Genomic DNA, 54,459 nt, shown 5'->3' with positions numbered 1-54,459 from the left:
CAATTTTTATGATTCTTCCTTCGTAAGAACAAGAAAGGGAAATGGCCTTTTCATCTCAAACAGGATAAAGTTGGATTTTGTGAAAAGAACACAGGAAAAAACCCCATACTGCTGACAGAACCTATAATCAGGGCCATTTTCTAGCTTCTGCCATTCTACTGTACTTCATCACATCACTGTGCTTTCCTCCCTGAAAAATATCCACAATATCTTTAAATTTTATCAAAATAAAACTTCTATGATCTCATATAAACCAAAAAAACAATTAGAGATATTTGAAGTTTTGGTGGGACTTTTCATAATTTATGCTTCCACCAGATTTTTTTTCCAGACTATCTTTGTAAAATAAATCAGCCATCCTTTTATAAATGCAGAATACAGAAAAAAAAGACTTCAAATTGACTTCAGCAAAGGTGTGACAAAGTGAATCACAAACACTACAAATCTTTTTTTAACACCATTCAGGTTATAACCAGAGCTGAAAGCAACACAACTGCCAGGTAGAGTTGATTTCCAAAGTGCACCATAAGGTATGGATAGATAGACCAGCACAAATCTGTGAACACAGCATTTCCACAATCTTCTAACAACTCCCAAGCCCTAGAAACCTAAAGTTTCCTGCACAACTATGTCAAACAGGACTTAACAAAATGAACCTGCAAAGGTTGAGTCAACTTGCAAAGACTGGTAAATATATTTTAGCACTGAAATTGTCTCTTTACCAAACAGAAAAGCCACGTTCAGATTTTAGAGGCCATTTTGAGACAAAGGTTTAATGAAAAGAGTACTAAAAATACCAATTATTTTTCCAAATGAAGAAATTCTTAGAGTGTTACATAAACTACCTGCAATGCAGTATGTCAAACAAATACTTTATGCTGTGTTATAACCTAGAGTAACAGTGTGAGAAATGTTAGCCACCACATGAAATAATTTTTACATAACCCTCAATTACATAAACATCAGAGCATCCTAGTTTCAAAATGCAGTTAACCATGACTCCCTTTCAAAAACACTGCACTTTTAGACAAGAAAAAAAGAAAGAAAGAATCCTGTTTGTTATATTCCAATATCAGGTGCTTTTTCAAGCATTTAGTCAAGAGATTTGCAGCTAAAAATTACAAGGAAATAATTTCACTCATACTAATTATATTGTGGCATTAGATTAACAAAAACTATGCACTCTGCCCTTTGGGGCAGTGTTCTGTAGAATTCTGCATAATAACAATCTTTTGGCTTAAAATGAATCCCAAAGCATATTGAATAATGAACAGGAACAGATTTTAATTATTGTCAAACTCTGAGAATAGAAGAGGAACAACATTTGCACTTTTTCATTTAATTGTTCATTTAAGAAAAACACAGAATTTTACAATTTATCTTAACTTGTGAAGCTGTTTATAGGCAAATATTGATTTCTGAAGAGTTTTTCTTTATTTCCTCAGCTTACACCCACTCAGAAGGGCATTTTGTACTTCTGCATTATCTGACACATTATCTAAACATCTTTCTAAAGCACAATGATTGCACAGGACAGTTGTATTTGTGACAATACTCATTTAACCAAGCACTGCAATACTCATTGTTCTTTCTGTTCAACTCAGTAGAAGAGAAAAAAATGCAATGTGTTAAGATTTTGCCAAATACATGAAATCACAGCATAGATAACCAGTTCAAGAAAAGCAGCAATTTCTCTACTTAAAATACACAACTGATAGTGTACACCTGGCAATTTCTAATCTGAACAAAATTATTCAGTGAATTCTATGCTGTTTTCTATGTAACAGGCAGCAACAAGACCACAACTACTAAAAAGAACCAGTATTTGTTTACTGAAAAAGGAATGACATATTTGATCAGTCTACACATTCCCAAATGACACTGCAATCCTTCCCAGCCGATGGCACTTCACGTGAGGAGACCAGGTCTCAAATTCTCTGAAACTGAGATTAATTTAACTTCACAGTATGTCAAAATGAAGTCTTAAAACACAGAAATCTCTATTTTCTCCTTTACCTCAAATACTTGCAGCAATTAAATCTTAAAATTACTTTGGAATATTTGGCAGCTGTTTACTTATTTGAGTAATAAACTCCTGAAATTTCCCTTCTACTTGAAATCAATACTTGAGCCAAGTGAAAGATGTTCCCCAAAACATGAACATTCCCCTAAATAACTTTAGGGGAAAAACAAGCACAGGAAAACCCCCAACTTTCAGCACACAGTAGGAATAATTTCTTTGTAGCAACACCATTACACAGTTTCCCCTTTAATGAAGTAGGTCCAATAATATCCAGTATTTTAAGCATCTATTGATGGTGGCTGTGTTTACCCTTGTGGTGTCAACACCACCTATAGAGAGGTCTGTCTGTCTCACAGCAACATACCATGCAATCAGCCTGTTCTTCTATTAGGCAGAGAAGAATTAGTGCATGAGTTAATGTATTTTAACAGGAAAATGACCCTTTGTCTCTGTTTCCAAAAAAAAAAAATCAAATCCTGGGAAGTAATTTTGCTTGCTTTAAAAATGTCCAATTAATCAGTTGCATTCTGGAGCTCCAAAATAAATAGACCTCTGCTGCACAGCAATGTCCCCGATGCCCCAGCTTTCAGGAGATGTTATGAGCTCCCAACACGATCTCTGGGAATGAGCCGTAGATCTGAGCCATGCTTTAGAAACACATTTCCTAAACAAAGAAAGAAAACAGGAATATTACTAACCAAGAAAACACAATGTTTCCTCAATAAATACATTCAAAGGATAACAGTGTTAAGCCAATGTTTAACAGCTTCATAGTAATTCCTCTGACATACCAGAAATAAAGTTTTCGTGTTTCCATAGAATTTTATCTTGCCCCACTTTTTCCAAGGAGCCCTTTATTTTAAATAAAAATGCTAGACCCTGCAAAGGGTAACCTTTCAAACATTGCAGTTCCACACTTGAATGTTTCATTTCACTTATAAGCCATAATAATTTCAAGAACAGAAAACGAGGTTTTAATCTTCCATTATTATGTTATCTTGAGGTCAGTCATGCATTCATTCATTTTTAGTTCTCTCCTTGGTTCACTATCAACTTCTAACTTCAGAACCTCAACTGTACTTTTCTTTTAGGAAGGTTCTCCATATGTCCAAGCATAAGTTAGTCTCATTTTAGCATAAAAATCCCTTTCAACTTCTTATTTATTACTGTATTATCTTAATCATCATAGTCTTTTCAAGAAGACATAATAAAAACTGGAAGTTTCAAATATTAAGATGCATTGATTTTTTTAATGTATTCAGGTTGCTATTTTTTCCTATTAAATGTAACATTTGAAAATGAAATCACATCATTAAGTGATGTATTAATTTAATTAATATATGGAATATTTACTTTTTTAACTTCCTACTACTACTGCACAGAATAGACTATATTTGATTCCTTTCAACCTTGCATTGACTTCTAAAACAGAGTAATTCTATTTCTCTCCTAAGCATCCCATTCCAGGGCTGTAGAGTGCTTTCACAAATAAGATTAAGATACTTGACATCCATCTAAGTTGTCTGCATATTAGAACAAAGCTACCCTTTCTTGAACTCCACTTCTCCAGCAAGTAGATCAGGATCAAAATCTTTGTATATATTCAACATAATGACCCTTAGAAAATCAATTTAAAAGAATGTTATCTGCCAAGACCAGACTAAAGAGATCTATAAAGCCCACTGAATGCAAACCTGCCTCACCAGCAAAACAGAGAATTGCCTACTAACCTCAATATTCTAGACTGGAAACATCCTATTGTAATGGCCATCATAAAATTCTGAACATTTTAAAACAGGCCTCAGCTGCATCTCAGAGACAGCAGCTCACCTCACCTCAGTCTGTTTTCATCCTTAACAACACACTGGTTTTATTAAAGTTATAGCATACTCCTCCCTGAACTATCAAGGATTTAAAATTGAAATCAATACAGGGATTAAGTGCTAAGCCTAGATCTTTCAGCTTTCATTTCCCCTGCTCCACGAAATCATGTAAGGAAAATGAAAGTCATACCTGAGTGCTTTTTTTCAGAAAAGAGAAATCGTGCAACAGTACAAAACCTCTGAAATCCCCATGGATTACTAAATTTTTATTCCTGTATATCTTATTTTGGAAGTTTTTGAAGACTAAAGTAACTGTTAAATCTATAAGAACTCTGAGAGATGAAAAAAAAAAAGGAGAAGGGAAAAGTAGATTTTGAGATACCAATTAATGAGGCTGAATAGACGATTATACCTAAATTATATTTGTTTACTTGCAAATTGAGGAGGGATTTTGGTCTGAGCACTAGGTTTGGTATAGGTTGTATTTTGCTTGTTTTGTTTAAGTTGATTTTGGAGGTTTGTTTTGTTGTGGACTGGTTCATTTTGTTCCCAGTTAAGGGCAACATCACACAGCATTGCCAGAACACCTATGTTAAAAAAACCATAATCCACGTACCTAATTTTACATCGCAGAATAAGGCAGTGATGAGAACATTTTGCATCTAGATGCTTTTAATTTACCTGTGTCTTGATTATGTGATGCTGTCTCATACTGCAGAATAATTCCTCAATATTTATAAGATTTTAGGAAAGGTAAAGTAAATCAACTGGAGATGTCAATTTAATAAGCACAGCTGCAAGTACAATGAACTGTATGGATGCTTTCATTCAGTAGTCAAATAGTTTTAAATACATTTACTTTAAAGGATTAAGCTACAACTAATTTAGGCTACATAATACAAAATGAAAGCATGCTGCTCAGGAAGAGAAACAGCCTAAGCAGACCTTAAGTGATTTTACCATTTTGCCTAAGTATTCATCAGTGGTCATGTGAAAATGTGGCTTTACATGTGGGTGATGATCTAGTAATTAAATTAATTATTAGATTTATTATCTGTTTTTAATACACTTGGTCTTGGGATCATGATGAGGACAGCATCAGCTGAGAAGTCTGCCTGAGGCAGTACACCTGTGAAATCATAACCCAGGTGTCCTAAGGCAGGACAGAAGTCTCTGGCGGAGCAGAAAGCCAAACACTTATTGGTCTTCGTTTTCAAATGTTGATGCAACCACAGACCTCAGAAATATGTTTCTACACTTACACGGTTTCTTTTACAAATCCAAGAATTTCCCCAAATTAATGTCAAGCAACTGCTCTGCTCACCATCAGTTACTGTTCTGTGCTCTGCAAGAATTTACCTTACACTCTCTGGTCTACACAGCTAAGTGTGCTGATAATACATTGGGGCTTTTTTTCCTGTGGTACCTCCAGTAATGACTGGCAGTCAAAAGGCATAAATGAGATAAGACCGATGTATGCATGGATTTCATGCAAAAACCAGAATAGCAGCAAGTCTCCATCAACCATTCATCATGTTTGCAAGCAGGAGTAAAATTATTCCGTTTTCACTGGATGACTGGATTCCTTAAGCAGCAAAGCCATTTTTACTAATACTTGGTAGGTAAGAAATGTTCATAACTTTCTATCAAGATACTGCGTTCCACTCTCTTCTCAAATGGTTTAAGATTAGACTACTGTAATTATTTCCCAATTAGTTTAAAAGTATAGCTTCTCAAGAACAATCCACACAATCTGCCTCCAGACAGCAGACCATTACTGGTACAATTCAACCTCTCTACTCTGTTTCCATGTATTTCAGGAGGTGATGGGGAAGGGCCTCACACTTTCCTGTGACAGAGCTAAACTCTTCTCTCACAGCCAGCCTCAGCGTTTGAAATCTGGCATTTCTGACATAGAACCCTGTGGTGAAAACAAGAGAGCTACAAGCAAGAATCAAAAAATTGTTTGATTTGGAAGAGACCTTTATGATCACCTAGTTCCAATTCATCTCTTCTGAAAACTCTCCAAAGCCCCTGGAGTTTCTGCTCTAAAACTCTTACTTTTTTTAATGTATCTCATGAGAAGTGGTGCTAGAACAGCAAGTACTAGTGAATTGGAGTGTGAGGGGGAATATAGGTGCTAGTTATTACTGCAGTAGCAAGTAATACAGTGTTGCTTTTAGACTGCACATTAAATGCAAAGCTCTGACGATCAGAACCTCCCCACTTTTTCACAGAACTACATAAACACTGGACAAAAAACCCCCCACACAGTTCTTTGGATTTAACCTTTTACACACTACAATGACTGTAGTTTTCAACTACTGGGTAATGCTCCTCCCATTTAAGAAGTCAAAACCTAAAATGTAATAAAACTCCATGTGTTATACATTAGATGGAAAGAAAAATAACAAGTTTTAAATACTGGGATTCATACACACTAACTTACCTGCTGTCTGTGCAGGGTTTATTCCTATACCATCTAGGCAGAATGAAAAAAAACAGAAAAAAGATGAAACAGGCATATTACAATTTATTTTATTAACCTGGCAAAAAACATACCAGCAAGATACAACCATTACATCAAATCATCACGCAGCTACTTCCTATAGCCAAAAACATGGGAACTGACAAGAAATATTTCGCATAGAGAAGACCAGGCTATATATTTGGACAAAACTGAATTAGTGGTTTAGTATCTTCACCCGATGCATAAGTAATTTATATAATGCTCCAATATTAAGAAATTTAATTTGCAGTATGTAGAATTTTGAAACATGAGATGGTATTGATTTTATCAATAAACTTTCACTAAAACTGCAATACAAAAACTATTAAAAATATACATGAACTATATTCTTACCATTTGTTATAATGGCACTTGTTGCTGCAGGAACTTTGAACTAAAGGAAATAAGAGTAGGACAAAATAGCATAAGAGACATAGTTATAGCAGAAAGTATGTGGGTAATATTAAAATTACAATTTTAGCTGGTTCAGGTACAAATAAAATGAGAAAAGAGTTTCATGTGAAAGATCAAGACCCAGAAACCAAAGAGCCCACTATCTATATCTTCTTCCCTTAAGTCAATTTTTTTCATCTATCCCATATGCTTGATCTCAATACCTTCTACAATCAAAAACTCTGTGTCTCCTAAAGTCAGAGATTACTATAAGTGAATGTGAAAAGTTTAAAAGTTTCCTCGATAATTCTGAAGAATTTTCCTGATATTCCACCAAAGAGATTTCAGTATTAAGTATCCAATAGCAGTACCTTTTAATTCTGTTCACTGTCACACAGTGACAAAAATTTCTGGTTTTTAATTAGAAAAACCAGAAAGCACCTCAATGCCATCTGCTGATGCATAAATTGTGCAAGGATCACTAAGTTTAGGACTCTGCAAGTTCCGCCAGGCCCCCACTGAGGCCAGTAAAGCTTGTGACCATCTGTAACCAACTGCAGTTCCTTGTGCTGAATTAACCACTGCATTTTTATCATTACAATTGCTTTTGCTTTCAAGAACATGCAAAATGTTAAAGACAATCATCACTCTACTTACTTCTTCTGCAGCAAACTTGAGGACAGCTGTGAAAGGTGTGCTCTCGGGCACGCTCAACCTGAAATCACAACACAAATAAATACGTGGCTGCCAAAACAAACCAAAAAGCAACTTTATCTGCTGGTAAACTACTGATTGAAACTTCACTTTCACCAATGCAAGTACTTTGGCCAAAGCTGTGCAAGCACTGCTCAAGGGGAGAATAGGTCCCTGGTGGGTGTGAGATGCTCCAAGAGAAGCATTTTTTAGCAGAGAATGGCAACACCTTTAAGCTTCAGCAGATGTGGCAAATCTTAGGAGGTGCAGGATTAGATTCCATATCAATGTCCTCTCCAGGAGGAGAGAGCTCGGCCTCAAGCTGTGACAGGAATGATACAGGTGGAACACCAGGAGAAATCTTTCACTGAAAGGGTTGTCAAACACTGGAACGAGCTGCCCAAGGTCCCTGGAGGTGCTCAAGAAAGGCCCGGACCCGGCCCGTGGTGCCATGGTCTGGCTGACAAGGCAGTGATGGGGCAAAGCCTGGACTCAGTGATCCCAGGGATCTTTCCCAACCTTAACTGTGACTGTGGAAGACGCGCACGGCAGTGGGGCAAAGCGGGAACGCCCCGGGAGCGGGGCTAACCACGGCATGGCCTGTCACTGCACACGGAGGGAGAGAGACGCCGCTCCCGCTGGCGGAACGCCCCGCCGGGACGGACATGAGGGGCCATTCGCGATGTGCCCCGTTCGCACTTCCCCGCCGCCCCACGCAGCGCCGGCACTCACACTTTGTAAGGCAACCGGGGGTCCGAGGTGAGCGTCACTTTAAAGGTGACCTTGGACCTGCGGAGAGAGCAGGGGGTTAGTGCTGGGCGAGGAAGCGCAGGGGGCTGCGGGACCCCCGAGCACTCCCTCCCTCCCTCCCACACTCACTCACATGGTGCTGCCGGGCCGCCGCCGCTCCCACCGACACGTCAGCGGCGCCCGCAGCACGGGGGCCTGCGCCGGCCCTCAGCTGTCCCAGGCGCGCCTGACCGCAAAGGGAAGATAACATGCCCCGCCGACCCGCTAAGAGGCGGGGAGTGGCCGTGTTCTTCCTCAGTGCCTCACAGCAGCTGGGAAAAGGAGTCTCTGAGGGGTGGGCGAGGCTCAGCGGAGAACGGCGGGGAGGATTTCTAATGAGGCAGAAGCGCTGGCTGTTCCGTGGCCGAGGTAGGACCCCGGCACCGGGAGCCGGCGCTTCCGGAGGCGCTGGAGCTTCCGGAGGCGCTGGAGGGAGGGGCGGGCGGGACGAGACAGGGCAGGGCAGGACAGGACAGGGCAGGGCAGGACAGGGCGGGGCGGGAGGGACGGGCGGGGGAGGACACGGCAGGACAGGGCAGGGCGGGCCGGCTGGCTGAGGTCACACAGGGAGTATGTACGAGTGGGGGGTTTGGTAACCGGAGGACACATCTGGTGTGCTGTGTCCATTTCTGGACTTCTCGGTGCAAGAGGCAAAGGGGTCCTGGAGAGGGTCCAGCGCAGGACCACAAAGATGGTGAGGGGTCTGGAGCATCTTACCAGAGAGGAGAGCTGGGCCTGTTCAGTTTGGAGAAATGACTGAGAGGGGAATCTCATTAATGCATCTAAATTACCCAACGACGAGTGCCAAGAGAATGATGCCAGACTTCTCAGTGGTGCCCAGCGACAGGGTGAGGAGCAATGGGCAGGAATTTAAACACAAGAAATTCCATCTCGACATGAGGAACATCTGTACACTGAGGGTGGCAGGGCATTGGAATAGGCTGCCCACGGAAATCGTGGAGTCTCCCATTCTGGAGACATTTGAAATCCACCTTGGCATATTCCTGTGTAATCTATTCTAGGTGACCCTGCCTTGGCAGAGAGTTGGCATAGATCGTCTCCAGAGGGCCTTTCCAACCCTAATAATTTTGTAATCCCGTTTTGCTCTCAAACCAAAATGATCTGCGTGTTGAAGTTGCTTGTTGGAAGTCATGCGGGCAAAAGTGGATGCAAACAGTGATTCCTGTCCCCTTAATATTTAAAACTGTTCACATCTTCCATGTGATGAGGGAGCTGGAGCTGGAGTTTTGTTTGGATAGTGATGGATACTTTTATAGCAGAAAACCAACAGGTTCCAGTTTTGTTTGCAACTTTTGACAAATCAATTTCTCTTTAATAAGGAGGAATGGAACTGCAAAGTAGTTTTTGTCTTTTGTACTCATTTATCTGCTAATACAGATGATGACTGTGTTTTCTACTCTGATATGTCAGTATTGTCCTTACAGAAGATATTTTGTCAGATTTCCTGTATATTTTCCCCAGTTTCTGCTGTCTGCAGGAAGGACAGCCACTGCAGATGAAGTGTTTGGTGTCACACACTGCTTGCCAAACTGGTCATGGCAAAGCACTTTGTTGTGTTCACCTTTGCTGGGGTCTCATTAGGGTTAGGGTAGATGAGATGCTGTACAAAAGGCAATTGATACATTGGAGTCAATAATTTTTTTCCTAAGGGCTGGCTTGTCGCTCAGGCATGAAATTCAGCTTTTCACCCTTCTGCTGTTCTTATATGAACATAGACCAAACTGAAAAAAACCTTTAAAAAACCAAGAAGTTCCAGCTTGTCCAATGGCATTTAAATTTCCCAGTATCTCCTACATTTACTACTGTGGTTTTTTTCATGTATTGAATTTGTGGGTTGTACACATTTTGTAATCCATTAATGATCTCACAGCTTTTTCATCCCCCTGCTTTTAAGAGATCACACCTGAAATTGGAACTAATTAATAGTCACCTCTTAGTATTTAACCTTGCATTTAGTGTAGCTAAATGTCATCCTGTATTTATTACTGCCCTTTTCAAAATCAGCTGGGGTTTTTTTATGTATGGCTTGGCTTATGTAGCTCTCTTAACTGCAGCTTTCATTAATGCATTGCTGTTTGCTGTTCCAAGGTCATGAATGCAGATGTGAAATAAAAGACTGATCTTTTCAACACTTCATTTCTGGCCTCTTAGTATAAGTACTTCACCTCTGAGGAAATAAGCAGATCCAAATCATCATGTTGTTGGAACTGGACTGTGTTTAGTACCCAAATTTACTTGTTTAAATCCAGTTTGAGCATATGTGTGCTATATTGCTGAGAACAGTCTAAATCCAGGCCTGGCTAGTCCTGTGTTCTGGCCATGTGGTCTTATCCCTTGTCGAGCAGAGGAAGCAACACTTGTGACCAGGTAGAGGGATCTGTTCAGGAAACTGATTTGGCAAAACCTCCCAAAATTTCCTCTTAGGTGGTTTAATGTGGTTATCTTCACAAACCACCAACAAAGAAGGACATGAGAAAGCACAGCTAGTTAGCAGTGATACTGTACTGCACCTTAGGTCGGCTTGAGGTGCTGTGGAGCTTTATTCTGAGCAGGCATCAAGAATTTCATGGTAGTGCCAGGGTGTGGTGGGCTGACCCTGGCTGGATGCCCGCTGCCCCAGGAGGCTGCTCTGTTACTCCCCTCCTCAGCTGGGCAGGGGAGTGAAAACAATGAAAGGCTCACTGGTTGAGGTAAGGGCAGGGAGAGTTCAGTCACCAATTACTGGGCAAAACAGACTCGACCTGGGGAAATTATTTATCAAACTAGAGTATGGTAATGAGAAGTAAAACGAAACCTTAAAAACATTGCCCCCACTCCCACCACCTCCCTTCTGAATTCTTCGCTTCAGAGTTCTGTACCTCTTCCCCCGTGTGGTCTCTTTCATAAATTACTCCAGTGTGGGTCCCTCCAGGGATCACAGGTCCTGCCAGCAAACCTACTGTGGCACCTGGAGCACCTCTCCCACTCCTCCACTGACCTTGGTGCTTGCCGAGTGGTTTCTTTTGCATATTCTCAGTCCTGTCTCTGTTGTTCAGGAGGTTTTGGGGTATTTTTCTCCTTCTTAAGTCTGTTGTCCTGGAGAGGTACCGCCGTTGCTGATAGGCTCAGCTTTGGCCAGCAGCAGGTTCATTTTGGAGCCATCTGGCATTGGCTCTGTCATGGGGAAGCTTCTGGCAGCATCTCACAGACATCCCTGTAGCCCCTGCCACTACCAAAACCTTGCCATGCAAACCCAACACACAGCGTCAGGATCTTCTGATGTCGATTCAGGAATCCCAGTGATTTCACAAAAGGAAAACCTCTTTCAGTGCCGCCATATCAGAATTTTCCTATGTTGTCTCAACCTGTTCAAAAAGCTGGCAGGTTTGACTTTTTTTCTTTATCAGAATTTACGATGCATAGAGGAAGGAGAATGCATGTGATTTTTCTCTTTTAGTTGGGAAACTTAATGGCACTTGTCCTGCCGGGGTGGTTTAGAGGACTGTGTTTCAGTAATGCGTTTATATACAATAACATTCTCTTCAATTCTAGAAAAGCTGGTTCATTTCCACAAAAAGTCTCCCCTCCTTCCCCTGTGACTGAAGCCAGAGAAAAAAAAAATTCCTTATAAAATTTGTTTTTGCTACAGCTCTTAATTACTCAGACTCAAATATGTTGTGTTATAGCAATGAGACCTAACTTTGACTTTCCTAGCTGTGTAAATGACAAAAGGAATGACAATTTCAGCAATTAGTTAAAACAGTTGCGATCTCTGGCAATATGCGATCTCTGGTAAATGCAGTTGTTCAGTGGAAAGCTTTGAGATCAGGAAAATGAAAAAAAAAAATGCAAACCAGAAAATAACAATATAGCCCCTTGGATGCTGTGGATTTTACTGAGATGACTAGAATACCTCTGACAACTCATTGGGCAAGACCTTCTAGTTGTTAATAGCATTGCAAGAGAGAAAATAATTAGAGTAAATAGAAGCTGGCCATCCCATGTGCCCCTAATTCCACCTGGCTAGGCCTAGTGCAATTGAGTTGAGAAGGAAAATATACGGAAAATAACCACAACACAGAGTAGAAAGTACTGGAGAAGTGTGCTTAAAGTAATGCTACTTAGCCTCCTTTTATTCTTTCCTGCTTTGTTTCCTATCCTCCCTTACTGTAGTCTCCATTAACTACACTATGTTGCTGAGCGTTCAAGTAGAGCTGCCCCATGATACAGAACTAAGAATCACAATTCCTGCTCCTTCAACAAGTCAACATGACCAGTTTGGAGCCTGGCCATAAAATTAAGCTTAAGTGTTTGTATTTTTGGAAGATTTCTCCTTTGCTTTTGAAGCACACACTGTGACTTACATTTTTCTAACCTTTGTTGCTTTTTTGTGTTCATGGGTGCATGTGCCATTTGAAGAATGCCAATTTTTGTACCCGTGTGGAGGAAGAGCTTATTACATAAGCATCTATGCTAAGAACTCTATGGAAGTATCAAATCAGAAATTTTAAGAAATGCAGTAAAACATCTTCCACTTGCAAAATGTGATTTTAGCTTGTCAGTTTTGGACGGAATAATGAATGTTTGACTTCCAGGAATCTTTGGTGAAAAAGTACTGAATTAAGCCTTTAACAGGTACCAGAAAATTAGGTCTTGGCACCAGCATACTTTCCTTCCGTGCTTGCAATGAATTAAATAATGAGCATTGCCAAGCAATGTGTTACAGGAGGAAGAGGCAGAAGAAACACAGCATTCCTCCAACCAACCACTTCTATACCAAGCACATGGAACAGTCTGATCCCTTCAACTCTTAGTAAGGGTGTGATTTCACATGAAGGATTGAGTAATGCTAACTCCCTTGATAAAGGAGTGGCCCTGTATTTTACCGCCACTTTTGTCTTGCCATCTGCTTCTGGCCCCCTGGCTACTTCTTCATCTGTCTTCGTACTTGGGGGACACAGCGGTGAGTCAATTCAAATCAGCTGATGTGGATGTTATCCCGCTGGCTCAGAGCTCAGGAAAAGGTCTGAGCTGACACAGGAGAGAAGGGAAGGAGATTTTCCCCTTTGGTCAGTAGGGAATCACAGAATCATCGAATTCTTTAGGGTGGAAAAGACCTTTAAGATCACTGAGTCAAGTGTTAACATGTTTGGACTTGATGGTCTTAAAGATCTTGGAAATAAGATTTCCTCTTACCATTTCCTATAGTCAGGGTGCTGGAGTCCTCCTGTGGCTGGTACATTCCCTTAACTCTCCTTTGGCTCAGCATGTTGGCATCTCTTGGCACTCCCGTGATTTTTCCAAGCTCAGTGGTAACTCTGTCACCCATCCCAGTGCAGGGAGGTACTTAGCTGGAGAATCCTCCTATCAGCAGGAAACAGTTGCATTTCTCAAGCAGAGTCTGGTAGGATCCTTCTGTAGGAAGTTCAACCCTCCAGAAGGGAAGCAGTCCCACTGCACCATCTCTTAAACTGTTTTTGTTGCAGTTTGTTACTCCCCAATGATTAACCTTAACCTCCTTTAAACAGGGAGTTTCTACTTTCATGAGCCTGCAGCCCATATGAGACACTTGTTCCTGGTTGTGTCACTGCATCTCTCTGTAAGGCATACATAGGGGTTTTAAAAAGCATTGCTAAGCCAAAGATAGAGGAAGATTATAACACTTTAGAAATGCCATGCTCAGTTAATCATCAGACAATTTGACACATCTTCATAATCTTCCTCTAACAAAACAATAATTAAAACCTGTTACAGTTCTCTTGTGTCACAAACATTTTACTAAAATAATTCATCTAAATGAGATGATCACATACAAATGTTGTATTAGTCATATAGAAATCATAATGCAAGGTCTCTAGCCTGCAGAAATTTTATGCATGTTTGTGGTTCAATAGTACAGATAACCACGTATCAAAACAAGGATTAATCTTCTGAAGTACCAGCACTGGATTTTTTTTTCCAATTACTTTGAAAAAGTAATAACTAAGAAATCTTTATGTTAATTAAAATGATAATTCAAGAATCAAGCAATAGGATGATGGGAAATAGCCCCAGGTGGTGCCAGGGGAGGTTTAAATTGAACATTTGAAAAAATTTCCTTGCCAAAGGGGTTGTCAAACATTGGAATAGGCTGCTCAGGGAAGTGGTTGAGTCGCCATCCCTCGAGGTTTTTAAAAAACATGCAGATGTGGCAATGAGGGACATGGTTTAGTGATGGACTTGCCAGGGTTATGTTAATTGTTGGACTGGGTGATCTTAAAAGTCATTTTCAACCTAAACAATTCCATGATTCTATGATAATAAGCATTTATCAGGGTAAAAGTGTCAGGAAGAACCAAAATTGTGTACTCTCTTTCTTCTGTCTCTAATTTTTTGTCCTAAAATTTGATTAATGTAGTAAGAGCATGACACTATTACATATATATATATGTTTATATATAATGTATCCTATTACCAAGAATTTGTATGAAATTATTTTCATTCTGAATAATTTTCCAGATGAATTATATTTTGGGTATCACAGTTATCTTAAAAGCATTTTGATTTATCTCTCTTTTGTCATGATGACAATTACGGATGTTTTTAGTGATGACAGTGCTTTTGTGATACTTTGCATATGTGAAGGAAATGGTTTTAAAGTATTTTCCATAAGACTCATATCCATGTTTCAGTTGAGCACTAAGAAATAAAATTTCATCTTTCCTTTTGAGACCATTCAATAAACTGTGGTTATTCAAATCAGGGGAGAAGTAACCCGTTCTTCTGGTGAGGAGAGAAAGACATTTTTATGGAAGATATAGATATAAAGAAAGCATATCCAGATCTAGATACTTTACCTTTTCACTGCAATTGTTAACTTTATCATTTTTTTTTCCTTGATTATGCAATGAGGATGGTTATCTTTGGGCTTGATAGAATATTTTATTCACTGTGCTTTGGAGAATTGTGAGGAGTCTATATTTTCTCAGCTAGTCACCAGTCACAGAAAATACATGAACCTTTATTACCTGTCTGCTGCAACAAATTCTGTGATCAGAGCATGCTGGTCTGAAATGGCTCAGTATTTATTTCGTATAATTATCCAGATTCTGTTCTCCAGTAAACTGCTCTGTGTGTTGATTTTCTTGTGCCCATCATCAGGCTGTGCCGTTCTGTCATTTGGTTTTACTACTATTATATGTTACAGTGGGTTGGCTTGCTACTGGAGATAAAATCACCTTATTTACAAGACGATTCAGAGAATTGGACAGTACACACAAACATGTTGCAGACTCCGACAGTGAAATGTGAGATTGTGCTGAAGCAGAAATTCAGGTTAAGAATACATTTGTTGTGGTATTTCTTTTTTTCCTGTAGAGAATAAATACAAATCCAACCAAGGTGCTTTTGCAACACTACAAGTGTAGTTTTCTTATTGTGCTGTAGGCAGATTGGGCTTTACATGCAGATTTAAATTGTTACTAGCATCGTGAAAAGTTCAGTGAGAATTTTTCATCCAAAATTTCATCCCTTATGTACAGCAAGAGTCCTGATTCAGCTCCTACTGCAATTTAACTATTCATGAAGTGCCTAGGCTATTACATTTTTTTAACGAGGAATACTTATTAATAAACTTTAAATAAATCAAGTTATTCTAGTGACTTCACAGCTAACATTTAGCTAAAAAGGACTACACAGATACTTGCTGAAGTGAAGGGCAAATTCTGTTTCCTTTTTTGTAAATGTAAAGACTGGTGACTAGAAGGAGACTAAAGAAGAAATTAATTTCAGGTCCAGGAAGTTGTATTCCAAGAGGCCTAGGGTAAGATTTCAATTGTGATATCACTCATAGTTCTTTAAACAAGGTGACCTAGTATATATTCTCCTTATTCAGGCATTTGTTATGAAGATACCTCTTGCATTTTTCCTCTCCATTTTGTTCTCTTTGATGGCAAAGCCAGAAAAGAGTTTATATAATCTGCAAGTATTATTGCGCTGTTTTCTCTGTCATGCAGCTGAGGTTACACAGATCACTAGTTTAGTGTTTGAAGGGATTAGAAGAGAGATTTACAGAAGGTGGTGCATCTCTGTGAAAATTAAAGAGAAGTGAAAACCTATGTTGTATTTGCAAAGGATGGACTTTTAAATTGCCAAACCTTTTTTTTTTTTTTTTGCAAAAAGATAAACATGACCTTTAATTTTCTTCATCTAGAACAGTCCTTTCTAACCTGCTGTGGTTCAGGACACCAGCCTTCAAATTGTGACTCTGTTTATCAGGATTTGCATTCTAATTTCTTTGGGTACAAAGCCAAGAATTTCTCTGCACGTCGCCTTCCTGTGGGCTTCTTAATTGATCGGAGGTTTAGCTGGAATGTTCTGACCTGGGAAATTTTCCTCCCTGTGCAGTGCTTGCTATAGCACAGTGCTGAAGATTCTTCTGAACATTTAAGATGCTTTTGCGTTAGATGTGGTAAGAAACTTCTTTTTTTCCAGACCATTATGCACAAAACAAAATCAATTCTAGTAATGCAAAATTATACTGGCATAAGGGATTTTTAAGGTCTGAAGCGTAACACTGTTTAGAAATACAAGAACCATGCAGGGAACAGAAAATGACCCTTAACTAGCAAATGAAGACCAGAGTCAGAACTTCTTGTGCCCAGTGAGTCTAAAGAATGTGTAATTCATTTCAGTAACTTTGTGCTTTCCATTGCAGGGGTTTTTATGCAGCATAATATCTGCTAAAATATCTTTATGCTATCTCCTAAATGCTACTGTTTAGCAAGGCTTAGAAAAATATATTAACCCCTTTAACCTCCGACTGCAATAAATTTTAACTGCAAATCCAACACTACAACAGAATTTGTAGGGTTCAGCTGACTAAGTCTTGGTGCCAACTTTGTAAATATCTTTACCTAAGCTAGCTCCCTTGTGTTCCCTTTATATTCAAAGTGAAAAGAAGGTACTTCAAGTGCACAATTTGTGTTATTTTGAAGTAGACATCTGAAAAGATAAGCTATTTCTGGAGAGTGCAAATTTATTCCCAAACTGACAATAGGGAACTGGCTAGCTCTCATATTGACATTTACTTTGCGCAGACAGGGTTTGGTGACATGAATCCCACAACTTGTTCATGCCCCTGAGTTGTTCTGGAGCTTCATTATTCAGGCCCCTGTTACATTGTTCCTCTTATATAACTTCAGGTACCCAGCTGAATTCAGCTTAATTTTGTATTGTTTTCTCGTTAGAATATGGGAAGACAAAGCATAAAAGATAATACCAATCTTTTAAAAACCCATCAAAATACCAGTTAACAATAATTCTGTGGCATGAAAGTAAAATCACATGACAATCTGGAAGAGGAAGAAAGTGCAAATAGGATTTCAGTGGATAAGTACAGTAATGGTTATCATTCTCATGCAAGAGCAAAATAATAATCACATTTCACATTTCAGGGGCAACTTCAGTTGGGGCTGATGTGATGCCTTCACAGAAGAGGGCATCTTTCATCTGCAGAATTAAACTCTTTAAATCTGCCTCCTATGAAAAGAGAAAAAACAATGTTTTAAGCTTGATTTAAATGTTCACTTGCATGTCTTACCTTCATGGCCTCTATCCTGAAGACACTGATGGTACTGGGATCAGTTGTCCCACCATATGGAGTCAGTTTAGATTATTACATTTCTAACTGTAGCAGATAATTCTCCTTTTCCAAAAGCTTCATTGTACCTATTTCCTTCAGCAACTGCTTTGGGAACACTCCCAAAAATCAGGGTTATGGTTGTTAGAAGGGCAGAGTAGAATATAGGGTAGTAAATGGTGGTATAGAACCTAATAAAATAAATTAAATGGAAAAAAATTCCAAAGGAAGATTGAATAAACTCATTGGAATGAAGATATCACAAAATCTCAGAATGACTGAGGTGGGAGGGGACTTCTAGAGGTCATTTGGTCCAATTACTGCTCAAGCAGAGCCCCCTAGAGCAAGTAGCAGAGGACCATGTATGCTTGTCTTCTGAGTGTCTTCAAGGATGAAGATTCCTTATCTGTGTGGACAACCTGTGCCAGTGTTCAGACACCTTCACAGTGAAAAAGTGTTTTCTGCTGTTCAGAAAGAAGCTCCTGTGTTTCAGTTTGTGCCCATTTCCTCTGGTTCAATACAACAATTCAAAGGAAATGAGCTGTACAGGAAAGTGTTGGAAGAAGAAAAAAATACAAGTTAGATTGGAAAAGAATGGACAAAATTTGGGGGTATCACCTTTCTAGTGCTCAGAAGAGTGGAACCAAAATGGTAAAACCACAAGGATTGTTAATGAAGTTGTAAGATCACTGAAACTACATAAAGTGGTAAAAGAACTAAGCAAATATGAGATAACATCAAACACAATGTTACCTTACAAAATCTACCCATAACTGATAAAGGAAAAAAATTCTCTGAATTTCACTTTTTTTCCCCATAGTTTCATTTTTGATTACATTTGTACTGTCTCTGTTTGGACACTTGTTTTTGTTGTAGTTTAGCAAAAGACTTCTGCCAATATGCTATTGTGTATATTTCTTCTTCTTCTATATCAAATTAATTTTTTATCCTGAATAACTCCAGCATTACTTGTATTTTCTCTTTGTTTTCTGCTTTCTTTTGCTGATCCCTACTTTATTTTCAATCCAAGCATATTTTTCCACTTATCTCTCTGTGTTCCCCATGCTGTACGCCCTGTACTCAATCATGTTTGTATTGCAAAAATTACCAGTTCTTCACCATTTCTCAACTTCCATCTGTTTTTCCTTGATATGTAAGCCAAGAGATGGCTGCTGCAAGACTATCTAGCCTTAAATTCTTAGTATTATCTGTTACATTAAAATATGCTGTCCAATGGGCATAATAAACTCCTGGATCTCATTTGTTTTCCTCTACAGAGTAATCAGTGATGCAGATTCAGACTATGTATTCCAAGTGAATCACCTGTATGGAGAAGCAAATGTAAATGTTGCCCAAAAAAAGGATTAGTGTATTTGCTTGGCTATACATCACATTATACCTACTGTAAAAACAGCAGATTTCCAAACACAGAAGATCTATTCTAAAAATTTTTAAAAATCACATGGAAAAGCCATACATTATTTATAAAGCATATCATATTAACATCTATCATAAAATGTAAAATATGTCATATAAACAATTTCCTTGGGTTATTCACAATGAGGCATTGTTTTTGCAGGAAGTTCAGAAACTAAAATGGTAGTATGATATTCATTATGACATAATAGTTGGTCTTAATACAAAAGTTGTAGCAGGAATCATATTACTACAGAATTGAGCATTCACAATTTAGTAGGTTTCAAAATCTTAGTAAGCCAATTGAGAACTAAAGACAAATATTCTCAGAAATAATTAAAACTCATTTGTTAGACTTACTGCTTTTAATAAATTTGTACATAGTTTTTAATCCACATTCTTCCTACTTATATCACAGATAAACTGATCGCCTTCAATAAAGTTACTGTGGAAAAACTTCTGTAAAGGAAAAAAATTTCTTAGTTCAAGGAAATCCTGTATCCTCAAAAGTTCCTCCAAGCTGTCATTTTTATAGGAAATTATTTAGATATTTTAGGGGACTTGGAAATTTTTCAGGTTAGTTTAGTTTGACTTCTAATTGGAAGTGTTTATTTTGAAAGGGAGAATGTCAGAAAAGTATTAGTTAAGTTTAGGTTTTTTGAGCAGTGTTTGTAGGTAGTAAGTGAAGTCCATGGGCTATTCTACAGGTTCAGATTAGCCAAAACGCCCAAGATAGATAAGAAGAAGATAGCATTTCCTCAGTTTTGCCTGTTGTTTTCTTGCACAGTCTATGCTGAAATAATGCACGAGATAGAACATATCTGTTCCGTGTAAAGCTCCCTAGACGGTAAGGTGATTGTGGAAACTAATGGTCTTCTGAAGTAGAATGACTGTGTTTGTTTAGTGACTTGGTGCCGTGTGGGAACTGGTCCTGCTTGCTATTGATATTTTGTCAGACTGAACTGGTCTTTTTCACTTCAAAGAGATTCTTATTAACTCTGTTTCAAAGCCGTGAAGCCATGTTTTAACAAAGGCTTTATCAGTATGGTGGAAGCGGATTTTCTAAGAAACCCTATTGACTTCTTGAGTCAATTATTCTGTTCAAGCTGCTTGTACAGTTTTCAGAACATGAATGTTACAGGAAAGAGGTAATCTTGCTATTTTCTGGAGTGCTGAAGGTTTTTATGTTGTTACCTACATTTTTTTTTCACAGTTTCAGAATATTTGAGGCTGTAGGGTGCCTCTGGAGATGGTTTACTTCACCTCTCCTTCTCAAGGCAGTATCATCTAAAGCTGGTCACTCAGGTCCTTTTCCAGTTAGATTTGGAATATCTCCAAGGATGAAGACTGCACAGCCTCTCTAGACAACCTATGCCTATGACTTCCCTCTCAGTAAGAGGATCACCTCCTTTGATGTGCTGGTGATGCCCTAAACACTGCCCAGGAGGTGGTTGGTGTCCTTTACTGCTGGGAACATTGATGGCTGATGGTCAGCTGAGTAATTTTCTGCAAAACTGCTTTCATGCCAGCCAGACAAGGCCTGTACTGGTGCAGGAATTAGCAATAGCAGTGATTATGCTCTGGAACAATATGAAGAAAAGTGGATTAAACATTTAATCGTGTTACATTTACAGGAACAAAATACTCAGAATATTTTGCTGGCTGAAGACAGCAGTAAATCCACTCTCTTGCTTTTCTCTACGTACCCCGGAATAAGTTCACATTGCCCAACCTTTCTTGTATGTTGTGTACTTAAAGTTGAATTGTCCAATTTATCAGAATCTTCCATGTATTAGGGATCCCAAAACTGCACAGAATACTCTGGATGGAGTCTCAGGTGCTATGTACATAAGAACACTTCCCTTATTTTGCTGACCTCACTTTCTGTTGCAATCCAGTATTGCACTTGACCTTCAGTGCTCACTTTTGTGCACAAATGGTCTTCCCCAACCAGTTTTGCTGCCTGATGATATTCCATCCCAGACACAGGACTTGTATTTGCCCTTGTTGAACTTTCTGAGTTTCCTTGAAAACTGTAGCAAAGACAGGGTAAATGGCATCCAGTGCTCTCCCATCAGCTGCATAGCTGATCATCTCACCATAGAAAGATGTTAAATTGCTCAAACAGAGCTTGTCCTTTTTAAAGCGGTACTGATTAAATTGGTACCCAGTCACCTTGTGCCCATTATATGCTAAGATAAAGAATCCTGGAGGATTTGCTCTATCACCTCCTCACTGACATTACAGCACCTGTTTTGTAGTTCAGTTCTTACTCTTCCTGTGTCTGATGTTTATATTTTACTAGTCACCAGGAGCCTCCCATGCTTGTCACAACCTTTCTAAGGCCCTGCAGTGTAGCTTTGCAGAGACACTACAGTTCCCTTAGCACTGTCTTGTTTGCTGAAAAAGACCCTTCATCTTTGATGCTGTGCTTTAGCATATGTAGGTCTGCTTTTCTCTTCCACCCTGTAAACATGTATGTCAAGAAAGAGAGAAATGTACAAGTTAAGGTAGAGAAATTCCAAGCCAGTGATAGAAAAATATAGATAATCAGGAAAATTTTAGAAGAGAACACAGCTTATATTCCTGAACTTTTTGAAGTCCAAGGGACTTTTACAGTGTACTTCAATGGATCAAAAATTTCACTCACACATGTTTATGTCTGTAAATTTTGGAACCTAAGCTGCCTTTGAATCAAGTATAGAAATTTCTTTGAATCATTTTCTAAAGTTTTAGAAAGAAAAAAAATACTTGGAACTGAAAAACAGGAGCATTAACTGTTGTTTTTTTCTTGTAAACTCTTGTCTAATTGTGTTAAAAAAATGAGGTGTGACCTTAATGAAAAATTTGTTTCAATTTTTTGATTGACAGCAGAACTTTATAATGGGTTAATTTTGATCCATTCATGTGACACTGTTCATACAGCTTTGGTTGATACTCAAGCTAGTAAGCACACACAAACAACCAAAATGTTCCCTAAATATATATACTTCACTAGTCAGATTTACTGAACTGTAAGACATGCATCCACAAACCCTTAGAAAAGGAAAGGATTAGTTTTGAGCCACATGAAATGGTAAATTCAGCTGAAAAGACAGAAATGATTATGCTAGGGCAACTGGGCTCTTAATCCAGTCTGTTTAATAAAAACTGAAAAAGGACATATCCTACTTCTAATACTTGTAAATTGCTTAGTTGAGGACAGTTATTTTTGCTGTTGGCAACAGTTTAGTTAGAACGTGGTTTTTTTAAACTTCAGTTCTGCAGCACATATTTAGAACCAATGTGTTAACATTTGCTCTGCTTGTTCAAATAATGCTGATTTTACCTCGTATGAAGCCTTGTCTCATCAACTCAGAGAATTTTTTTCACCGTGTACCTCAATATAAAAGCTAATAGTGATGGTGTGACTTTCTTATCAGCTTTTCCTTAGGAAGCAATAGGTCTTGTTTTGTTAGCTGGCATGAAGTAACTATGCAATGAGAGTGAGACAGAGAGCCTTTTGTCATGGGCTGGTGTGGCATGTGCCATCTTGATGCCATGACTATCACATGGACTTCCTCCTTGTGGATCTTGAGTATGTCCAATCAGTCAGTCTGAAATCCATGCTGAAGATCCTGCTTGGAAAGGCAAATTTCTTAGCAAGAAATTTGTGTGTCTTATGGAAGTGCCTCCAGACCTTTTCCAGAGTCTCAAAGAATTCCTCAGAATGGTCTAGCAGTCAATTTCTTTCCCACTGTAAAAAATAGGATGTGGAAACCACTGAAACATCTGATTTTGCTATGCTCTCATCTGTTCATGTAATTAGATCATTGCAGGGGGTGGTGTTTGCGTAGGACAGGATTCAGTTACCTCAAAGTAATTTTGCCCATGCCATTTGAAACACTCTGTTAATGTAAGCCCACTACAAGGGGCTGGAAAAGATGGTACACTTCAGAGAGATTTTCTCCCTTCTTGCTTCTCAGTATGAAACCCAGGATACCTGTGGCAGGTAAAATGGTCCAAAACTTCCACCATTGCACATCTATATCCAGTGGTTGGACACCTGAATCACTCTTTAATCTCAGGGATACCATCTGCATCTGTGCAGGGTAAAGCATCTTAAGCACCTAGACTTTGGTGGTCATAACCTCTAAATGAATCCCACTCTGGCTGCCTTGACTCCCATTAAAGAGACCTCAAGTGAGATTCACCTGCACTATTTGATATGCTTGCCTTCAGATCTTTTGCATCCTTAAACTTCCTGTTTCTTGTTAGTTGTTATTGAGGGATGCCACATATCTGTGTCTGATTTTTGTGATTTTTTTTATTCCACCCCACTTGTGATTGGTGGCCCTGCAGTGCAGCTTAGCAATGCAGATTGGTTTTGACACAGAAAGTGTTGAACCTTGTTGTCAACAAGATGCATGATACATCAAATTAATTGTCTTCCAAATAATGAGTAAAAGAGAGTCTGTCATAACCTACCTGCATGTTTTGTAGATTAAAAAGCATTCCAATTATTTTTGGTTATGGTTTGCTATTATTACTTATCACACCTTAATTATGGCTACTTACATTGCTTTTCCAATTTCTGTCTCTCATATTTAGCATGTATTATTCTTCCCTGAGTAATATTGATATTATGGAGCATCGTGATTAAATAAATATGAGTGTTTCAGTAAATTAGCCCTTCCCTCTAGCTAAAGGGGACTGGAAAAGAAATAAAGAAGAATAGAAAATGAAAAGCCATTGCTCAAACATCAAAGTCTTGTTAAATTTCTGGCTCAGGAGAACTGGATGTAGTATAACTGCATTCAAAAATTAAACTGACTGTAATAATCTAGAGGAGTAAATATCCCCACTGTTCTTTTCTTTATAATATATATATCTTAAATAGCTAAATATAACTACATGCTCTAGTTTTATTTAGGAGTTGTAAGTTTCTTAATGTGCAAATAGTTTCTGAGATACATATGTTTATGTAACTGCTGCAGGATTTTTTTCAGTATAGTAATCTTACTGTGATGTAAAAGCTTTTTCTTTCCATAGTAAAGATTTACATTCTCTGTGTGGAAAGCCCAAGAAAAACATTATTTGTCATGAGCTTGATTTTGTATTAAACCAAGTTATATTAATCACCTTGTAGATATTCTTAGCATGTCTAAAAGTAATTAAAATAAGTATATACCTTATGATGTGAAGTTTATTTACAGATTTTGATTTAGCAGCTTTTCCAGTGGTCAAAGGATCAGAAGAAGAAGAAGAAGAAGAAGAAGAAGAAGAAGAAGAAGACGAAGAAGAAGACGAAGAAGACGACGACGACAACACATCCTACTCCATTAGAAATGGTAAACAAGTAAGAGAAGACAGAAAACACAGATTTGTATTTGGGCCTACTTCATTTCCCTAGCCCATTTCTAAAATCAGTCCTTCCCCACTTAGTGCTAGGGACTGATGAATCAATCTATTTTTTTAATACTGGAATTATTTAAATCAGTTAGCATAGGAAGTTTTTTGGCATAATTCTGCTTAAGAACTGCATGTTCTTTTTTCATTTAAATTTTGAATGCAAAGCACCATCTTATCTGAATAAAATGAGAAAAAGAACAGCCTTATCATAGAGAATGCCATAAATCTGCTTTGGGAGTGGAAACGTCTCATGCAGAATTTCATATGGGAGTGGAAAATGGTGCAGTGCAATTATTCTTCAAGAAAATAAGCAAAACTCCACAACAATTATTTTAAAAGTATAATCAGGATTTTGTTGTAAGCTGCAGTGGCGAACATGTAGTGAAGGAGCTCTGCTGTTACCTTTTTATTCTTTAGATGGAGTTGGAAAAGTCTGTCCCTGTCCAGAGGCCCTGTTTCACAGGCTGCTTTCCAAGGACTCGCTGACCTTGGCAAGACTGAGATGCAGTATTTCTGTAACTGCAAAAGAATGGGACATCACTTTATTGGAGCCACACATACATGGTTTATTTTACTGTTGACATCTAAAGTAACTAAAACACTAAAGATCAAACCTAATATTCTGATTTACAATTAAAGATTGAAAGGCATACATGCAAAATACTTTGATGTTTTCTGTCTGAAAATCAGCAGCCTTAACTGATTCTGTCAGGAATGATGAGGTGGTCTTCATAGAGAACCTGGATGCTGTAATGGTGACACAACTGGAAGCATCAGAGATGAAAAGGGCAAGCTGAACACAAGTGGGACAAGCACGTTCTCTGGCTGTGATTTTGTGTGATAATGCTACCTGTGAAGAAAACCAAGTGGGTGTTTGGACCACAGATAGTAACAGGCATAACTTCTGTGTGTTCCCTCAAATTGCCAGATAACTCTATAGTGCACATATTGTAGATAATAACCAGCTGGTTTTGCATCTCACATTTTTTTTGGAAATTTGTGTATGGGTGACTCAGGTAAGAAGAAAGGAAGCATCAAATATTAGTTATGGTTGTATGAGCAGACCTGCCTCCTCTTTCACTGTTTTTTTTTAATTGTAAGAAGGAAAAACATTTTGTGTATCCACAGAAGCCCTTAGAAGATAAGAACATTTTCCTCAGCCTTGTTTTTTTCTTTATTTGCAAGTGTGTGATATCTCTGCCTTGTCTGTCCCATTTTCTCTCACTAAGTCTCCCCACGGTTAAGGGCTGCTTCCTTCATGTCCCAGAAATTGGCCTTTGAGAAACCCAGTAACAGTCCATATTATTTGCAGACAGAAAGTTAAATAGCTGTGTCTTTTTTGCACTGACAAGTTATTGATCAAGAAAATGTCAAAAGAGAGAGCAAGATATGGCACTTTAATACAACAAAATTCAATAATCCTTTTTGTGATATTTTCCTGAGCCCAGGAATACTAATACCACTTGAAGAAGGAGGACAGAACAGATCTGTCAGTGGAGCATAACAAATCCACAGGAAGTGCTTACTTTTACTGAAATTCATTTGCTGCTTTATATCTTCAGTCATTCTAAGCAAAGCTACCTAAGGAATTAAAGGATACAAACACAATAGATGCTCATTATGAATCAGAAAATTATTCTGAGTTGAAATTTGTTTAGAAAGTCTGAGACTGGCAATCCTGAAAGTAGCAGTTTCATATGGTCTTTTAATAAATATTTCTCTTGTAATGGCAGACAAAGTTAAAGCACTTTTGAATTCAACTTGTTAGTCCAGTTTGAAAAGGAAAGTATGAGACCAGATATCAGCTATCCTGCCCTTGGCTGGGAATCTGTGATGTGAAGACAAAAGGAGAATTACTAATACTAATAAATACTGATGTATTCAAAGAACATACTTTTCCAGCATTTGTCCTGATGCCTTATTTTAACCATAGACAGTTCAAAGGAACACTCTGGCTGAGTGGTACATCCTTCTCTGCAGAGCTTGTTTCTTCCTGTGGTAGTGTGTAGGGAAGGTGCTCCAGACTTCTCAGAAGAGCGTGGAGGAACAGGAGGCAACAGCCATGAGTTGCAACAGGGGAAACTTTGACCAAGTATCAGAAAAAAAATAGAATTCAGTGGGGATGATTGGACATTGTCAGAGATTATCCAGAGAGGCTGAGAAATCTTCACTGTTGGAGATGCTCAGAAGACAATGAGGCAAGGCCCTGTGTTTGCTGAGCTGATGGACTCTGATCTGAGCCAGCTTTGCACCGATGTCCTGTGGGATCCTGTCCAACTTCAGCTGCTCTGTGATCCTGTGGATCCAAGGCTAAACCCATAAGCTTTTACTTAGCTGGTTATCTGCCCTATCTTTTTGTCTTGTTCTTTTTGCTTTTACAGTCTAGTCAAAAGAAGATACCTAAAATATTTTTCCACCCTTAAATTCAAGCCTCTTGTCTCCATTGTTAAACATCTCCAAGGTATCATCATGTTTATGTCATTATCTCTGTCAAGAAATAATATCTTCTAGTTTTCTGACCTAATCCACTAGATTTATCCCACAAAAAGTGCAACTGTAAAAATTAAAATCTCCTCTTGTTCAAAGGAGCCAAGCTATTTTTTTTATTTCAGAAAAAGTCTTTAATCTAATGAACTGAGCTCTTCAAAAAAGTTTGCATGGGGTCAAAACTTCCAAGCAGAAGAGGAATAGTTTTGTTTTACTGCAACTGAACCAGTCAACATAAAGAAATAGCAACAGACACCCACAGAGCCTTCTTTTGCCACTGGTAATAACAATACAATAGAATAGGAGCATTTTCTCTATGAATATCACAATATATGTCACTGAGTTGTTGACAACTTTTTTTAAAAAAAATCAAGTAAATCGAGCAGATCAAAATGTGAGATTCACTGTGATAAAGTCATGTCACATATTAAATCAAAATACCATAGTACATATTTTGCAGACTGGATGTACATCTGAGAGGCAGAAGGGACTAAAATATTTAGGAATTAGAGTTAATAAGGAAGAAAATAAAAGTACCTGTGCAGCAAAATGAGTTCTTCAGATTGTCTGGCTTCCTGGAAACCAAGAATTCCAGTGAAGTATACAGGTAAGAGGAAAAGCAGCTTGAATGTGTGTGTGTGTTTCAGAAATACATACTTAGCAACCATGATTTTTAAGGAAAAAACATTAAACTGCATCAAAGGTGTAGTGAGTTTTGAGTATTTAAATGACTATTTTTTTCGCACAATATTTAAATCACTTGTTTATAGAGACAGACTATGGTGAGAAAGTTTGTGAATGATGGAATCAATAACAAGTGTTTTGTTAAAATGCTGTCTTCCTAAATAAGCTGCTGAAAGCAGGATGGGCAAACCTATTAACAACTGAGGGAACACATCCAAAGTCATATTTCAAGGGACAAAAAATTTCCTCACTTGTCTGTTAGTCTTGCTGTGTGTTGCTAACAACTGGGAAGGCACTTAGTGACTCTGAATATACTTTATAGGGAATACTGCTTAAGTAACAGACATTAGAGTAGTTTATCCCAATGCAAATGAAAATTTGTGAGGTAGCTCGGTTTATGAACAACAACACCCAGAATGATTGTTATAAAATTTCTGTTTGTAATGTAATAAAGATTGCCTATAAATGTAATCATTTTATATAGGGAAAATGGTTTGGTTTTGCTTTCTTGAAGATTGTTACATCAAAAGAAAAACAAGAGCAGGGGAATGATCAGTTGTAATCAGTGAGGGAAAAGTAGCCCTAATGTTCAAATGAAAGCTGTAACAGCTCAGAATATTGAAAAATTCTGCTAAGTTGCCTGTAATACTACCAATCATAATCGGAAAGATTACATATTTATATCCATCTATCTATACACACACGTATAGGTCACCATGGCACACTAAGCAAAGTTACAGAATTTTGTTAGAAAATTCAGAATTCTTCCTGTGGTCAAGCATTGAAAATAATTTTGCTATTTCATTTTTCCTCCCATTTTAATTGCTGTCCATTTTTTACAGACCTGTATGGAATAAGTGACAGTGTCTTTACAGAAGTGATCTATTGCTCAGATTTCCTGCTGCTGTTAAACATAATACTGAAATTTCAAATAGCAACCTCTAAATCATGTGTAAGTAGAGTGTGATGTAGTAAGCTATTTTTTGGTTCAATATCTACCCCATATACAGACACCCAGGTTCAAAACCTTTCAACCACGTTTTATTTCTTTGCAAGCAACTGTGGGGGGGAGGGGGCAGATGAATAAGATATCATCTGCCATTTCATATCTATCCAGGGTTTTCTTTCCTGAACCTCATAAAGGTTCTGCTGCCAGTCTTTTGAAAATTCCTACCTCCCAGATTCCCGGTTTGTCAGGGAATTAGTGAAACCACTCTAACTTGCTGTTGTTTGCAGACCTTTCATAATGAAATGTAGCTTTATCACCACAGTCTGGTTCTTCCAGCTCTGTGATTTTGCAAGGGGAAAATACATCAGGGCAAATGAGCTAGCAGAGCTCGGGAAGGATGTCAGTATCTGGTTAGAATTATATTTTAGATGCTTTTCTGTTGAAACTGTTTTGCCCTTTTTCAGATGTGATCACAAGTTCCCAGTACACAGCAGCTCTCCGAAAAAGCCTGCATTTATAAAGGAGTGTGTCCAGGACATGGTCAGGCTGCTTCATCACTGGGGAGTTCTCTGGGAAGGATAAGTTACCGAAGAAGGCAATGACTCACTGAGAAGCCTTTTAGTGATGATCAGTTTCAACTATGTTTTGGAAGACAAAGACAGTGTTTGTCAATCTGTTTAAAGAGCTTCCCAGTGAGAAGTTTAATGCATTTGTGGGTATTGAATTTCTGTTTTCAAAGGTAAACACTGTAAATCATGGACACAAAGCCACAGAAAATGAGAAATAAATAGGTACATAATACCTCAAATTGCAGGGTTGAACCTTCCACACCACCTACAAAATAATAATTTTATTTAATGGACATATTATTGAAGATACATAAAGATTGTTTTACCCTAGATTTACAACTTCTGTTGTTGGTATGTATGAACAGTGAAAGTGTCTGTCAAATGTTAAACTTTCTGCTTTCCTCCAGACAAATCCTACTGGCCATCTCAAAGTGTAGTAAGGATAAAATCTTGAAAAAGCATTTCCAAATCTCTTTGGCCACCTTTTAAAGTTATGTACTCTGTAGTTTATATCTTCAGCTGCCACCTCACGAAAGACCCCTCATAGCACTGGGGCTGAACCTACCTAGAACAACTTGCACAATAATGTGTAGCTACTTTGGAAGAAATTATTTCCCTTTGCAATGGGTCCAGTAATTGATGTGGGGAGGCTGTATGAGTATGAACTGGTGTGTTACACTTCCAGAGGAGGATTTCTGTGTCTTTCTCTGTATTTTCCTGGCTTTTAAATGCTGTCCATTCCCTTCTGAGTTTCCTCAGAAATCCTCCTGTCTTGTTTGGTTTTTTCCTTTATCTGTGCTAAGACAGATGAGCAGAATGAAGCCAGGAAGATTTTTTTCCTCTGTGTTTTCAGGGGAAGAGAGGCTGTAGATTATGATAAATCTTTCTTTCCAGAAAGACCAATAAAAAAGGGGCCCAAACTCTTCCATTCTGTGCTCAGCCAGTTGGGTGGAACGGGCTCCCTGGGAAGGAAAGAGTGGTAGGTGTAGGAGGTGGGAGAGGGGCAAACCTGCTGTTGAGTGGGTTGGGCTGTTTCACAGCTAGACCCGGAGCTTTTTTCAACAGGAGAGAACTCTAAATGCATTAGTGAGCCATTTGGTTCAGAGAAAATAAAAGATGTGAAGAAATAAAAGAGAAAGTCCACCCCCCCTTCTTTCACATTTGAACACACTGGATTTTCATTATAATCCATTAACCTACTCATAGCCTTTCATTAGAGCCCTTGGGAGACTGGAATATTTTTAGCAATGTACTGTTATGAAAAATACAAGTTAAAAACTCACATAACTTCCCCCTTCCCAGAAACTGGAGCGGTCAAAGAGAAATTTAAATCTTTTCTCATACCATACCACGAAGAGTGTGAAATTGCATGAACATCAGATGTATTTCATTCTATATTTGCATGATTTTTTTTAAGAATAAAAAAAAATCCTCATAATTTTCCATGATTTGTCTACTTAGTACTCAGTACAGAAGGCACACAAAGCCTTTTAAATATGTGTAATTAGGAAAAATACTTACAGGCTGGAAGAAATAATGCAGTTTTAGTTCAGAAAGTAGTTCAAATAGTACAGTTTGGGCTGGTAACTTCTTCTGATTATAACAGAACTGTTCCCTTAGTTTCATTGAAGGCATCTGCAGGGTAAAACAAGAACCTTTTGGTCTTTCTAGTTTACATGGTAGCACATTGTTTTCCAGGTTCAGCCTAGTCACTGCAATGATGCTTTACAACATTTACCCTAATATTATTTAAAGGACCTACAAGATGCCCATGTAATTACCTAAAGTACCATCTTCTTTACGACTGTCAGGGATGACACCAAAGGTGATGGTGATTAACTGTGACAAACAATACCATCCATATTTTACTCAGCGGTTTTTTAAACAGTTTTTGAAATATGGAGTTCTAAAGTCTCCAATCAAAACCTCTGAAAAGTGGAAGATAATATTCCTTGCATTTTTTGCTAGACTTCTTAATATGCCATCATCTCATAAGACCCTTTAAGAAACTGTGTTAAGCATCTCTATTCCTATTTCTGTGCATTAATCTAATCGAGGAATTTCTTTTTTTTTTTTTTTTTTTACAAACTACTCCCTTCCAGATACCTGTTTGAAGGCCATACATTTGACTTGGAAAAGTGCTGCAAATTTGTGGAGAAAGTAAAATTGGAAACACTTTCAATTTTACATGTAATAGGCGAGATTTTACATCTGCTGAAATAATTCTGATTTCTCTTGTGGAAATTGGATTTTCTAAATTTAATACTGAGATTTAAATTTAATTTAGTTTAATACTTTAATACATATAAACTGTGGATATTCAATGTTTTGCCAGCAGATTATGTTTGAGCCATTGCAGATGTGCTATAGAAATATGGTAAAAGATATCTGAAAGACATTAGAACCCTGGTACAACAGTTATGGTTTTAAAATACTGTATTCACAGCTTTCTTTTTGCTTGAAATTAACCCCTTATTAACTAAATTAACCCATTTTGCTTTATGGTTATTGGTTAAGAATGACATCTTCCATTGGTTTCAGGTCTGAAGTGTACTTTGGCCATATTTAGAGAAGTCCATGGTAAAAATATGCTGGTAGGAAACCTCAGACAGAAACATGCCCTATTTTTTCAATTCAGTTATTTGTTGTAGCCGAGACGTGCTATACAAATGAATTATCAGTACATATATCTTGTTGCAACAATATTCTATTCTTCTTTCTAATAGCTATGTTTATAATTTCCAACAGTTCTTTGTGAGCTCAGAATTTTTAGCATGTGCTGCTGCTGAAAGAAAATTTCATTGATTTTCCACAAGGTGGCACGTAAGAATCGGTCTGTATTTTAATTAATATAATTCAGTTAATGTACACTTAGTAAATGTCAAATGCATGTGCAGACTCAGTGAAGAAGGAATACATTCCTGGTACAGAGTGTAATGTAAATGGTAATTTAAATACAGCACAGCAAGTGTGGCTCTATCACTTGCTGAATTATGGAGTTGACTACTATTGTAGAATAGCTTATCAAAATAAAATCTAACCTAAGCATGTCACAGCTACTTCTGTCATGAAATGAGATTGAACACTGATTCACATAATGAGATCCCTTGGAATTGTGTAGGAATTAACTTAGAATATATTATTTATTCATGATTCAATATTATTTATTCATGTTTACATTTTATGAGAGACAAGCATGAGTATCAATCTGTTTCCTTAAAGTAGATAAATAATTTTTAAACTGAGCATTTAGTTATTAAACACTCTTCATACAGTCATTTAATTTGTGAGTTTTGGTGCAGTTTCTGTGCTAGAGAACTTCTTAATCAAACCAGGAAACAAGTCTGATCCAAGTTGCCATCCAAGCAGAAACTAGTCAAGATACTGCATATCTAACAGTGTTAAGTTAATTAGTGATTTCTTCTGCTGCTGGAGACCTCCACATACTCAAAATTTCATAACATTACAGTAAAAGAAATAAAATTGGCTGATATGGCACCAAAAAGTTACTACTGTGGTATTTTTTGCATCTCTTTTAGATACAGAGTGGACAATTAATCTGAGAAACTCTGTGCTTGTAACAGATTTTGAGCAAAAGAAACTTTTGGCATCCAAAACCAGTCAATAGAAAGCTGTAGGCCCAGAAAAATTCTATCAAGAAAGAAAATGGAATTTTTTACCACACTGCAAACACTATACTCAAGGAATCTAATTTTGCAATTACTCTGCAATGGATATCTGTCTCTTTCTACAAATGTGAAATACAATCTAGCAATATATAGCAATGTTCTCAAGTCCATACCAAAGACATTTTATTGCCATCTGCTAGGAAATGTTCCCTGAAATTCCCTGAAAAATCTTTCATTTTTAATTTTATTCCTCAGAATGATTGTTTTCCCGTGGCTCATGGAAGAGCAACATCATCAGAGGACATCTATATCATAGCTATGCTATATGTGATTTAGAGAAATATATACAAGGGATGAGAAGGAAGAAAAAACAGCACAACATGTCTTTGGTGACCAAATTCTAAATTCAGGGTCATTATGATAAGAAGGGGCTAATTAGCATTTTGTCTGAAATGCTTGGTATTCTTAACCCAGGACCCAGTGTCAGTCGTGAATTGTTGAACTAGATCCTTGATCTCAGGCTGATCAGCTCTAGAGCTGATTATATCTGAAATCAATCCTTTTTCAACTAAAATTCTCAGAAGGCCTCAGAGATGTCTGTGTGCTTGAGGCCTTGAAGAAAAGGACTTTCAAAGTTTCCCTATGTTTCCATAGAGAAAAAATTAACATTCAAAGTTCCCACATTTTAGGAAACAAAATTCCCTGTCACTTTAGGAAACAAACTTTCCAGGCAGTGTAGAAAAGAAGACAGGCGATGATAGAGGGGCAAACAAGGAATTAAGAGCTGTAGTGAGCTCAGGCATCCAGCACAGTCTGTGTACAGTGACAGTGGATAGTCCTGTGCACAGTGGATCTGCTGGCATTAGTGGCCAGGAGACACTTGCCTCCTTACCCAAGAGCTTCACACTGACAGCTGAAGGGCAGTTAGCAGCACTGGTGGCAGAAGGATTTATAATTTAATGCTGGTGGTGACTGATGTTTGCCATTTTCTGCTAAAACAGGTCCCTTGAGCTGTGGTACAGAATTTGAGCATCAGTTAATTTTTTTTCTTCTGAAAGAACTGCAGTTTCAACCACTACCATATGCCCACTTGCACTTTTGGAGGAGAAGAATGACTGAATTTGTTTCTATTGGCGGAAGACTTAATTTGATTTTTAAGCTGAGGCACCAGCTAATTCACTAGCTGTCTCAAGATGTTTATTATTTAAAAAAAGTTAAGTAAGAACTATCAGGGGTTATGATTTTAATCCCTTATTTCCTCACTTTCCTTGTGAACAGCAACCTGAAGGTGGGGCAGCAGAGGTGTGAGACACAGCAGAGCATGGACTGGCTGTTTTCAAAGCTCTTTCTCAATGGTATGCCAGAAGCTGCATATGCCTCCTTGGAATATTTGCACTGCAATGACCTTCCTTGAATCAAAAGAAGAGTCGCTTTCCTCTTACTATTGCCAAAAGAATTCCAAATTTTTGCAGCCTCATAAAGGATTGGCTAGAGTGCAAAGCAGCTCGCTAGCTTTCTGGAAAATTGCAGTTATTAGTAATTAAGTAAATAAGCCAAACATAAGATGTTCTTGAGTTGCTGCATGATAGGTTTTGTAACTTTATCAACATTGCTTTGCAATCTGTATGAAGGATTTCCATTCACTCAATGATTATTCCAAAATAATTTCAACTATAATTATGCTCCTAAATACTAAATACTAAAATACTAAATACTAAATACTAAAATACTAAATACTAAATACTAATACTAAAAGTGTAGAAGTCCAGTTAATGTTATTCCCTGAAAATCTTGTAATATTCTTATGGTAATATGAAAATATTTGAAACAATAGTATCCCTTTACATGCAGAAAAAAAAAATCCAGCTTTGAAGTTTAGCTAACCATTTATAATTAAATAGAAGTAAAGAGTGCTGAATAAAATTTAGGTGACAAATACTTGAGTGACTAAAAAATGTTTTTGAATTTTCTGTCTCTGTGGAAAAAGAAAAATTTTTCATTCTTAATACCAATTGTTATTCAGAAGAAGTATAATACAACATAAACAAGCTGACTACTTTGCACTGCATTATTGTTATGAACATGGCCCCAAAGCAAAACAAATGTTGACATATTCCCCTGAGTTTATTCAGTAAACAAGCTGACAAGTGTTTGTCTGTTTTGAAGAGAGATATCAGTGGACTGAAATGTCACATCCTCAAACATGGTACATATAGATAATGTCAGCGATGTGAGAGAATTTGTGTTACTGCTAATCCACCAAAACATTGCTAGAAAAGTGAGGTTTTAGTAAAATCAAATTTGTTTCTCTCGGCCTTTTAAGTAGTGTTAGTCCTATTTGTACCTTTGTAATTGATTTTAAATGTCACTAAGACCACACCTGCAGAAATGCCTCCCCCCAAATCAGATTTATCTTTCTTGATATGAAAAAGACAATTATAATGTTTGTTCTTAATAAGATAGCCTTCTATTGATATACAGCATAGTTTTAAACAAGCTGTAGATTTCTGTCTTCACATTGCTAGTCTCTTTCCTCTATGGTCCATCTCAAAGTATCTTCACCTTTCTTTCACATTTCATCAGGCTTCAGCAAGGTCCTGGAATAGGAATTCTGTGACTTTTCCTTTTATTGCATTTGCTACATCAGTGTTTGATTTTTATTTTCCTCTGTAACACCAAGAGGCTGGAATAGAGGTCACTTTGTGAGGTCAATCCATATCTTCTGTGATTCTCACTGTGTCACCCTGAAAACATTTTCTGGAATTGTACTAACTCTAAAATTAAAATTGGATTTTAGAAAAATATTATGGGGTTAAACCACATTTTTGGATTTAAGAATTCATGTCCCTGGTCACTCAGACAAGGAAATTATATTAAAATAATATAATGTCTGCCATGATATCAGGTTCTGAAGCTGTTTTTTCTCTGTCTTTGATATTGATTAAATAGTTTCTAGTAGTTCCCAGTTATGCATTTACTGAGTACATTTATTGAGTTTTTAATAAAGTTCAGTATGTTCCTAATGGCAGAGGCTGTAAAACATATATCGAGCCAAACCTTTTTTTGGTGGACTGGCTGTGGGGATTACTAGAGACAGAGCTTCCTTTTTTTTCCAACCACTACCACAAATCAACAACGTAGAAATTCTCCATTGTAGTAATTGGACATTTCTGCCTCTTGTTATTATACTCACTTTTATTTTTCTTAGCCTTGTATACATTCACATAATGGTCAGTGGAAGTAACTAGTCACTTCATTCTGTGCATTTTATCTGGAGGAATATGTCCATATTAGAAAAAGGAGATTCTCAGAATAAGGGATTCAAACTGTCTCTTCAAAATATCTGTATCTGTGCCCTTATAAATCCTGCTTATAAAAGCTGAACCCTCTGCACCTTTGACTTAAGTGACTTTTTTCACTCAAGCTTGGGTTGGCATCCATTTCACCCAATCAAGTCTACAGACTAGAGGCAAACATCTGAGCTACTACCTCAAACTCCAGGTGTTGTCAAAGGAGAATAACAATTTCCTAAGCCAAATCTGCCCTGTTTCAAAAGTCATATTGGAAAGAAATAAAGGTATGCCATTAAAAAGCTTATTTCTCTCCCTTGTCTATCAGAGGGATTGTTGATGATAACTCACATGTGAATGTCTAGAGGATCCTAGTCTCATCCTTTGTGTTAATAGCCCACAGCTATGCTTTAACTGTTTAAAGAAAGAGAATTGGACAAAGTCTTTGGGAATTGTAGACCTTTGACTTACCTGACAGTTATACTTAAAGGGCATCATTTATTTCTGGACCAAAGTGAGATCTCAACACTGCACTGCAAAAAGCCTGATAGCAGATGCTCCATCAGAAGTGCTGCAGCTTGCCCTCCTAGACTGTCTGCTGGGGAGAGCTCTCCTGCATATCAGTGCTCTGAGGCTGAACAGCTTCAGTGTGTTTTGTCTTGCCTAAGTGTAGATGCTGCATCCCAACCAGGCATTCTTATTGCCGGAGGAGAAACAGCAGGCATTTTCTGGACATGATTCCTCAGATCTAGTTATGTTTTTACCTTAGGATGAGACAAATTCCTCAGAGATGCCAGTATCTCTCCACATACAGAAGTAATTCAGCTACATAGGTGAGTTAGCTCTCCACATAACTGAGTAGTTCCGCTCTGAAAGAAAGACCAGAATTCCAGATGTCTGTATGCAGGTGAGATGAATTCTTCTTATGCAATCCATGCAACACAGTGAGACAGTTATCTTGACCTTAGTTTCATTACAATTCTATTTTCTTGACTGTTTGCCTCATCTTTATACAACATCTTTGCTTTGCCTTATGAGCCTAATGAGTCTATTTGCTTGCATTATGAGTCTTACCCTATGAGTCTTGACTCCCTAACACTGCTTCCTCCAAGAATTCCTAAATTCAGAAAAACCATTAAAATATCCTTACTCCATTAATGAGATGCCGTCTATGACAATGTAAGCTTTTGAAAAGATGCTACAATCCCCTTCCTGGACAGCACAAGTCAGAATCCTATTCTTCAGCTGAAAGCTTTGAAAAGAAATCAATCAAAAAAGCATAGGTATGGTTTATTTCTAAGTAATAATTGCTCTACATATGCCAGATATATATTTATTTTTAAGCTTACCAACAACCTCAGTTGTGGCAAATATTCATTAAACATCCCAATGTTATAGTATTTTTCTTTGATTTAGTGTATTAAAACTAAGCTATTAGCTTTCTGTGCAATCCATTTCAAATGATGATAACTGTCTTTCTATAAAGAAAAATAGCCTTGAAAAAACATGTTTTAGAAATTCTGTCATGACAAGACAGATTTGTATCAGTACAGGGGTAATTACATTTCTTAAAAGCTTTTCCATTCCGGTATCAATTAGGGACATTGTGGCTTTCTTCCACTATTTCATAACACTTACCCAGAAGATGGTTTGTCTTTTTAATGCTTTCTGCTGTAGAGTTGTTTATTTATGATTACAAAACTGAGTGATTAAATTCTAAGAATTATCTGGGCTCCCTTGACTCCTTGAAAGCAAACATGGTAATATACTGAAGCACAGACACTGTGCCCCTTTGTAGATCTCATCTTGACACTTGTAATTTTCAAAGGTTGAATTTGCAATGTGGGAACTTTGTAAAATTCATTTTTTCCTAAATAAACAAATGACCACCATGGAGATAGATGCATTTCCAGAATGAGCTTCTGTTGTTGTCGACAAAGAAAACTGAATTGCCTGCCATATAAATTACTATGGAAAGGAAATCTTTCCCAGTGTATGTGAAACAAAATATGTATGGAAGCACCTCTATGATCATAGAACATTGTACTTTAAATTAGCAGTGATTTATCAGAGCAGGCGTATGGTTTCACATGTGTTGTCTTTTTGGAGCTGAATATTATTTCTTGATTAGTTTTAACCCATATATTTAAGTAGGTTACTAGTCATTATCTTTTTATGTTATATCAGTTCAGAATAAATAACTGCTACATTTCACTGATAGAACTGTATGTGTCAAACACTCTAGAGTAAGATACATGAAAGTGCTTACTTGTTTGGGGGAGTAAATTATCCGTGTCTGATTGAAATGCCAAATGTAAAATGGATCACAATTCTGACTGATCTAATTTCTTTAAACACACTGCTGTTCTTAAAGATGCAACTCCTATCTTTTTACTGTCTGTCTGCGTACACTCAGCCTTTGCTGGGACTCAATGCTGATGAGAAGCCTAGTCTGGAGGTCTGGAGCCCTCATGCACTCACTGCTGACACAGTTCAAAACCCAAACCCAGGGTGAAATGCACCCTCAGAGTTCAAAACCTGTAATCCCCACTGGGAGCTGATCTTGGCATCTGAGTCTACCTAGGTTTGACATGTAAAGCAAGCTACAGAGTGGTAACCAGAGGCTACTTTACATCACACCCCCATGTTTTGGGACCCTTGAGACTGCTTTGACTGTGAATTTTCTCAGCTCTCCTGCTAACTTGTAAAGGCAATACCTGTTTCTCAGCCTTCTCAGCACTCACCTGCCACCTCAGAAGCTGTCAAATGCTCATGTTAAAAAATGAATAGAAATTTGAGGTAATTAAGTTCAGCTTATAGCAATTGTTTTTCTCTTATGTTTTGCATGGACTTTTCTTCTTGTGCATGAAGCCTGAATAAAGTCCTTGCTTAAGTGAAAACTCGTGTTTATCTGCTGATATAACTGAGTGTAATGAAAGACAATATTTTTCCCTTCAACACATGCACTGTTTTAGAGCATCTCCACAGAGTTTTATTTAAAGTGTTAGCAGGTAGCTGAATCTTAGTGGTCACATGGTTACCCGTGTCTGTGAAGCAGATGATGAAAATTAGTATTTACCTTCCTACTCTCAAAGACTCTCTGAGAGGTTTGCTAGCTTCCCACACCCTGCTTTTACTGCTTTTTGTGGAGCTGTCTGTGTGGTGGACAGTCCTCTGGACAGGGAGAGCTGTCTACTGGCACAGCACATAGCTGAAGGGCACAGGGGGGCAACACAAATGAACACCACCTTAACAGCTTTCTTTAAACATATACATTAGCAATATTTAAAACTGGGTGAGGTGAATAACACTCAGATAAAGTGTGATTAAGTCACCTCTTGACTTTTCTTTCATGACAACCTAAAAAGGGAGAAAGTGTCCCTGAAAGCAGTGGCTAGTTCATATGATATATTCTCTAGAATTATGGCAATCAACAAGACATCTAAAGTTCAACTATTTATAACAAAAACAGAAGGTGAATATGGAACCTTCATTTCTCATTCCTTTAAAAGTTTAGTCATACAGGTATTCAAAAATTCCTGAAGTCATACCTGACCTGCACAGATTTATTTTATGTATTCTGTTGTTCATAACACTGCATCTATAGAGCAGCACCTTGCGTCCTTCAGCTTTTAAAAGCAGACAATTGCAAGATGCTTCCCTTAGAGTAAGTAGCAGATTCATATTTCTTCATAATTTAGCATGACGAGCTCTTTTTATACCGGTGGAAAAAAAAAAGTAATTTCATGGATGTTTTGACAGCACCCATCAGTTTTTTCAGAAGGTTGAGCAAGCTTTTTTGATCTTTCCTGAAAATTAATGAACTATTGAACAGAAAAAGAAGCAAGCAAGCAAGAAAAAAATCATCCTCATTTTTCCTCTGCAAATAGAGTAATTTCCCACAAAGAAAGTAGGTTTATGTGAGGAATCGATACAGCAGATTTATTTCTCTACCAGAAAATCTGAAGTGTAAAACACAGAACTGCTACACAACAAAGAGAGAGCAGGTGAATCTGGAGGAAGGGGGGTTGGGAGCAGCTTTGCTGCTTTGAAGATTATAATGTGAAGTTACACATTTCCTTAGTGAAACCATAGTCATCTTTTTCACAATCACTCTGTTTTTACCATGTGACCTTAATAACTTATCTGATCTTCTAATAGCTACAAGGCATAGTCTCAGATTTATACTAGACAAGGTCTCTGCCTTAGCTTCATGTGAAAACATTTCAAGGGTGAAACTACTTGCTCTTTTGCTGAATGCCTTAGAGAGATTCCTTTTCTTCCATAAAATTTTGGGTGAAGATGAATATATATATATATATATATATATATATATATATATATATAATGTGTTTCATATTTTCAAAATGAAAAGTGACTTACGAGAAAATTTCTGACTTGCTAGAAAATTTGTGTTCTAATGCAATATTGTAAGTTGGCTTGTGCAATGGGCTCGTCTGGAAGTGGCTAGACTATTTTTTTTCACCAAAGTCATACAAAGCAGGATAGGACTATTTTCACACCTGAGAGTATTTCTCTCCTCCGTTAAATCAAGTCAGCTGGAGAAGTATTTATTTGAGGCTTAATTGGACTAGTCATGGACTTTCAGTTTTAAATGTGAAGCAGCCTGTTGAGCTGGAACCATTTTGTTCCTTACTGAAGTGAATCAATTTAGCACTTGTATAGGCATTTTGCATTCAACTCTAATTTTTACTTAGGCATTTCCCAATACTTTTCTTCATCTGTCTTTTACACAGGAGAAAAGCTGACAACGATTTCAGAAATCCTTAATCCTAGCTGCTGAGGCAAACACTCTTCAAATCAGGCCTTTTCCGGAGAAGGGACATTAGGGAACACACTCACTCCCTGTAGTCTTTTAGTGCCTTTCTCACCCTGCCCTCTGAAGGGGTGAATTATGTTTATTGTGCTTTCTGTAGCTATCTGGAAGAAAACCTTGGCTGTCCCAGTTTTTCCTATTCCTGTTTTTTCTACCTGGAATTTACAAGTAAGGTGGGAGTGAGGAAGGTCACACTGGTATATCCAGGGATCTACAGTGGGCACTGCGGAGCAGAGGGATGTTCACTGACTGAGAATGGGGCCAGAGGAGTGATGTCCAGGTGCAGTGTAACTTCTAGGTCACACTAGAGCTTGGGCAGTTCCACATCAATACAAGTCTTGGATTTCAAATGAAGCGCCAACGTCGTTAGATTTTTTTACTCTGGTGGCATAGTCCAGCAGTCAAAGGATATAAGGAAGATGCTGCTTTTTTGGGAGATGATAATATTAGATTAGGAAATGGTTGAGAAGAGCTCCAAACACAATGTTGCTGTGTCTAAACTCCACTAATTTTCACAAGCCTTTGTCACTACTATCTCAACATATTCTGTCATTCTGCAACTTTTAGGTAATATATATTTCATACCTTGTCAGTCAAATCAGTGGGACACTGAAAAGAACAGGGAAAGGATTTTTTTTTTCCTCTTGCAGAACTAATTGCTCTTTAAAATATCTTGGGATAAATAAAATTATTGACAGTTGCAAGACACTTATTGAGTTGATGACATAAGAATCTCCCAAGCCCAAGTGGAAGAAAAGCAGAAGAAAAGATCCAAAATAATTGTGTTCAAGGAGCAGTGCTCATAACTTTGGGATAGGTAGTTCACTTAATTTTGCAAGTGATTTTTTCCTCTTTAAGTTGTATACAGAACAGTTTCTAGAACTTCTCTTTTCTCCTGTGCATTATTAGTTATCTTTATTTCTGCACAGCAAGAATATTCTGTACAACCAGAGATGCTCAGGTCAAAAAAAGGACAGGCTCAAGCACTTACCTCCTGTCAAAGCCACTTGTATTTATGACAAATATGGGAATTTTGAAAAGAAGTATCCATATGTAATACAGCCCTGGGATACAAAATGCTTAATGCATTGCCTTCATACACTCGTCTTGGTGGTATTGGCTTTATTTAATTGCACCCTAAGGCTTGCACAGAAAAAAAGCCTTTTAAAATACATTTGAAATGGCATGTGTACCATCTGTGTGGTACCAGGAATGTTATAGGAAAATGTGGATTTACTATACAAAAAAAAAAGTAAATCTGCTTTGATAATTTTCAGTGCTGAATTTTTCATGGGAACAGCATTTAGTTGCTAACAGTGATTGTACTAAGTAGGTCAGCTAAGTAGACCCTGGGTCTCACAGCAGCAGCAGTTTCTATCCTGCAGTGCTTAAAAGATTTTAAAAGGCACATGGTAGAAAAAACAGGGAGATGGAAAAAGAGAAGGAAGTTACAGCAGGCAACCCACAGAGGCAATGGGATTAACCCATGCCACCTGAAAGGTTTCATTTAATTGGGTGGTTAAATTGCCGAACCAACAACTGTGGAAGAATGGTGGAGTTATCCTTAATTCATGGAAGGTGCCTGTTTAGTTGGACTTCCTTTCTTTGTTGAGAGATTCCTCTAGGATTCTGATGTCTGCCTCTGTCTGCATGAGAGTGGAATTGTAGTGCAGCAGTAACACTGGATCCTCGCTAACAATCATTTCTTATTCAGGAAATCTATAGCAGCCTTCTTCTAATAAAATGCTATTTCTTTAGTCTTAAAATGATTGCAATAATGGGGAAGAAAAGTTGAACAATAAAAAACCTCTTCCAATCTTTTGACATGTCACCTTGGAAAACAAGTACTGAACAAATAGGTCAACCAAATGGGAGAAGGGCGATTACACTATTCCAAATACGTGTGATTTGTGGATATGTCTCGTGGCAAAGTTCAGATAATGATAGACACAGCATGACAACTCATGAAGGCATGCTATGGTAGGCCTGCTCCTCACATTCCATTGTGAGCTTAATTTCCCCCAGGCAAAATGTCTTCCATGCTTTGTTGTGCTATACCTTTGAACATCTTCGTTGCTAACTATTTTCTACAGCATCTTTTGTTTTGCCTAACTATAAAGCAGAAAACTTTCTTTATTAGAAAGTGCATACCATTAAGGAAAAGCAGACTCTCTATATTACTATATCTTTCGGCTCAATGTGTTTCCAGTCATACTGACCCATTTGTTTGTTAATCATTGATTTAATGACAGTATCTCAGAGCAGCATTGAATTTAAGAACTCACCATGGCTTTCAGTGAATAAACAAACTAAGAGCTCATCCCTGCTAATCCACATCATTACTGGGACAACCCCAAGGTCACTTTGAATTCAAGTGGAGACTGCCTAGAAGGTCAAGGATTCACAAACTTCAAGTATTTCTTTTCATACGTAATTCTTAATGGAATCATTTTCACTGGTTGTTTCTCTTTCAGAAGTTGTCAGATTAGCCAAAAGTTTGTCTTGTAGGAAATGGCCTAAAATTTATGTACTGTGAGGACCTTTATCTCCTCAGTTCTTCAGTCCACCACAATTTATTTCTGACACATAATCCCTGTGTGTCAGAGAGAAATATAACTTTAAAATATTCAGCAATTGTAAAGATGTGATGTTATTTTCGAGCATTATTTTTTATAAAGTTCTTCCACTTTTCTGAGATCTTTTCAGAACAGATTAGATTAAACCACAGCTGAAGTTACTTAAATCATAATTAAACTTTAAGACATACCCGTCATATTCCAGAATTCACTGGAGGAGGAAAACGCACATCAGAAGTAACCAGTCCAGCTGTGTGCATGACACATAAAACTGTAGCTCTTTAGTGTATGACACTTTTTGTGAGTCACTTTTCAAAGGAGATAAATGAATCACACCCAATTTACTTCAAATCACAAAATGCCATTAGCTACTACAATCAGACCTTGTTACAGCTCTTACCACAATAAAAATCCAGGCTGGAAGCCATTCAGTCTTCTCAAATCTGGGAATAATTCTGAAGGTATCCTGTCTAGATTGTTTAGACTGCACTCTACAGACCTGGAGTTCTTCAGCTTGGGAACAGATTTGTTCACCCAGAAGTGATACTTTACAGCTTGCAGATATAACACAGTTAAACTTCTACAAGAAACAGTCAAACACTTCTTCATTCATGGACCCCAAGGATTTTGTCTTCTTTTATAAAATATACATGCAATTTTTCAGTAGTGTATTGTGTAAAGGAGGGACCTCATGTTCATAAAATGTATTTTGAGAGTTAGTTATTTCTTTTTCCAATAAGATCATGGGACACCATTCCTGTCTCCCTGGAATTTCCCTGTGCAAGACTTGGAAATAAACAGAGAGATAGTAATAAGTAGAGATAAATAGACATAAATAGAAAGACTGGGTGGTCTGGTTTCAAACTGAACACAACTTCCTAAGAACAAAGGAAAAGAAAAAAAAAAAAAAAAAGGAACCATAACTTGAACACCAAACCTTAGGGAAGTGTTTGGTAAATATGTTCACCTTTTAACTCAAGGTAGAAGATGTTGTATAAATAACATTTTAAAGCAGTATTTCCTCAAGCAGTTTTCCCTGAAGGAATTAATTCAGAAAGGAAGCAAATGGAGAAAATGTTAATGGAAAGTATATTAAGAAATTCTTCAGCTTTCAGTGTTCTGAAAGACATGTTTATGCTTAGACTTAAAATAATTTAGATTTCAGTAATACTGACTTGTAAATAGGTGAATGTCAGTGGGAGTTTATAAGTTAGCCAAAAATTCTCAAGAGGCCTCATATCCAAGGTGCCCACCTGGATTCCAGATCAAGTTTAGAAGTTGAACCAAAGCCCTGGCAACAACATTCCCTTGGTATTAGGGAGGTAAAATTTTCCTTCCAAAATCCTTCCAATACATAGATGATGATGATGATGATGATGATGATGATGATGATGATGATGATGATTAGGGTAACACTTGTACGGTGACATGAAAAAACTAAGTCTTCCTCTGTATTTTGGTGGAATTCTGCTAAAAGAATCTTAGACTTGTGAGTGAAAGAGCTATTTACTCTTGCTTTTTCCCACCAAAAATATCTGGAAAACACAGCTTCATGCAACATTTCTGAGCAAACAGAACTGTGCCAAAGACATACCTAACCAATCACAAAATATTCTTACAAAACATGAGCTGCAAGACTCAACACTTTAACTATCTTCTAGGTGACAAGGGTGTAATAAGAGGCAGAAAAATAAGGAAGAGTTTTGATGTATAACCAACCCACCTAACTCCTAATTTAAATGATTAGAGTAGGAGTAGATTCACACTTGGCTCCAATGTTAGTCAAAAGTGCGATAGTAAAAGTGTATTCTGGAGGTATCTCCAGCACAAGACTTATATCAGCAATTAGATTTGTCTGTATAGAGAACCAAGAACAAATGAAGGGGTATCAAGAGAAAAGTCAATTTGTTCTGGAATACAGAAAAAAAAATAGAGAGAATCTAGACTGCATTTTTTTAAACATAAATTACCCACTTAGCTATCAAATGAAATCATAGAAAGCATTGTTTTTTCACAAAGAGATCAGCTTCTTTGTCTGGAATGATCATTTCAAATTGCACCAGAACTTCATATTGCAGGGGTATCTTTACTAAATCTTCTTCAAACACTTTTGAACCAAACACTGTGGTGTGCTCTGATAATTCAAGATTTTCTGGGAGAAGAACTGGTCTTGGTCATTTCCCTTAACATATCATGAGTTCAATTTTAAATCTTGACCGCTTTGGTGAATGCCATCACAAAGAAAAAGAAAAAGTATTTTCTAACAGTTCTAACAACTTTGATAGGGAAACAAAGAGCATGGAGAAGTCAAAATCAGTACTTTTGCTTAGGAGTAATTGTTCATATGACTCCATTCATCCATAAAAGAAAAGAAAATAACATAAAATTACTTCATAATTTGACATCAACGAGCAATCCCTGTGTATATTGAATTGTGAAGAGTGATTCTGGCTAATGTATTTAGCAAATGCTGGAAAAAATAATTTTCAAATGTAAGTATTCAATCATGTAATTGCATATTATTCCCATAATTTAGTTTCCTCCTTTTTTTTTTTTTCTTTTCTTGTTCAAGAGTATTGAAGTGGTATTTCGAGTCCTATTTCTGCCTTAGTGACATCAGTGAGAATAGATTTCAAAGATTTTTCTTTCTCTGTTTTTGAAGTATATCATCCTCTGCATAAGAAACCAACTGGAGGCAAATAGTCCTGCTGGATACACTTGGTAATGGCAAAATTAATTTTTTAAAAACTCATCCAAACCCACATTGTCTGGTTCGAGGATTGTATTTCATCTAATGCTATGGCATTGCTGGAAGTTCTGTGACAGATTGTTGAAGTCGCTTGGCCATTTAATGTCCTCTGGATCCGGGCTCCCTGGAGTCCTCTCTCAGAACACCTGAATTGCAGAGGGGACACTTGATGCCAGAGACAGCTGAAGCAGCTGGGCTCATTTGGAAGGAAGACCTCAAAATGAAATTTTTCAGAAGGGCTTTTAGGGAGAGTAAAAATTCACATCCAAGAAGACAGCTTAAAACCTTTCTTGCTCAAAGAATTCCTTAACTAGAGCAGCAGTTGCCAGTCCTGGTTGAAATTTATCAAAACTTCTTCCTCACATGAGGCTTCTCAAAATAAGGTTACCAATGGGCAGATTTTCCTGTGGCTGAATCTGAACCTGTGACCTTCTATAAAAGTTTTGCTTTCATCTGTTATTATCACAGTTCTTCTGCTCCTAAAATGCACCCCAGCCTATGCTTTACAGTAATACTTCCCGTCACACGGCATTCTTTCTCTTCTCAATTTCAGAAAGAACCTTTGGTGTCACAAAAAACTGTTCCTTTAAGATTTGCCAGGGGTAACTTGAACTTGTCTTCAAATTGCTGCACAACAGTTTCAAAACCAAAAAATCAAGTTTAGCAAATTGTACTTGTCATCTTCTTAAGGTGGAAGATGCTACAGAAATCAACTCTATTTATCCCTAAAGTTTTCTTTTTCCAGGTCAGCTATAAATATTCTTCAGCATCAATATTGAAAAGTTGTTCTTGTGCTGTCTGTTAAAGGCTTAGTCGTGCTTTGAAATGTATACCTGCAAAAATGTTGAAGCAGCAGAAAACATCCATTTTTCTCCCTGCCTAAATATATGCAGTTGAATGGGTACAAACAGTAATTTCCTTATATTTTTACTTTTCCAAAAGGGGAAATACTCCTAGGAAAATGATCTGTGGCTGTTTCACCAAAGTCTTTTCCCTGTTCATTGCTTTGTACTTGGTTTCTACCATTTTCTTCCTGGGTTATCTTCGAATTCTATTTGTGTGTCCCTCACTTCCCGTTGGTATTTTCACAGTGCCATATAAAGATTTAATTTGATGAAAACTGCTTGAAGCAGAGCAGCATGGTGTTGGATTAATTAGGCAGTTATATTTAGCTAGAGGAGTCCCTCTCCTACAAGTCCTCAGAGACACCATTCATTGATTATGTATACATATGGGAATATAAATTAAAAAGTACTTTTTACATTGACACAAAAGCCAAGGTTCACAGTTCTTGCGTGTGGGACAAAAGATATCTGCCATCACTTACAGTCTTTGAGCAGTTCATGTCTGCGTGCTTGCTTCTCTGTTCTTGGAGTTGTCAGAGTGTTTCTGTGCTTGATACAGCTTCATGTTCTTTGCTGGAATCCACTTGTGTTCTGTGTCTGCAGTGGCACAAGCAAGCCCTTTGCCTCAGGTTAATAGAGAAAATGTGCCTTGATGGAAAGATGCATAACTCTTGTTAAGAACTGACAGCAATCAGAAAACACGCTTTGCTAACATTGTATCTGCCACGGTCTCTCTTACCCTGCACCTCTTCCACTGTAAGTCCCCTATTTTCCTACTTTTTCTGTGGCATCTTCCCTTATCTTGCCTGGTCTTTTGGAGAGATGTGTATGGACCAGTGGACTGGGTGATCAGAAAGTGTATGCTGTTCTCCTTGGGCCACATCACCAAATGAAATTGTGTCATCACTCAGACATAGTGTAGTAATTTAAAGATACCTGCCAGATTTAAAAAAAATAATAATTTTTTTACACCTAGAAATATGAGGTTTCAGGCCATTGGATGTAGTTCTGAGTTGCTGTTAGTGGCAGGAAGAAATACTTTCCTTTAATGAGTTATGTTGACTTGTTGATTGTACATGTCACTCTCCCCCTATTCTACAGATTACTCTGTTGCCCAAGAAAGCAGTTCCTACTTCTGGAGCTATGCTAGCAATATTTTCCTAAGCATCCCATTGACCTCAGGCTTTGCTTGTCTTTTTATTTCTCTGGCTTGAATTTTCATTACTACTTGCACATTTTGACCTGCTATTTTAGGAACAATGGAATTCCCCAAGAATTCATTCTTTTCTTTTAAAGGCCAAGGAAATAATTGTAATTCATTTTATCTAGAGGAACTTTAGAGGGAAATATAAGGAACATCTATGAGGACCAGAAAAGAAGACTGAAAAACTAGCAATAACAGTAGATCATTTTGATAATGCTCAAACTAATATAACGTCAGTGTCAGAACTCATGAGTTATTCTGGACATTATAGAAATTTGCTCTTGTTTTGTGTGTACCTTTATGCATTTTTTTCTCCCTTGGATCAAGATTATTTAGAAAATAGTCACACCTCTGTGTGACTCAGTTTAGTTATTCTTAAATTCTTATAGGCTCTAAAAAGTTTCATTCTTTGTCATAATCCCATGAATGCAATATAGAAAAATATGACTAGATGGGAAAAGGTGGATTATACAAACCTACAGCTGCAAAAAGCTGTTCTATAGATGTTAGTCTGGAATTATCTACTATGTGCTTTCTAAAAAACACACTGCAGCATGCAACCAAAAGTTATTACACATTGCAGGAACACTGAACAAGCACCACCAGTATCTGAGAATGGTGTGTATGTCTAATTAGGTGAATGTGAGAAGTAGATAAAAACACATGAATATGTTTCTGACAATTTGAATTTTAATTAGAAATATTTTTATACAGCTCAGTAAGCAACCCTGAAGTTAGTCTCTTTGCAATTAAGTCATTAATGCTGCAAATGGTGAATTTGTCACAGCAAATAATTTAACAATAGCAAGGTTGACCTGTTCTGTTTAATCCTTGATAATTACTCTTCTTTAGATATCCACTATGGCAACTGTAGAATAAATGTAGAAAATGACTTTTTTTTCTTCTGTTGGTGTAAATAATGTGATGATGAACTTCCCTTTTTTACTGCCCTTTTTCTCCTCTGCATCACAGCAGTGTCAGCTCAATGGTACTTTCAAAGGTCACAGCTATGCCTTTGAACTCTACCCTTATTTATGGGCCATCTACCCCAAACTGGCTGATCACTACTTTGTACCTTATCCTTCATTTTTTGACTACAGCCACTCCTGTCAGTGTTCATCAGATACAAATATCTGATAAGAGTTCATGGATTCTGTTTGGAATATTTTTTACTTGAGTTCTAAATGGATATTATCTCCAAAGTACTCAGTTCCTCTCTTTAGGTTAGCTAAGGTAGATTTTCTACATGAATAAGGGTGACATCATCTCTGTGTGGGAAGCATGGAAGAGAACAGTAAGCATGTGTCTGGAGTGACTTGCTACTTTAGGATATTTTCCACAAAATGTGTTGTACCCAAATGGATTTGGACATTAAAATGTGGACTATAACTCATAATGTTGGAAGAATTTCTGTGCACTAAACTACAGGGGCTCTAAGAAAAGTCTTAGGCTTATGGATGTGTCTAGGAGACAGAGTGGGCCAATAGAATTTGATCTACAAAATTGTAGAGCTGATACTGATCCACAGCTGATCCACACTGTATATAGAGTCTTCTCGTTTGTTTTTTTTTCCATTCCATCAAGGACTGTGTTCATTTATGCCTGAAATGCATTAGATGTGCACCTAGAATTGCTTTTCAGTTGCTTCCAAATGCTTCCATCTTCCAGTCAAGTTTCATCAGAAAGAAATTGCAGTTAGGCACCCTATGACCACTCTGATGGAAATTGAAGTGGAGTATATGGGGGAAAACTAGGAAATTCACCTTCAAGGTACACTTCTGATCTGAATTATCACACTAATGTGTGTGGGGGGGAAATAATAAAGAGCAATGAGTGGGTGAGAGGAAGTATATGCTTCACTTTCAAGTCAAATAATTTAGTTCTCTTATATACGTTTACAAGGATATCCATAAAACAGAAGTTACCCAAGAAAATGAACCTGTGAAAGCAAATAAGCTCATATCAGAGTTTAATCTTTTTAAGTTATTAAAGAAAACAAATAAAATTAACCTTAAAGCAGGTATAAGTAATTTCAGAGAAAAACACTCACTATTAACTAATGTGTTACTACAGTGAAGAGAGGATAATCATACAGCTAAGGCCTCCATAGAAGGTGAATTAATGTAAATTAATTTGGATTATACATAGAGCAATAAATCCATAACTATGCTTAAGGATAAAAGAAATCTACATGTAAGTGAACTCTGCATCTTTCAGTATTTTCCAAAAACTTCCATTTGGTGTTCGTCAGTAAAGATCCTGTAAAAGCTTCAACAGACAATTGCAATATTCTTTCTATGATTTCAGGAAAAAAATTGGACAGAGTGAATAAAAATGAGACTTAGAAATGAAAAATGAAGAAATTAAATAAAAGATGCTATTTGGTGCATTACTGCTTATTTTCTCTTTCATAATTCATTAGAAAGTGAATTAAGACATGTAATTTGCTGCTTTAATATTATTTCCTCTTCACAAATACTACTCACAAAATACTTGTATGGTTGTCTTTTTATTGTTCTAACCAGACAGATAAAAAAAAACCCCAGAAAAATAAATAAATATTAATTTTCCATATTTTGGTAACCTGATACTAAATGAATTACAAGTATTTCTTCGGCCTTTAAAAGACAAGACTGAATTATTGGAAAATTCTGTTGTTCCTGCAACAGTACAGCTAAAAGAACTTTTGTTTCCAGCAGTTTTTTCAAGGTTTTTTAACATTCATTTATATTAAACCTTGAACACTTCCAGGGGTGAGGCATTCAGATCTTCCTGGGGCAACCTGTGCCAGAGTATTCTCTCAGGAAGAATTTCTTCCTGACATCCAGTCCAAGTCAATTCTCATTCAGTTTAAAGTTATTACTCTGTGTCCTATCATACACACCTTTCTCAAGTTCCTCTCTAGCTCTCTTCTTGCCCCTTCTGGTACTGGAAGGTGCTCTAAGATCTCCTCAGAACCTTCTCTGCCTCAGGATGAGCAGCCCCAACTCTCTCAGCCTGTCTTTATAAGAGAGGTGCTCCAGCCCTCTGGTGATCACCGTGACCCTCCTTGGGACACTCACCATCAAGCCCTTATCATCATACTCAACCCATGAGATGTTCCATAAACTTCCCTTTAGGTAGCATCTGTAGCTTTTTTCACCCCAATTTTGATAAGAACCAGAGTGGATTACGTGTCAATTATGTAAATACAATTAGTCTGTTATCATTAACAAATTAGAGTGAGAGAAGTGTTCATAAAAAAAAAAATCTTTCCAGGAATAAAGCTTCCTTTCATGTGAGTTGAACAGAAAGCATTTTGTTACAGTTCTTTAATTGATACCTTAGTTAATATTGGACTTTATTTCATAGATTTTAAAGCTGCTGAGACTGCTTTTCCTTGCATGAATCAGCAAGGTTTTAAAACATTACTATAAATAATTATTTATTTCAGAACTTAGCAATTACCTCTTTTAAAGGATGACTCCTTCTTCCTGTGGTGCTATCTCTTCTTTGAAGTGTATTTTTCAGAATACTGAAGTAGGGACTAAATCCAGAAAAACTGTTGGCCTAATGAATATATCTGTATTTTCACATGTGCTTAAGTTCCCTCACTGTATAGGGTGTTAATTTCTTTATTGGGAACTAAATCCTATAGCTAGATACTTATCAGCAGTTGCCATATTCTATATTTCCTAACAGGTTTCTGTTGATTTTTATTCTCTATCATTGAAAACAGTTATCAGTTTGTTGGGTCTCAATTAATGGATCTGTTTTCATGTATAGATATTTAGATCATTTCCTAGGGATAAACTAGCAGAATAAAAGAAAATAAACAAATTATGTTCTAAATTAAATTTCCCATTTGCTTTAAGATGATAAATATACCATGACATTTAAATATTGACCATCATAACTCACCAGAAAGAGCAATTCACCAAGTCAGATAGGAGAAACAACAGTTTTCTGACAGTGTACACAGACTCTTTATCTTTCACTTATTTCTTTGAGGGTATTTCTCTGAAGTTATAAGGTCTATAATTTTATTACTCTTCAGCTCTTATATTTTTTCTTTATTAATCTGGATAATCTGGATGATCTCTGTGCAGTTAACCTTCAGGAGTTCCTCCAGCCAGAGTACAGTTGTCTCTGAGAAATGACGGATCTTGAGAAGCACGTCTGAGATTCATTCAAGCATTTAAATTAAATTAAAAAGAGAAGAACTTTTTGTTCCTAATTAAATATTGCAGCCACAAATGTTGTTACAAAAAGTAGACCCATTAGATATGGCTAGACAGACTCTGGGTCCTAATTTAACGGGAAATATTTGGTTCCTGGTTGCAGAAATGTGTCATTTGTACATAGAAAATCAAGAATTTCAGTGCAGTGCAAACTGGACAGTTGCAAACACTGAAGAGAAAAAACAATGTAAAATCTTTCCACATTCTCAGATGAAGCAACCAAAATCTCTTTAGAAGATCTGATCTTATATAAGACTAATTTTGAGAAATAGATAGAAATGTTTTTTAAAATGGATCTCAGAATATGCCTGTTTAATGGAGGAAGAGAATTTTTTAAGAGTTGTAAACATTTCTGGTTGGTTTTTTTTGGTTTTTTTTTTTATTTTTTTTATTATTATAAATCTAGGGGAAAACTTACCAGGCGTTTTGTAGAATTTAATTTGGCTTTCAGAGTTTCTAATAATTGAGTAGTCATATGAGGCCAGCGTAGTTTTCATGGTCGATTTAGCTTTTTGGAAACTGGTTAAACATGAATTTGATTGTGATCAAGAAGTTCCATACAGTCAGGCAATCTTTGCGCAATCTCATATAAAGTCTTTGATATCCAATGACTGGAAACTTACTAGAAAGTCTAAAAGCAAAACATTTTGGAAAGTTACAGTTGCCTCTTGGAATAACAAGGCTGGGGATGAAGGAAATTATCTTTTCTTTATATTATTCAGAGGAATAAACTAGAACCAAAAAAAGTGACTCATATCCAATCCATGGGGAAAGCTTTCAAGACCATCCTCCCTTTTGAGAAGTGACACGAAGAATGTAGTGAGTAGGGGAATATGGGGAAACAGCAAGTATCAGACATCTAAGGAGAGCCTGAGGCAGCCAGGATCAGGAATGTGCCTGATTTAGACTTCGTCTTATTTAAGCTATGCATTTTTTCCTTAAGTCCACTTGTTCAGTTCAAACAGTTTAAAACAAAAGTGTTGTTGTTCCTGCTCTCTTTGGCTGAGTCACAAGGGTTCAGTCTGAGTTTATGTAACCCCTCAAATTGTGTCCATATGAGGTCGAGACCAAGAGGTCCTTGCTCGCCCGTGGGCAGAGTACTGTGGAAGTGATGTGCTGTGGGCAGCATCCCTCTTATTGATTCATAGCAGCAGCCAGCTGCCACTTCTCATGTGTTTTTGGAGGGCTTTGTGGGCAGCAAGATAACCCTTGAGCCATGCACTGGAGACTGGTGTAAGGTCTATGCATGAATGGTCGAGTCAAATGTTCTGATTTGTCCTTTGCCGCAAGTCAGGCTGGGTAATCAAAACAGTCCTTTCTGCCTTGGTGTGTGTTCATTCTGCTAGCTGGCTTTAAAAAGAAAAATGTCAGGCTTTTATTTTCCATGAGATTTTCGGGACAAAAAATAAAGCAGTTTGCTGACATTTCAGAGCACTTGCAAATACGTAATGTGTTATAAAAATGGATGAGACAACGAAGGACTTATTCAACATATTAAAGGATTCAGAGAAACGATCAAGGATTAAAGACTGGAGAAGAGAAGCTGAATTAAGAAACTCCCTTTAAGAGAGTTGATAAATACGGAACAGAATGATGAAGTATTTTGGTCTAATCCTTTAAAAGCATATTGAACTATCTATTAAAACAACAACAACAAAGTGAAGCAATAGCATAAGCAAAAGCAAACCAAAATAAATGCAGAGTCACCAGAAAATAACTCTAGAACTTTTTCTGTGTTTGTGTGCAGTATAGCACCCTGCCTTT

The 54,459-nt window shown here is 37.4% G+C and overlaps 1 protein-coding gene and 1 long non-coding RNA gene across 3 annotated transcripts; one reads left to right on the top strand and one right to left on the bottom strand.

The window, feature by feature from the left end:
* Positions 1-1,259: 1,259 nt before the first annotated feature.
* On the bottom strand, positions 1,260-8,602 carry UFM1 (ubiquitin fold modifier 1). Its single transcript, XM_063391979.1, has 6 exons — positions 8,325-8,602; positions 8,174-8,230; positions 7,406-7,463; positions 6,710-6,749; positions 6,296-6,328; positions 1,260-2,687 (listed from the first exon to the last, which is right to left on the bottom strand). Coding segments are annotated over exons 1-6 (258 nt in total). The 5' UTR covers positions 8,327-8,602; the 3' UTR covers positions 1,260-2,619.
* A 15,888-nt stretch (positions 8,603-24,490) lies between these two features.
* Positions 24,491-32,724, top strand: LOC134548616 (uncharacterized). Of its 2 annotated transcripts, XR_010079825.1 has the most exons (4): positions 24,491-24,595; positions 25,074-27,750; positions 28,670-28,779; positions 29,241-32,724. It is a non-coding gene; the product is annotated as an uncharacterized LOC134548616 (long non-coding RNA). The 2 variants fall into 2 exon arrangements; XR_010079824.1 differs by having other exon boundaries at positions 24,497-27,750.
* Positions 32,725-54,459: the final 21,735 nt, after the last annotated feature.

This window comes from Prinia subflava, chromosome 3 (assembly GCF_021018805.1).
Source record: "Prinia subflava isolate CZ2003 ecotype Zambia chromosome 3, Cam_Psub_1.2, whole genome shotgun sequence".
NCBI lineage: Eukaryota > Metazoa > Chordata > Aves > Passeriformes > Cisticolidae > Prinia > Prinia subflava.
The sequence above is the reverse complement of the archived record's forward strand: the minus strand, read 5'-3'. Positions and strand labels throughout refer to the sequence as shown.

What these genes read in the sequence shown, in the direction of transcription:
- UFM1 (XM_063391979.1), bottom strand. An exon ending in CCCCGGTTGCCTTACAAAGT is followed by an intron (nt 7,464 to 8,173) that starts GTGAGTGCCGGC and finishes TTGTGATTTCAG; the next exon opens with GTTGAGCGTGCCCGAGAGCA. An exon ending in AAGTGCCATTATAACAAATG is followed by an intron (nt 6,329 to 6,709) that starts GTAAGAATATAG and finishes CATTCTGCCTAG; the next exon opens with ATGGTATAGGAATAAACCCT.